The 72,089-nt window shown below is 47.8% G+C and overlaps 1 protein-coding gene across 1 annotated transcript; it reads left to right on the top strand.

Moving 5' to 3' along the window:
* The first annotated feature begins 30,657 nt into the window (after positions 1-30,657).
* Positions 30,658-50,600, top strand: PFDN4 (prefoldin subunit 4). The gene is made up of 4 exons (XM_075347840.1): positions 30,658-30,760; positions 34,016-34,123; positions 47,685-47,822; positions 50,088-50,600. Exons 1-4 carry the CDS (start codon positions 30,737-30,739, stop codon positions 50,217-50,219), a joined length of 402 nt encoding a protein of 133 aa, XP_075203955.1. The 5' UTR covers positions 30,658-30,736; the 3' UTR covers positions 50,220-50,600.
* Positions 50,601-72,089: the final 21,489 nt, after the last annotated feature.

The raw sequence follows: 72,089 nt of genomic DNA, 5'->3' as shown, positions 1-72,089 counted from the left end.
ACCCCTGGGGTCCCGGTCACTATCGGATTTGACCGTTGTCGGCGGCTCCTAGCCTGGTCGGGGTCTGATGGCCCTGCCTTTGTGCTTGGTACAGATCTGCTCCCCGGCTCGGTACTGGCCAGCCACCACCCGTCCCCGGTCCTACGGTTCCGCTGACTTGCACCACCTCCTGCAGACGGCCACCACCGTCTGCCGACCTTGCTGACAGTGCCTGGGCTCCGACCCAGACACTCACAGTTTCTATCCTGTCCCTTTCAACTCCAACTCTCAACTCTACTGAACTAACTAACTGACTTTTCCCCGCCTCCAGGCCTGTGAACTTCTCGGTGGGGGTGCAACCGCCTGGCTCCGCCCCACCTGGTGTGGACATCAAGCTTGGAGGACGGCAACAAGGATTTTGTTTGACTGTTGTTGCCTAACCAGGGGAGGGTGTGTGTGTGATGTTGTGTTTGTGACTACCTGGCTAGTCCAGGGCATCACACAAGCAGAGATTTCACAGGCTGCCCTCCAGCAGAAACAAATGTGAATATCTCTGTAATGGAGTGAGGTAATGCAAAGAAGAGAATCAGAATCAGAGGAGCTCAGGAATTTTCACAATGTACTAAACTCAAGTTTTTCAGCAAGTAGCAGGTCCTCATAATAAATGTTGCCCACCACCTTGTGGCCATTTGTGGTACTGCAGCCATGTTTTTCTTCTTTTACTCTACATTTTTATGTCTCATGATGAATTTATTTAACCTATTTTGTAGATTGCCACAAGCTTAGATAATTTTTACAGTGATTATTTTTGCAAAGTTTTGGAACAAATATAGAGGTAACATGCAGCTGTATGTATGATGTAATCTCCAACATTTTATACATCGCACCATCAATATGGATTAACATTCACAAGTTGACCTGATGGTTTCAATGGATAGAAATCTTAACCATTATGGTGTCATCCCATACTACAAAATGTCATAATCCCATATTTCTGGTCTCATTTGTTACTGTATTCATTATGATCCATTGTACCAGAAAAGCTGAGTATTAGCATTTGCCACAACTGTCATGTGAATGGTCACCCAGCTTTCCCAGGATCAGATAGAATTAAATAATGGCTGCATTGAATTTTTAATAATTTGACAGAAGATGAGTAAAGGGACACTGTGGTCTCCAATGTATTTCTGTCATTTAGTCGCACGTGTTCTTATTCCTACCAGTCGCACCATCAGCACAGACTCCCCATTCATCCGTCCTACTGGGCGGCCAGGCTACAGTCAGCGCTCGTCACCTGCACTTCGACTAATGGCGGCGATGAGTGACCACAAGTTTTAAATAACCGTGATGAGTTTCCAGCAATCAACAGATGTTTCCAAGAATGAAAATGGGATTAATCCACAAGTGTAAATAACCATGTCTATGGCCTCATGCTTTATTTATATAGTGGGCAGCAGGACATAATCTGTGCAACTCAGATGGAAATGTTAGGGAGGGTTTTTCTGGCCCTTAAAAAGGGTTGTCTGTTTTTACAATTTAATGCCCCAAATGCTTGTCCTTAAAAAAAACAACGTTATTATGAGTTATCCATTGCTGCTTCTGTGGCACCCCTAAGGCCCTGGTCGCCACAGGGTACAGCACCTCAATTAAGGTGTGGTATCTATCTCAGGTAAGGAGGGCTTAAACATGAACATGTTGTTGAACATGTTTGAAACATCTGAAACCATTGCTGCCTCCCAAAGCAGGGAAAGGATGTTTTCTTGTTAACCTGTTACATGCATATAAAAATTGCAGTGTTAACTGTGTTTTGTTGCAGCCCGAGGGTGTTGCCATTTGCCATGGGGCAATGTGGCGCCCCTGAGGCTCTGTTCCCTCATATAAAACCCTCTGTCTCCAGACACACATGACCACCTCATGGCCTCTCCTGCTCCCACCTACGAACACTCTCTCTGCTTCTCCTCATTGCTGGAGAAATGTCTCCAAATCCTGGCCCTCCACACCATATTCCCACAATCATTTCTAACCCTCATCCACATTCTAAGGCCCCCTTCACACGTCCGTGATACACGTGCGTGTTTGGTCCGTTTCCGTATATACCGGAGACACGGCCAGACGTGCACCAATGTTAATCTATGATTGTGGTCACACATGCGTTATTTCATTATGTCCGTGTGTGCGTGTCCGTGATCCGTATGTGTTTGCGTTTTGCACGGATGCATGTCCGTTATCTGCACGGAGCACGCACACGTGGACACAATGAAAGTCTATGGGTATGTGCACACACGTTAGTAAACACGTATGCATCTACCTATAGTCCGTGTCCGTTTGGTGTTTTTATTTCTAGTGATGTTGACTATTCTTTCTATTTCTGTGTATGTCGGTCAATCTCCCTGAGTCCGTCAGTCGGTCTCTCTGTCTGTCTGTCCCTCTCTCACAGTCTGTTGGTCAGTTTCCCCCCCTCTCTCATACTTACCGTTCCCCGATCTCCGGCGCAGCGCTGCACGGCATTCACACTGCTGCGGCGGCTTTACTATTTTGAAAAAGCCGGCCGCTCATTAAACAATCTCCTATTCCCTGCTTTCCCTGCCCACCGGCGCCTATGATTGGTTGCAGTGAGACACGCCCCCACACTGAGTGACAGGTGCCTCACTGCACCCAATCACAGCAGCCAGTGGGCGTGTCTATACTGTGCAGTAAAATAAATAAATAATTAAAAAAAAACGGCGTGCAGTCCCCCCCAATTTTAATGCCAGCCAGATAAAGCCATACGGCTGAAGGCTGGTATTCTCAGGATGGGGAGCTCCACGTTATGGGGAGCCCCCACCCTAACAATATCAGTCAGCAGCCACCCAGAATTGTCGCATACATTATATGCGACAGTTCTGGAACTGTACCCGGCTCTTCCCGATTTGCCCTGGTGCTTTGGCAAATCGGGGTAATAAGGAGTTAATGGCAGCCCATAGCTGCCACTAAATCCTAGATTAATCATGTCAGGCGTCTCCACGAGATACCCTCCATGATTAATCTGTAAATTACAGTAAATAAACACACACACCAGAAAAAATCCTTTATTAGAAATAAAAAACACACACATATACCCTGGTTCACCACTTTAATCAGCCCGAAAAAGCCCTCCATGTCCGGCGTCATCCAGGATGGTCCAGCGTCACATCCAGCGCTGCTGCATGGAGGTGACAGGAGCTGCAGAAGACACCGCCGCTCCCGACAGCTCCACGCGGCAAATGAAGACAGCCGCGAGATCAGCTGAGCTGTCACTGAGGTTACCCGCTGTTACTGGATCCAGTGACAGCGGGTAACCTCAGTGACAGCTCAGCTGATCGCGCTTCTCACCTCATTAGCTGCGTAGAGGTGACCGGAGCGGCGGTGTCTTCTGCAGCTCCTGTCACCTCCATGCAGCAGAGCTGGATGCGACGCTGGACCATCCTGGATGACGCCGGACATGGAGGGCTTTTTCGGGCTGATTAAAGTGGTGAACCAGGGTATATGTGTGTGTTTTTTATTTCTAATAAAGGATTTTTTCTGGTGTGTGTGTGTTTATTTACTGTAATTTACAGATTAATCATGAAAGGAATCTCGGGGAGACGCCTGACATGATTAATCTAGGATTTAGTGGCAGCTATGGGCTGCGATTAACTCCTTATTACCCCGATTTGCCAAAGCACCAGGGCAAATCGGGAAGAGCCGGGTACAGTTCCAGAACTGTCGCATATAATGTATGCGGCAATTCTGGGCGGCTGCTGGCTGATATTGTTAGGCTGGGGGGCTCCCCATAACGTGGAGCTCTCCATCCTGAGAATACCAGCCTTCAGCCGTATGGCTTTATCTGGCTGGCATTAAAATTGGGGGGGACCGCACGCCGTTTTTTTTTAATTATTTATTTATTTATTTTACTGCACCGTATAGACACGCCCACCGGCTGCTGTGATTGGGTGCAGTGAGGCACCTGTCACTCAGTGTGGGCGCGTGTCTCACTGCAACCAATCATAGGCGCCGGTGGGCGGGGAAAGCAGGGAATAGGAGATTGTTTAATGAGCGGCCGGCTTTTTCAAAATAGTAAAAGCCGCCACAGCAGTGAGAAAGCCGTGCAGCGCCGCGCCGGGGATCGAGGAATGGTGAGTATGAGAGAGGAGGGGAAACTTCAGTCACTCGGGGGATTAGCGGTCACCGGTGAATCCTTCACTGGTGACCGCTAATCAGTACTCGACACAGACAGAGCCGCGGTATGAGGATGAAGTCGGGTGAAGTTCACCCGAGTTCATTCTCATCGCGCAACTCTGTCTGCTGTCAGCCGACATTTATAAACGACATTGTGCATCACACACACGGACATTCCACATGGACATTCCACGTACACATACATGTTAATTCCACACGCACACACGGACGTTCTACACACAAACACGGCTAGCATACGCAATTCACACAGGTGCCACACGGACCATAAAAACGGACACAAAAACGGGACACGGACCCGAAAAACGGCCCGTAACACACGTGCGTGTTTTTCACGGACGTGTGAAGGGGGCCTAAGACAAACTTTTGCAACTTATCTAACCTTTTACCCATTCACTCAGCCCCTGCTCCCCCAGTCACTCTAAAAGGAGCTCCATGGAACGCTCGCTCTGACTGCAATAAGCTTTCCTACATCCATGACCTTTTTATTACTAACAAAATATCCTTACACAGCATCACTGAAACCTGCCTCACCCCCTCTGACAAAGCCTCTCCTGCTGCATTTTCTTATGGTGGTCTCCATCTGTCTCACACACCCTCCGCCCCAATAACAAGCATGGTGGAGGAGTTGTTTTCTCCTGTATGATAACTGCTCCTTCTCCCCAATTCCACTGCCACCCTCTGTGACTCTCCCCTCTTTTGAAGTGCATTCTGTCCACATCTACTTTCCCTCCAACCTCCAGCTGGCTGTCATTTACCTCCCCGCAGGTCCAGGCATCACTTTTCTTGACCACTTCATTTCCTTTCCACTGACATTGCCACTATCATCATGGTGACTTTAACATCCCCCGCACAATCAACAGGCAACCTTGGCACAAAAGCCTGATTAATGAACTGAGACAAGCCTCCAGGGGTGCTGAACAGAGATGGCTGAAATCCAATTCCACTGAGCACTTCATTGCATACAAACAGTCCCTCACCAATTTCAAGTTCGCACTCACTGCTGCAAAACAAACCTACTTCTCATCTCACATATCAACCCTGTCTCACAATCCTAAAAAGCTATTCAACACTTTAAATTCTCTCCTCTGTCCCCTGATACCTCCTCCCTCTCCTCTCATCTCAGCTGAAGACTTCGCCTCTGTCTTCCGGCAGAAGATCTAAAACATCAGAGAAAGCTTTGGCCCTCGACCACCCCCCCCACCCCTGCCTCTCCTCATAACTACTGAGCCATCTTCCTCCATAACAAGCTTCTCTACCATGACAGAAGACCATCGCTCCTCTCTTCTCTCTAGATCCCATCTCACCACCTGCTCACTTGACCAGCTCCTATCCCACCTCATCCCTTACCTCACTGCAATCTTCATCGCAACCCTAATCTATCTATTCAATCTATCACTAATGACTGGTGTCTTCCCCTCATGCTTCATACATGCCTCTATCACACCAATGCACAAAAAGCCCTCCCTTGACCCATCCTCTGTGTATAGCTATTGCCCCATATCACTTCTCCCCTATGCCTCAAAACTACTGGAGCGGCATGTCCATCTTGAACTGTCCTCCCACCTCTCCTCCTGCTCCCTCTTTGACCAGTTAGAATCTGGCTTCTGACTGCATCATTCTACTGAAACTGCTCTAACTAAAGTCACCAATGAATTACTAAGTGCCAAATCCAAGCAACACGACTTTGTTCTCCTTCTCTTGGACTTATCTTCTGCATTTGATACCTTTGGACCATTCCCTCTTGCTACAGATTCTCTCATCTCTTGGTATCACAGACTTGGCCCTATCCTAGATCACTTAATATCTAATGAATCTGACCTATCCATCAAAGTCAATGGCTGCTCACTCTCCCCAGTACTGCGTGCTTGCTGCCTGGGGGTAATGTGGCGCCCTGGACAAGCCAGGGGCCACAGAGAACAACACCCACACACCCCACACTCCCGGTCAGGCACACCGAAGTCAAACACAAAACCCTTGTTGCCTTCCTCCAGGGGCTGATGTCCACACCAGGGAGTGGGCCAGGCGGTTGGCCCCGCCCACCGAGGAGTTCACAGTCCTGGAGGCGGGAAAAGCAAACAGATTAGTTTTGGAGGTGAAAGTGGAAGGAAGTGAAGCGGTAGTGGAGCAACTAACTGACAGCGTGCGGGTGTGTGGCCCGAGCGGTACAGCAAGGTTGGCAGATGGTGGCGACCGTCTGCAGGAGTGACTGATTGGAGTCTACCGTAAGGACCGTGGACGGGCGGTGGCCCGGCGGTACCGGACCGGTACACAAAGAGAAGTCAGCACCATCTGGCAGGGGTTTACGGACCCTGACAAGGCTAGGAGTCGCTGTGAATTTGTCGAATCCGTCAGTGAAGGGAACCTCCTGGGTTCCCCAGCAGCCAAGTCCCGACAAAAGGCAACCGCCCAACCGTGAGAGGGAGACACTGCCACCGCCAAGGCAACCGTTTTCCAGGGCCAGAACCTGCGGGCAAAAAGGGGCTCCTCCAGCCCATATCCAAGCTGGGGAGCGGGTTACCGGTGGGAACCCATCGTAACCATCTACCGTACATAGGTGCAGGGAAAGGCAGTCACCATCAACCTGCCGGGAGCAGAAACCATCGCAGCCGTCTGTGGGACCCGTCCATCCAGCCGTGTGTTTTACCGAGAACTGTGTCCTCATCATTGGCTGAGTGAGTACCACCGTGCCGTGCGGCACAGCGCTGCCCCTGCACCTCACCAGGCCCCATAACCCGCCTGCCATCCATCCCTTTCCCCATCACCGGGCCCCGGGACAACCAACCCCCTACCCACGGAGGGGAGAACTAACAACAAAGCTGCTCCCTGTCACCGCTCCCGGGATCCCCGTCCAGAGCAGCGGTGGTGTCACCAATATCACCACAACCGTGGGTGGCGTCACGGACAATACTCAAACCCACCATCCCATCAATACCTACCCCTTTTCACTCACGGGCGAGGAGCGCTGCTCGAGTCCCCGGGATCCGGCCCACCGCTTGAACCACCGCCGAGCAGCGGCAGCAGCAGCCGGACTCGAGCAGTGGGAGAGCGCAGCGTCCCCTCCTCCCCCCGCGACAGTAACTCTTGACTCTGCGCTCTCCCTCAAGCCACATATCTAAGCACTTTTCACTGCTTGCCGACTCCAACTCAAAAATATTTCATGAATTCGTACATTCCTTGACCAAGAATCTGCAAAAACACTAGTGCGTGCCATCATTATCTCCTGCCTGGAATACTGCGGCCTCTCTTCTAACACTCTTACTCCCCTCCAATCTATCATAAACTCTGCTGCCTGGCTAATCCACCTGTCCCCTCGCTATTCCCCGGCCTCTCCTCTCTGCCAATCTCTTCACAGGCTTCCCATTACCTAAAAATTTTGTTTCAAAACACTAACCATAGCATACAAAGCCACCGGTAATCTGTCTCCTCTATACATCTGTGACCTAGTCTCCCGGTACTTACCTGCACGTAACCTCAGATCTTTACAAGATCTCCTTCTCTACTCTGCTCTTATCTCTTCTTTCCACAATCACATGCAAGATTTCTCCTGTGCCTCCCCCAAACTCTGGAACTCTGTACCCCAACACATCAGACTCTCACCCACCATGGAAACCTTCAAAAGGAACCTGAAGATCCACCTCTTCCGACAAGCCTACAACCTGCAGTAACCCTCAGTCCACCATAGCGTCGCTTGACCAGCTCTTCCCTCACCTACTGTATCCCTACCCTGTAGACTGTGAGCCCTCACGAAGGCGTCCTCTCTGCTCCTGTACCAGTCTGTGCCTTGAAATGTTCATGATTATTCTACTTGTCTATGTATGCCCCTTTTTCACATGTAAAGCGCCATGGAATAAATGGCACTGTAATAATAAATAATAATATAGCGGTAGATAACAGTCCACCATGTAAGAGATTTCTGATGGGGTCATTTATTTTTCTATTTTTTTTCCTAGATGGCCCAGGTCATTGTGATGCCCTGGCCTATCAGGTTGTCACAGGGTATTGTGCAATCTGCCCTTCTGCATGATATCCACCTCCTCCTTGGTTACAGGTCCCTGACCTTTGGTGTTGCTGAGAACAAGCTAATCAAAACCCTAGGAACACTCTGCACCACACCCTCCAAACACACCAGTGGACAGCCTGAAGGGAATAGGGCTGCCCACTTGGGTTGGTTAGGGGAGGTCAGGAGTGTCAGGAGACAGTCAGTGGTGGAGTGACTCTCAAAAGGAGAGGTCACGAGCTGGGCTCCGGGAACTACTAGGTGGCAGACGTTGGTCTGGACCTGGTAGGAACTGGTCCCCGGTCACAGGGGATCGTGACAAAGGGCACGGACTCTCGAGGAGGACAGCCGGCGGCCTTGTGCCATCACCGGGCAGGGGCCAGGGCATGACGAGGTACGTGGACCCTAGGCCAGGAAGGAGCTTCAGGTGTCCTGGTAATTTACCCGTTGAGGACTGAGCCTTCAAGATCTGTTATCCACCTGCTCCAAAATCGGGTACTAGCGCAATGAGGGGGATAGGACTTTCCCACTACATAGTCCAGAAAATCCCAAGCGTGAACCCTGAGAGCAAGTTCACCCAGTTAGCCATACTGGTGAGCGGGACCTATTTAGTTCTATGCTAAAAGGGACCAACTGCAGAAAAGAGGTGCCAAGGTCAAGGTCACAGGCTAACAAGCAACACCAACGGGATCTAGGCGTGCTCCCTCCCTGCTTCGGTAGCATCAAGAACTTTGGTTTACCATGGTTGTCAGCGTTATTGGACTGAGTAAGTACGCAATTAACCCTTACTGGCCCGACGACACCTCCCAGACACCATCACCGATTCCAGTGGCATTCCCCCTACCGTGGAGGGGTTAAACACCTGGCTGCCCACACCATCGCCATCGGGCACTCCCAATCGCAGCAGTGGTACTCCATCTTAGCACACACCACGGGTGGCGTCATGAACCTTCCACACCTTCCCCTGTAAATACCCCCCTTTATTCCGGATGGCTGCGCAACCCCGACCCCTCGGGTCTGGAGACCCCTCAAGCCACCGCGGATCCGGATCCGAGCGGCAGCGGCAGGTTGCTGAAGCGGGGGCGACACATCATCATAATGACAACTTCCAGCCACAACCCGTCTGCAGAATTTACAACAAAGATACATCTTCTCACATTTCCAGCACTGTCCTCATCTATTCCCAACCTGCAAAAGCTACTTATCCTGCTATCATTCCAATACTGAGTCACTGTTGCCATATGTGTGCCTATTATTGCACCTGCTGTGTGCCATAAAATTGTGCTCCTCTTAGGGCCCACATAATAATGCCATCACTGTGTTCCTTTTAGGAAAATGTGGCCTCTAGATCAGGCGTCTCAAACTCGGCTGGGTGTATGGGCCGCACAGAGGAAAAAAAATAATTTGGGGGTCCGCATTCTTTGCAGGACAAAGTGCCATTTTTATTGGTACCATATATTTTTTTTCCACACCTTGGGATCACTGATTTTGAACATTTTTCACTTGTTTATTATAACAAATGTGCACATTCTTTGTTTAAATATATATAAAAAATAAAAAATAAATTGATGTTAAAAAAAAAAAAAAAAATGTCATGCCTTATTTTGATTTTTTTTTTAAATTTTATCCCTTTCTTGTAACTAATAGTGTAACAATTAGCACTATATAGAAATTTTGGCCAACATCTTTTAGTAATGTTCCCCATCTTGTTGTAATGTGCCATCCTTGTCCCCTTGTAGTATTGTGCCCCATCCTAGTCTCCATCCTACAGTAATGTGCTCATCTTTGTCCCCATCCTATAGTAATGTTCCCCATCCTTGTCCCATCCTGTAGTGATGTCCCCATCTTGTAGTAATGTGTCTCATCCTTGTCCCCATCTTGTAGTAATGTGTCTCATCCTTGTCCCCATCCTATAGTAATGTCCCCAGCCTTGTCCCCATACTGTAGTAATGTTTCCCATCCTTGTCCCCTTGTAGTAATGTCCCTATTCTGTAGTACTGTGCCCATCCTAGTCCCCATCCTATAGTAATGTCCCCATCCTACAGTAATGTGCCCACCTTGTCCCCATCCTATAGTAATGTCCCCATCCTATAGTAATGTGCCCACCTTGTCCCCATCCTATAGTAATGTCTCCAGCCTTGTCCCCATCCTTGTAATGTCTCCATCCTCTAGTAATGTCCCTATCCAATAGTAATGTGCCAACCTTGTCCCCATCCTATAGTAATGTCCCCAGCCTTGTACCCATCCTATAGTAATGTGCCCAGCCTTGTCCCCATCCAATAGTAATGTGCCAACCTTGTCCCCATCCTATAGTAATGTCCCCAGCCTTGTTCCCATCCTATAGTAATGTCCCCAGCCTTTAGTAATGTCCACAGCCTTGTCCCCATCCTATAGTAATGTCCCCAGCCTTGTCCCCATCCTATAGTAATGTCCCCAGCCTTTAGTAATGTCCCCAGCCTTGTCCCCATCCTATAGTAATGTCCCCAGCCTTGTCCCCATCCTATAGTAATGTCCCCTGCCTTGTCCCCATCCTATAGTAATGTCCCCAGCCTTGTCCCCATCCTATAGTAATGTCCCCAGCCTTGTCCCCATCCTATAGTAATGTCCCCTGCCTTGTCCCCATCCTATAGTAATGTCCCCAGCCTTGTCCCCATCCTATAGTAATGTCCCCAGCCTTGTCCCCATCCTATAGTAATGTCCCCAGCCTTGTCCCCATCCTATAGTAATGTGCCCAGACTTGTCCCCATTCTATAGTAATGTGGCGGTGGCTCTGATGCAGTGACTGCCACTACGGCTGAAGAGGGTGGGGGAAGTTGGGCGGGGGCAGTGGCGCTATAACTTACCGATCACTCTCCTCAGCTTCCACAGATACCGGAGTGAAGATGAGGGGAGCGGTCTCCGGCCCCAGATCCCCAGTGATTGGAGAGATCGGTCACAAGGCCGGTCTCTCCAATCAGAGCTAAAAGCCGGTGAAACAGAGGTCACCCAGTTCCAGCCAATGATCAGGGCTATAGTTGCACTGATTATGGCTGGATTTCAATGTTTCAGCCATTTTCAATGGCTAAAACATTACAGTGGCTATGACTGGCTGAGCGGCGTTCGTCAGCCAATCACAGCCTGCGTAGGTCCGGGGAGGAGACACCACCCCTCCTGAGGTCCCCCTCCTCCCCGAATCTAAGGTATTTGCAAAGCGATCGCAGCCACCACCGCGATTTCGCCATGACGTCCTGGGTACGTCATGGGTCCTTGGGAGCCATGACGTACCCAGTACGTCATAGGTCACTAAGGGGTTAATGTGCCATCTTTCACATACACACACAAAAAAAAACAACAAAAAAACACCATTCTTCTCACCTGTCCCGCGTTACTCGGCTGCCTCATCTCTGCTTCTTGCTGTCTGCAGGCCCGTGCCCCCGGTGACTATCGCGGCCCCTGTCAGCGATTTATGTCAGATGAATGTTTTGCCGGCGCTGCGCGCAGAGTCAGGCTCTCTATGCATGTTTCCAATGCAGCTTTGTAGGAATAGTTGTGCACAGAGTGCTGGGCTCAGAGCGCAGCGCCGGCAAAACATTCATCTGACATAAATCGCTGACAGGGGCTGCGGCCCCTGCACCGGCCGCGATAGTCACCGGGGGCAAGGGTCTGCGGGCCGCACGAAGCAGCCTGAGGGGCTGCATGCGGCCCACGGGCCGCTAGTTGGAGACCTCTGCTCTAGATGGTAAAATGACTACTCAGAAAATAAGTACTAGAAAACAGTACCCACATTCCCTCCTAGAAAGTAATAATGTCCCCTGTGCACCTTTAAAATTCACAATACTCTGACTGTCCATATAACAATAATGCTTAAGTGCCCACTTAACATTTATTAATGTCCCCTGAGACCCCCCAAAATACAGTAATATCCACTGTGCCTCCCAATGTAAAACTCCCTCATACATAGTTGAATTGGCCCACTACTCCCCTATGTATAGTATGGGGGTGTGCCGCCCCCTTGCCAGCAGCCTGCCGCTGCTCGGATACGGACCTTCCGGTGGGTGGCTTGAGGGTCTCCGGACCCGGGGGGTCCTGCGGACACTCCGAATGAAAAGGGTGGGGGATGGTGGATGTAGGACATATATGTACGGTCGGCCATATTGCTCTTTCGGGGTCCAGTAACAAGAAGGGTGGCAGGGTCCTGGAGTCCCTGCCCTTTATCTGTTCGGTCACATGAGCCTTCACCCGCTCGCCCTTGGTCTTTTGCAGGCACTCTTCTTTCAGGCCTGTTAGTTTCGTTTTTCGACTTCCGGCCTTGCTTTCCAGCCGTGTTCCAAGGGGGCGGGGCTTCGGCTTTCGCTCCCTTTTCTCGGGGAAGGAGTCCCTGGCCGGGAATCTTCGCGCCCAAAAATGGCAGCAAGATGGCGGTTTCTGGAAATTTTGCAACAGATCACCGCTGACTTCAATACAAGGCGCACGGGTGGACGGGTATCTATCCTGTTCGTGACGCCAAATTTCGGGGTGTGCTGCCCCCGTGCCAGCAGCCTGCCGCTGCTCGGATCCGGACCGGATCCGGACCTTCCGGTGGGTGGCTCGAGGGTCTCTGGACCCGGGGGGTCCTGCGGACACTCCGAATGAAAAGAGTAGGGGATGGTGGATGTAGGACGTATATGTACGGGCTGAGCCGTATTAAGTTTGTGACGCCACCCATGGTGTGTAGTGAGGTTGGACACCACCGCTGCAGTTACGGGGCACCCGGGGGAGATGTTGTGCAGCAAGTTGTTAACCCCTCCGTGGGCAGAGATGGTGGCCCCGGGACCCGTTGGGGTTTGGTGCAGGGAGATGGGCGACCGCAGGGTGCTGGTGTACTCACTATGAAGGAAACACACGAGTCTCTGGTAAACCAAGGTGATGGTGGTCGGTGCCTGCAGCCTGCTGCGTTCTGGTTCCCCCACCCGGCTGGTGGTCTCTGTCTTTCTCCTGCACCTTTTTAGAACGGTGGACTGCCTGTGCCTGAAACTTCAGGAGTCTGCTCCTGGCTAGATGTGGCCTAAAGAGCCCTTGCCCGCAGACGCTGGTGTGGCGCCCTGGACTAGCCAGGTCGTCACAGATAACACTCACACACCCCCACCCCCATTAGACAATAACAGCAGCCAAACACAAAACCCTTGTTGCCTCCCTCCAGGGTCTGATGTCCACACCAGGTGGGGCGGAGCCAAGCGGTTGGCCCCACCCACCGAGGAGTTCACAGGCCTGGAGGCGGGAAAAGGTTAGTTTAGTCCAGGAGGTGGAAATGAGAGGAGCAAGCACTTGAGTGTCTGGGTTGTGGCCCAGGCACTGACAGCAAGGTTGGCAGACAGTGGTGGTCGTCTGCAGGAGTGGTGAAGCAACGCAGAACCGTAGGACCGGGGTCGGGCGTTGGCCCGCCGGTACCGACCGGGGAGCGAAGTGAAGCCAGCACACATAGGCAGGGCCATCGGACCCCGACCAGGCTTGGAGCCGCCGACAATAGTCAAATCCGAGTGTGACCGGAACCCCAGGGGTTTCCTAACAGCCAAAGACCCGATAAAAGGCAACCGCCCACACCGTGAGGGTATACAGCGACCGCCTAAGGCTAGAGACCCAAGTGCCAGCGCCTGCGGGCAAACGGTCTCCTCCGGCATCCATACATCGGGGAGCAGACTACCGTTGGGGATCCATAGTAGTCAACCAAGTACATCAAGGTGCAGGGAAAGACAGCCGCCATCACCTGTCCGGGGAGAGACACTGCAGCCGTCTGCGGGACCCGTCCATCCAGCCATTTGGTTTACCGAGGACTTTGTGCATCTCTTACTGAGTGAGTACACCCGTGCCATCCGGCACCGCGCCGCGCTGTCCCTGCAACCCTGCACCTCACCAACCCAGCCTCCCCGTCACATCACCGGGCCCCGGGACCACCGACCCCTACCGACGGAGGGGGAAAACAACATCCCAGCTGCTCCCTACCATCTCTCCCAGGATCCCAGTCACCAGCAGCGGTGGTGCCCATCTTCACCATGACCCGTGGGTGGCGTCACGGACTAAATCCCCCAAACCAACCACCCTTTTCACTCACGGGCGAGGAGCGCCGCTCGAGTCCCCGGATCCGGCCCACCGCTCGAGCCACCGAGCAGCCGCAGCAGCGCCGGACCCGAGTGTTAGCGAGCGCGCAGCGGCGGTGTCTTCCCCGCCCGCGACACTGGCCTATGGGATCTCTGAGCCTTGGCATTGGCCTTTTATCCCCCTCGGTGGGCTGTTGTCTTCTAATAGGGACTTTGGGTGGGACAGGACCTCTAGTCCTGGCCTCAATCGATTAATTAACCAGTTCCAGTAGCTTCTGGACTTGGCTTCAGGGTCCGAGCACCCCCCTGTGTGCTCCAGTTTCCGAGTTGGTTCCCCGGGTCGGTACCGGCGGGCTACAAGCCTGTCCCGGTCCACCTCGGTTCCACCGAGCGGTCTTCCCGGCTCCTGCAGACGGAGACCACCGTCTGCCTCCTAGCCAATGGCACCAGGGCTCCTACCCTGGCACTATTCAATTTGGGGTATTCGACTCTGCTGGAGCACACAGCTCCAGCCCACACTCCTCTCCAACGTGAACTCTCCAACTCAACAACAACTCTCCAACTACTTGTTTTCCCGCCCCGGGCTGTCTAGACTCCTTGGTGGGCGTCTTTCAACCGCCTGGTTACGCCTCCTGGTGTGTCTCTCTAGCCCTGAGGGGGGTGACTAGGCTTTAAAGGTCGGCTGCTGTTAACTGTGAGGGAAGGTGTTGTGCAGGGGCCTATTTGAGACTACCTGGCCCGGCCAGGGCGTCACAATACCCCCACAGCTTCCATATAGACAGTATGATGTGCCCACAGCTCCCCTATACACAGCATGATGCCCCCACAGCTCCCCCTACACACAGTTTGATGGGACCAAAGCTCCGCTTTACACAATATGATGTTCCCACATCTCTCCTATCCACAGTATGATGGGCCCACAGCTCTCCTATACACAGTATGATGCCTTCACAGCTCCCTTATACACAGTATGATGCCTTCACAGCTCCCCCATACACAGTATGATGCCTCCACAGCTCCCATATACACAGTATGATTGGCCCACAGCTCCCAAATACACAGCATGATTGGCCCATGGCTCCCTTATACACAGTATCATGGGCCAATAGCATCCCTATACAGAGTAATATAGACGCACAGCTCCCCTATACACAGCATGATGGGCCAACAGCTCCCCTACATACAGTATGATGTCCCCTTAGCTCCCATATACAAAGTATAATGCCCCCACAACTACCTATACACATTATAATGCCCCCTACTGTATTATGCCATCGTAGTCCCAACACTGTATGATGGGCCCCACAGTAGTCCCTATTTTGTATAATGGACCACGCAGTAGTCCCCTTTCTGTATAATGGTGTTAAAAAATATACTCTTAAATATATTTTTCTTCAAATACGTAAAAGCGCATGAAAGAAAAGAACTTCAAAAATGTAAAAAATAAATGTATTTTATCTATTTAAAAATGGTTGCCAGGGTTCAGTTACAGAAAGGAATAACAATATACTTTGTCAGCTTACGGAAAAAAGAGTTCATTTAGTCCATACTGATCAATGGGAAATCTTTACCCATCTCTCTTTGGGTCCTGAATGGCAAGGCAGGGGATGTCATCTCTTAGGCCGGACAGCGTGTCTCATCTTGCAGCACTCGAGTCTTCTAACAGCAGGCAATGTGGAGGAGCGAGCCAATAGCCCCCTCCATCGTGTATTATATACCAGCTGTTCAGTCCATATAGGGTGTTTAGTTGAATATAGTTCCGTATTACGTAACCTTCTGGAAGCTTCGGGAAGGATTTATATATATCCTTCCATGTCAGTACTCAAGTATACTCAATATAGATATTTTAATACTTATAAAAACTTAATTAATAAACTATGCCCTCCAACATAAACAGAACTGTGAACGTATATGTCTTACTATGAAATATTTGATAACTAGATGTATTAATTTTAATGTTTTTACAAACCCCCCTTGAAGCGGGTGGAGTAACCCCGAAAATTAATTAATACATCATTAAAATAACAAATCTTCTTTCCTTATTTGGCGATAATGGATTAATATCAATAATAATGATGAATAATAATTAATTTGCATTATTCATGTTGTAAGTTCAATAATATAATAATGTGGATTCATGTTATGATAGGCCATGACTGATCAATCATATAAAAATATATAACTATACTTCGCTAGACCTAAAAAGAAATGCAAAAACAAATCCGGTCACCATATGATGTCCTCTGAGTTGATGTCGTCTTATCTCCGATGTAATCCGGCATAAACACAGTCTCTTAGAAATAAATCCTTTGATAAAAATGAATGGTTACCAATTTATACAGTCCCGTATTGCGTTTATCATCGTTAGATCAAAGTCCATAAACTTTATTCTTTATTAAAAAGTCCATAGCCAATGTTGATAAACCACAGTTCATGAGTGTAGAAGAATAGCAAAAGTCTTTGATGTCTGTGCAGTGTAATTTACATTAGTCACCTTTTTATCCTTCATGCTACCTGTTGTCAAATCCTGGAACAGATGTTAAGACGTTCTTGGTCAGCACGACAGGGGTTAACTTTAACACGTCATTGCTCTTCTTAGTAACTTTAGGGAGGTCTTAATGCACAGACCATGTGTCATTGTCCATCCTTGAACCATTAGACTACTGTGTTTGAGGTGCAAACGCGGTAAGTGTATTTTGTATGTTTCATAGTCTTATTTGAGACGTTACCTTTTGGACCTTTTTGCAGAATCCCTTTTAACTTTAGGATAATTATAAAGTCTTTTTATCTTCTGTAATCTTGATTGAAGACTTCATTCCCTAATCTAGATACCAAATATGGCAATAACTATCACTAATAAATGTCACAGCGTATCATAACTCTAATACTATAATACCATGTCATTATTATTATCGTAGAAGTATTAATATAATTGATACTCAGAATGATAAAAAACTGCATAATGGTATAGACAATAGTATTTTCTTGTAACGACCTTTTTGTCGTTGGTGCATTACCCTTCCAAACCCATAGGTGGCAATGTGTTGAATGTAACCGAAATATAATATAAAATATGAAATAATGTAATGTGTACCTATACCATGTATCATATTATAAATATGAAAGGCAACAATGTGGCTTATTTAGTTAGATCACTTATAAAATTATAAACCAAAGCAAATAACCTTTTAGAAAAGACTGGAGGATTCCATCAAAACACAATAATACCCATTATAAATTATTATTGATTAAAAAATATAATATATATTATTTGTAAATATAGAAAGGTAAACCTAGATGTACCTCGATCTTCCATCTTTATTACTCTAATTTAATCATTTGATTTGTCTATTATTTATTAAAGAACCTATTATAAGAAAATGTGTAACTATAAGTAATATTTCATCCTTATTGTGTTAACATACTAATATAAAAATAATGTATTACCAGAAAGTAAACAATTGTATATATTGATGAAGGAAGTATCTTTTCTTCCAAAAAAAATGGAACTTTTCCCTTTTAATATGATTCATATTTAATAAAGTAATATTCTTATATTAGATATTACTGAACTAAATATTAACCCCTTCACGACCGGCCGATTTTTCGCTTTCCGTTTTTTTTTTTCGCCATTCTTTTTCTGAGAGACGTAACTTTTTTATTTTTCAGTCAATATGGTCATGTGAGGGCTCATTTTTTGCGGAACGAGCTGTACTTTTAAATGAAACCATCAGTTTTCCCATATTGTGTACTAGAAAATGGCAAAAAAATTCCAAATGCTGAAAAATTGCAAAAAAAAGTGCGATACCACTATGGTTTTTGAGATATTTTATTCACTGTGTTCACTATATGGTAAAACTGATGTGTGGGTGTGATGCCTCAGGTCAGTGCGAGTTCGTAGACACCAAACATGTATAGGTTTACTTTTATATAAGGGGTTAAAAAAAAATCGGAAGTTTGTCCGAAAAAAGTGGCGCACGTTTTACGCCATATTCCGTGACCCGTAGCGTTCTCATTTTTCGGGATCTTAGGCTCAATGACGGCTTATTTTTTGCGTCTCGAGCTGACGTTTTTAACGGTACCATTTTTGCGCAGATGCTACGTTTTGATCACCTCTTATTGCATTTTGCGCAAAAGTTGTGGCGACAAAAAAATGTCGTTTTGGCGTTTGGAATTTTTTTGCCGCTACGCCGTTTACTGATCAGATTAATTGATTTTATATTTTGATAGATCGGGCGTTTCTGAACGCGGCGATACCAAATGTGTGTATATTTTTTATTTTTTTAACCCTTTAATTTTCAATGGGGCGAATGGGGGGTGATTTGAACTTTTAGGTTTTTTTGTTTTTTTTTAAATTTTTTAAAACTTATTTTTTAACTTTTTTTTTTATTTTACTAGTCCCCCTAGGGGGCTATTGCGATCAGCATTCCGATCGCTCTGCAGTATCTGCTGATCACAGCTGGAAGGCTGTAAACAGCAGATACGCTGTCTTTCTCTTTTGCTGTGCCCCGGGCACAGCGAAAGTGAAACCAAGTCATGTGTAGTACAGGAGTCATCACATGACCCTGTGCTACCATGACAACTATCGGGAGTCACGTGATCGCGTCACGTGACTTCCGGTTTCGGGCGGTAAGTAAATGCTTACCGCAATCGCGCTTATAATGGTGCTGTCATGTATTGACAGCGCCATATAAGGGGTTAATCGGCATGAGCAGATAACGATTCTGCTCGTGCCTAGCAGGCACACATCTCAGCTGTGAAAATCAGCTGAGATGTGTGCCGATCGTGGCATGCTGCCGCCGGAGGACCGCGGGCAGTAAGATTATGTCATTTAGGACGTAATTTTACGGCCCGCGGTCGTTAAGGGGTTAAAGTGTTTTCTCAATTGAGATATTTAAAATCTGAAGAAAAAAATAAAAATTGTAGAATTTAAGATTCTAATTAAAAATGTGAATAATAAATAATAATTAATATCAAAAATAAGAATAAAAGGAAAAATGAAAATTGGAATAAAAATAAAAATTGAAATAAAAATAAGGCCTTCTATGTATATAACACCTATGTCTTTAATAATACATAACCTTAATGTTACCAGTATCTTATAGGATTTCCATACCTATCAGTAACCAATAAAAATAATTAAGTCATGTAACCTTGCAAATAATACACTTCTCTTAGTATATAAATGCATTATGATATACTTCAAATATATTTTTTTATTCCCAATTCTTCCTTTGTTCTTGAAATATTAATTATTAAAGTATCCTGTAAACACATATATTATCAAATATAAATGTGTGTGATTGAGACCAAACCTCTCCCTTTCAATATCATGAAATATGATATTATAAAAATTAATATGTTTAGATTAAATTAAATTAAAATTTGTGTGGTATATCTTCAAGACCATATTATAAATATCACTTCCATATTTGAAAAGAAAAATGATTACCAATTTATGTATCAGTAAAAGAAGTGACTAACACAAAAGATCCTAACATCTCTATATTAAAGAAATATGTCTAAGAATAATATATATATATCCGGTATAAATTCCTTCATTTATACTTATGTACTATAACTTATTATCTAATAGTAACATACATATATTATAACCTCGAAGTTAAAACAAAAATTCCCTTTTTTTTTTTTTTCTCTGGATCCAAGTACTTTGACTTTAGCATTTGCAGCTGCTCAAACAATCAATCATTCATAGACACATCGATGCACACAAGACTGTCATGGTTCTTTAACATATACTTCTACATAGAAACTGACAGACACATATCCCTTTTTTTCCAAGTATTCTATGCGCATTTCAAAAATATGTTACTAATTTGAAGTACTTCTCGAAAAAATACAAATTCCAATGTATTACATGCTGTACATTTGACCATAGAACAAACATTTATTATTAGCTTTAGTAATTCAAGCCACACATGGTCTGGTTACGTGCAAAGAACACCATTCCAAAACAGCAAGCAGTTTTACTACACTCCAAAGCTCAGATTACATTTCTAATAACTCTAAAGAAGATGTATGTATATTCATAAAAGAAACGTTAAAGTAATAGTTCTCTGGCAATTGGTACCTGAGAAAATAAAATTATTAATCGTGCTTTCGCGATTAACCTTACCCAATAAAATATATGTTACCTGATTGAGGACAAGAACAAATGCATAGATAAAAATTAATACTTCATCAATCTGTTTTACTGATAAATTCTGAGGGAAATAAAAGAATAAAATTATTATCATATTTATGATAAAAATGAAACACTTAGAATCTGTTACTTTCTCCTATTGTTTTATTTTAAATATTATTATTCATATACAGAGATCAAATTATTAATTTATAACATTAAACTATCATTTTACTAAATGAAAATATGACCTTGATTTACTATCACTACCTTTAATATATATATATATATATATATATATATATATATATATATATATATATATATATATATATGCATAGATTCACTGTATATGAATAAACATATTTATCAAACAATAAAATTAATTTACCCAGAAATCCACTTTATCTTGCTGAAGACCAAACCTAATTTTTTCTTCAAAGATTCGCTTTATTAAATTCACTTTGAACTTATAGGAATCTCGGAACTTATGTAATTCAAGGTTTTCTGTTAAATGAGAGAGAATGTCTCCCTCTGAAAGACCACCCAGCTGTCGCGGACTATCAAATCCTAACCCAGGGAGAGGATCTCCACAAGACACCTGTTTCTGTCTTTCAAAGCTTTTACTCAGAATTTGTCTGGAATCCTCAATCCCAGTGACCGATCCCGTCACTGGTGACAAGGGTTTTTCCTGTAGAAAAAAACTTTTAGATGATAAAAATCGGGGTGGATTTTATGGTTTGTAACATGTATGCATCTTCCTTCGAATTTCATACACCCTGTCACAGAAATATCTGGATCTGGGAGACACTGTTGGTTTTTCACGGAAACTCTCCCTTTTTCGTGTTGGTTTTTCAGAATTAATTAATTTCTGTTTTGATTGACTTTGGCGACTTCTAACAAAATTGATAAATGTCGTACATTCGTATAGGGACTTTTTATTTAATGCCACCGCACAGGCTGCATTATCAAGGAAATTAAATTTCTTGATGAATAAACGTATCATTCCATCCAATCTGACATTTGGAATGACCGCCCTATACAAACGTTCAAAAACAGACATAAATGAGAACGTACTCTCATTCTGTTCAATTTGTAATTCCTTTAACATCTCATAATTTGGATCAGATTCATTCCTTGCACAGAAGATGAGATTTTTCAGCCTTATGATTTCGTTATCATTTGAACAATCAAATGTCTCATTGTCAGAAGACTTTTTTAATGCCAATTGTCTAAAGAAATGCTGAGGTAACCACATACGGAATAACTGATTCGTCTCACTATTGGTTAAATTTAACTTCTCAATGGAACTTTCAAATATCTCTGAATTTCTGCAAACATGTATTTTAGGATTATATGCGGGAATTAATTTGCATATGTCCAATAAATTTTTTCTAAGTTTAATCCCTAACTTAGCCTGTTCTATTTTTAGAAACTGATCATCGCCATTTTCTCTCTGCACGTCTCCCACTCTGGCTCCTCCCCCTTCTGGCTTCTCTACGTCATTTCCTGCTTCTTTCCCAGTATGCTGAAAATGACCTTGAATATGCAGCACATGTCTGCCGCCATTATCAAAATTCTGATTTGAAAAATCACAGTCTAAACCTGATTTATCACTTCCAACATTACAGTCAGAATTCACAATATTACTGACTGACATTCCAGGTTCTAAGCAGTCTTTGGATTTCTCTGTCACTGACTCTCCTGACAATTCAGGTTGTCTATTTCCACCATTTTTACATTTCTCTACGATTAACTTGTGAAAATCATAGACTAAATGACAGACATTTCTGATTTTCTGTTTCTCTCTATTAAAAGACCTTGCACATTCTATACGTGAATTCTCAAGGTCACACTCCTCATAAAAGCGTAACCAAAGCTCTTCCACATTAGAAATATCTGAATAAGTGAACTGAAGTTTACTTTGCTTAACATATGAAGAGATAAAATCCATTTTCTTACCTGAAATGATCAGATGATCTGATGGATGATCCTGTAAGACTTGATTCACCTTGCTCAGCACGTCCAATACTTCTTATGGACTGACTTTATCTTTCTTGCTCAAAAATACGTCAAAAGTTAACTTCTGTAGCTTTGTAAAGACTTTAAAGTTCATTAAAAAAAAAATTCATGCAACTTGACTTATACGTATTTCCTAGGTTCTGCGTGATTTTTTATAAATTGTCGATTCCTGATCCTTTGCAGGAGATACTTGAGATACCCCCCTTATGCAAAGTGAAGGAACAACAAAAATGTAAAAAAATTACGAATGGGTGGCTCACCAAATGTTAAAAAATATACTCTTAAATATATTTTTCTTCAAATACGTAAAAGCGCATGAAAGAAAAGAACTTCAAAAATGTAAAAAATAAATGTATTTTATCTATTTAAAAATGGTTGCCAGGGTTCAGTTACAGAAAAGAATAACAATATACTTTGTCAGCTTACGGAAAAAAGAGTTAATTTAGTCCATACTGATCAATGGGAAATCTTTACCCATCTCTCTTTGGGTCCTGAAGGGCAAGGCAGGGGATGTCATCTCTTAGGCCGGACAGCGTGTCTCATCTTGCAGCACTCGAGTCTTCTAACAGCAGGCAATGTGGAGGAGCGAGCCAATAGCCCCCTCCATCGTGTATTATATACCAGCTGTTCAGTCCATATAGGGTGTTTAGTTGAATATAGTTCCGTATTACGTAACCTTCTGGAAGCTTCGGGAAGGATTTATATATATCCTTCTATGTCAGTACTCAAGTATACTCAATATAGATATTTTAATACTTATAAAAACTTAATAAACTATGCCCTCCAACATAAACAGAACTGTGAACGTATATGTCTTACTATGAAATATTTGATAACTAGATGTATTAATTTTAATTTTTTACAAATGGCCTCCATAGTATTCCACACTTTGTGTAATGGCCCCCACAGTAGTCCTTACATTGTATGATGGCTCCCCACACTACATGATGGCCCTCACAGTTCTCCCATAAAAACATCACATACTCACCTGAGTCCACAAGGAGAAGGCAGTAAGACAAGGGTGGATCAATACAATGATGTAATTAGCAGACATACATGGAATGTCAGATTCTCAGCGCTTTTAGGCCTTTCCCTGCACATGTGCACTACACTAGCTTGCTCTGCCCTGGAGAGAAATGCACTTGCGCAGGATCAAAATGGTGGACACTTTGTGTATACCTCCCAACCGTCCCGGATACAGCGGGACTATCACGATTGAGGGTTTGTCCCATTGCCCCGCACGGGAGCTATGTATCCTGTGGCTCCGTCCACCCTCTCCCTGCCTCGCTGCTTTTCCCTCCTACCATGTGATGTGAGCATTAGAGAGCGGAGCGTGCTTCCCGAAACTAGTCTCTGTCTGTGCTGCTGCTGAGGTAATGAATCTCCCCAGCGCTGATTCCCCTCCTCCCAGCCCCGGAGCCTGTGCTCTTCTAGCTGTTTCTCTGACTCCCGTGTGTTTGCTTCTCAATGTTGCAGGCACACACCACGGTAGATCAGGACACATTGGGGAGAGGACACAGTGTACTCACCACTTGTTTCCTCTCCTGCAGGTGCACAGCACTGGCTGGTAATATGTGTCGCGGGCGGAGGGGACGCGCTCGCCACGCTCGGGTCCGGGGCTTCTGCTGCTGCTGCTCGGTGGCTCAAGCAGTTGACCGGACCCGGGGACTCGAGCAGCGCTCCTCACCCGTGAGTGAAAAGGGGGGTGATATGTTTAGGGAGATTGTTCGTGACGCCACCCACGGGACGTGGTAATGATTGCACCACCGCTGCTGGTAACGGGGATCCCGGAAGAGATGGTAGGGTGCAGCTAGGATGTTGTCCCCTCCGTGGGTAGGGGGGTTGGTGATCCCGGGGCCCGGTGGTGTAACGGGGAGGCTGTATGGCTGGGGTGCAGGGTTGCAGGGACAGCGCGGCGCGGTGCCGGACGGCACTGGTGTACTCACTCAGACAATCACTGACAGAGTCGTTGGTAAACCAAAAGCGGCCGGATGGACGGGTCCCGCAGCCGGCTGCAGTGTTGTTGTGCTCTCCCCGGACGGCTGATGGTGGCTGTCTTTCCCTGCACCTGTTAGAATGTTCTTGACTCCTGTGGTTGCCCACCAGTAGTCCGCTCCCCGGCGTATAGGTGCTGTAGGAGCCCGTTTTGCCCGCAGGCGCTGGCCCTTGGATCTCTAGCCTGTGGCGGTGGCTGTATATCCTCTCTGGGTGGACTGTTGCCTTCAATCGGGACTTGGTTGTTAGGAAACCCCTGGGGTTCCTGTCACATTCGGATTTGACTATTGACGGCAGCTCCAAGCCTGGTCGGGGTCCGATGGCCCTGCCTGTGTGCTTAGCTTCACTCCATTCCCCGGTCCGGTACCGGCGGGCCGACGCCCGACCCCAGTCCTTACGGCTCTGCCGAGTTCCACCAACTCCTGCATACGGCCACCACCATTTGCCAACCTTGCGGTCAGTGCCTCGGCTCCTACCCAGACACCTGAAGTGTTTACTCCTCTCACTTTCACCTCCAAGACTGATCTGACACTTTTCCCGCCTCCAGGCCTGTGAACTCCTCGGTGGGTGGTGCCAACCGCCTGGCTCCGCCCCACCTGGTGTGGACATCAGACCCTGGAGGGAGGCAACAAGGATTTTTGATTGACTGCTGTAACTGCCTAGGGTGGAGGTATGTATGTTGTTATGTATGTGACTACCTGGCTAGTCCAGGGCATCACATATGCAAAGATAGAAGTGTGGCGCCCTGGACAAGCCAGGGGCCACAGGTAACAACACACACACACACACACCCCCACCCTCAGCAGTGCACAGTAGTCATCCCCAGTGAGACCTGATTTCTTCCTCGGGTTCAGACAGACACACCAGGTGGGCAGAGTCAGGCAGATGGGCACGCCCACCGAGGAGTTTAGCTGGCCTGAGGCAGGAAACAAGTCCAGACAAGTCCAGGCAGAGGAAGAGAGAGGAGGTCTGCAGAGAGGCAGATGCAGACTGGGGCCTAGGTTGGAGCCTAGGGCCCTCGTGTAGCAGTCAGGCAGACGGTAGTGGCCGTCTGCGAGAGCCGGGAAGACAGTCTGGTGGAACCGTAGGTAGCCGGGGCTGGGTGGTGGCCCACCGGTACTGAACCGGGGAGCCAGCTGGAAACCGGAGTGCAGGAGGAGCGTACAGAAGGTGCAGGAAAGGACTTACACTACCAACCTGGGGTCAGGGGAAAAACACCGCAGCCGTCTGTGGGACCCGTCCATCCAGCCGTTTGTTTCATCAGAGACTCTGTGTGTGTTACTGGCTGAGTGAGTACCACCGTGCCATGCGGCACAGCGCTGCCCCCCGCGACCCTGCACCTCGCCAGGCCCCGTAACCCGCCTGCCATCCATCCCTGCCCCATCACTGGGCCCTGGGACAACCAACCCCCTACCCACGGAGGGGAGAACTAACATCCAGGCTGCTCCCTGTCATCGCTCCCGGGATCCCCGTCCAGAGCAGTGGTGGTGTCACCAATCTCACCACAACCGTGGGTGGCGTCACGGACAATATCAAATCCCCACAATCAAACCTCCTTTTCACTCACGGGCGAGGAACGCCGCTCGAGTCCCCGGGATCCGGCCCACCGCTCGAGCCACCACCGAGCAGCAGCAGCAGCAGCCGGACCCGAGCAGTGGGAGAGCGCAGCGTCCCCTCCTCCGCCCGCGCCAGAAGCATTGCCAATGCTTCTATCAGCTTACCGACCACATGATCTCCTGCTAGGCAGAGCTGCTGCATCATTCTAAGGCTATATTCACACATCAGTGTTTTGGCATCAGGCACAATCCGGCATGTGCCTGATGCAACGGATCCGGTGCAGACTGTGTAAAAACGGATGCGACGGATCCAGCAAAAAACTGATCCGTTTTTTTGGGGTTTTTTTGTTTGTTTTTTTTTCATTTTCATACCGAGAGAGAGAGAGAGAGAGACCATCATCACTGCACACACCCCCATCATCATCATCATCGCAGACACCCCGACACTACCGCACTCCTCAACACCGCACACACCCTGGCACTACCTCACCCATCATCATCCTCACACACACGCAGGCACTACCGCACCCATCATCATCACCGCACACACCCCCACACTACCGCACTCATCAACACCGCACACACCCCGGTACCACCACACCCATCATCACCGCACACACCCCGACACTACCGCACTCATCAACACCGCACACACCCTGGCACTACCGCACCCATCATCCCCAGACACACCCCGACACTACCACACTAATCAACACCGTACACACCCCGGCACTAGCGCAACCATTATCCCCGGACACACCCTGGCACTACCGCCCCCATCATCATCCCCGCACACACCCCGGCACTACCGCGCCCATCATCATCCTCGCACACATGCAGGCACTACCGCTCCCATCATCATCACCGCACACACAAGCACTACCGCACCCATCATCATCACCGCACACACAAGGACTAACGCACTCATCATCCCCGCACACACACAAGCACTACCTGAGTGAAGTCTCCGGTAACAGTGCAGCTCACTTCAGTTGCTGCATGGAGCTGACACAGAGCGGTCGTGTTCTACGGCGCTCCCTTTCAGCTTCATGTAGCAGAGCTGAAAGCATCGTGGGACCTCGTGTGGATTACGTCGGACCTGGAGAGGTATTTGGGGATTTTAATAAAGTGGTGAAAGAGGGTATTTTTTTTTGTCTGTTATTTCAAATAAAGTATTTTTTCGGGTGTATGTGTTTATTTATTTTCACTTACAGGTTAATCATGGATGGTATCTCGGGGAGACGCCTGCCATGATTAACCTAGGACTTAGTGGCAGCTATAAGCTGCCATTTAACTCCTTATTGCCTTGATTGTCACCGCACCAGGGCAATTCGGAATGAGTCGGGTAGAGTCCCGGGACTGTCGCATCTAATGGATGTATCAATTCTGGGCGGCTGCTGGCTGATATTTTTAGGTTGGGGTGCTCCCCATAACGTGGAGCTCCCCATCCTGAGAATACCAGCCTTCAGCTGTGTGGCTTTACCTTGGCTATATCAAAATTGGGGGGGACCGCACGCCGTTTTTTTAAAATTATTTATTTATTTTACTGCACTATATAGACCCGCCCACCGGTGGCTGTGATTGGTTGCAGTGAGACAGCTTTAACTCAGCGTGGGGGTGTGTCTGACTGCAACCAATCATAGGCGCCGGTGGGCAGGGGAAGCAGTGAATACTAGATGGAATAATGAGCGGTCGGCATTTTCAAAAGACGAGAACTCGCCAGAGAAATGTGACAGCCGTGCAGTGCCGCGACGGTCATCGGTGAGTATAAAGGAGGGAGAGACTGACCGACAGAGAGACCAATGGACCGACCGACAGAGAAAGAGAGAGACTATTTACACACCGTCTGGGCATGCCCAGAAACAAAAAACGAAAACCAGCGCCGGCTTCCAGCATATGACGGATGACCCCGGATCCGCCGACCTTAGGCTCCCATTATAAAACACGCCGTACGGTGCCGGATCCAGCGTGATCCGTTTTTTTGCTGGACAAAAAAAAACGTTCACCTCAGCGTTCCACCCGGCCACCGGACAAGCAAATTTTACCGGATCCAGCGAAAACCCGATGGAACGCAAGGCCATCCAACGCAATCCGCCGCTAATAAAAGTCTATGGGGAAAAAACCGCATCCGGCGGCAACAGACGCCGGATGCGTTTTTTCATGTTTCTGCCGGATTGCGCCTGATGGCAAAAAACTGATGTGTGAACATTAGCTGCACACCCTGTTCAGCTCTCCTCCTGGGTCCTAGCTTCCTGCACACCCTGTTCAGCTCTCCTCCTGGGTCCTAGCTGCCTGCACACCCTGTTCAGCTCTGCTCCTGGGTCCTAGCTGCCTGCACACCCTGTTCAGCTCTCCTCCTGGATCTTAGCAGCCTGCACACCCTGTTCAGCTCTCCTCCTGGGTCCTAGCTGCCTGCACACCCTGTTCAGCTCTCCTCCTGGGTCCTAGCTGCCTGCACACCCTGATCAGCTCTCCTCCTGGGTCCTAGCTGCCTGCACACCCTGTTCAGCGCCTGAACCATATATATCAGATACCAGTTGTGTTATTACAAAATGTAGGTCTAAATGGTAATGGGGAAGTAACCACTTTGCACAAAGCTTGAGAGAACTAATACACTACAAAAAATCTGCATTGTGATAAACCCAGAATAATTCACGTTTAGATTTTGAAAATACTGAAAAATACCATTTTCATTAATATATATTAAAATCAATATAAAATGTCAGCATTAGCGATTACATGACTGGGGACACGTGCACACATAATACAAGAAGTGTTGAAATAGGTATATACATATACAGCAGCAATTGATAGCAATAGGTATCACAAGACATAAATACTGTATATCTAAAATATGGAAAAAAAGATTTGGAAAAAATAAAGTACTGGCAAAATATCATACCAAAATTCTTTAAACGAGGGGGGGCAACAATTTTGACCACGTGTGTCTGTCCCCATCCTGGCTGCATCCTGTTATATAGCCCCATCCTGGCTGCATCCTGTTATATAGCCCCATCCTGGCTGCATCCTGTTATATAGCCCCATCCTGGCTGCATCCTGTTATATAGCCCCATCCTGGCTGCATCCTGTTATATAGCCCCATCCTGGCTGCATCCTGCTATATAGCCCCATCCTGGCTGCATCCTGCTATATAGCCTCATCCTGACTGTATCCTGTTATATAGCCCCATCCTGGCTGCATCCTGCTATATAGCCTCATCCTGGCTGCATCCTGTTATATAGCCCCATCCTGGCTGCATCCTGTTATATAGCCCCATCCTGGCTGCATCCTGTTATATAGCCCCATCCTGGTAATTATGATTTCCCAGTAAAAATAATGAAATGATTACAATCACCTTCCTGCTGCTCCCCCGGTGTCATCCTCCAGGGCTGGCATGCTGACAACTGACCAGCATGTAAGCGGCGCGGCACATGACGTCACTGTCATGCGCGCCCAATTACAGTGCTGTCAGCTGCCGGGTGCTGGCATATTCTCTGCTCCACAAGCCATGGATTATTGGCGTGGGGTGCAGGGAAACTTTATAGCCTTAATCGGCTGCCGGTGCAGTGACCCGAGAGGTCTCTGTGCTGCGATGTATTTCAGCTGGGTGCTGGATGATGAAACAGGTGCTGGGGTCGGCGGTTCCCTGCATCCACGGGCCCGGTCGCAATCCCCGTGACCGTGATCGTCACGCCCGCGCAGGGAATACAAGAGAAAGGTGACAGTGTACGCATCATATATTGTCATGATTCAGCAGATTTTATTTCTGAAACTGGCCCATCCCTTTCAAAATCATTTTAACTAATAAACGGGCATTTTGAGTAACCTGTTTAGTTTGGCCAATAGGAAGCAAGCAGTCCTAGGAACACTCATTCCTGATTATGGGCCAATGATAATGGGCATTAAAGGGAATCTGTCACCAGGTTTTTGCTCCCCCATCTGAGAGCAGCATAATGTAGAGACAGAGACCCTGATTCCAGCAATGTGTGACTTACTGAGCTGTTTACTATTTTGATAAAATCAGTGTTTTTTCTGCTGCAGATCTAGCAGTTATACAGAGCTCATGAATATACTGGACTACCTGCAGCACGCCAAGTAGTCCTCTAATGATTATACAGTCATTTTATCAAAACCACACTTAGCAGCACTGTAAGTGACACATCACTGGAATCAGGATCTCTGCTACAATGAATGGCGTCATTCTACACTTCAACTGTTCCCACACAAAAACCAAGATGTCACATTGACGGAAAAATAAAAAAAAAGTTCTTGGAAGAAGGAGAGAAAGAGACCAAACTGTAAAAATGAAAAGTAGCTGCTGTTGGAAAGGGTTAATATTGTCAGAAACCTTATCCTCATTTAATTTCTCACTTATGGTAAATGATATGGATAGCTATGGATGATAAATCGGCTCTGCACTGAACACTCTGCCCGCAGTCTGCATTATATAGCATTTATAGTCGGCTACGTCATGTCTGCAGCGTAATAACCTTATAATACACGGCAGTGATCACGTGGTGCGTCCTCCCGCATGGTCCACAGTGCCATCTCGTGGACAATGAACGCATAGCGCCCGCTTCCTGCCCGTACAGGTCGTTATTTGGACTGTACCATTTCCTCTCCCATGTATACCACTTATAATAATGTAAAAGTGTATACAGTGATAAATACCCATATTTCATTACTTCTACAGTATTACCATTGAAGTATTAGAAATTCTTTACCCGAAATGCCATGTGTTCATATAGTGAGGAGGTAATGGGCGTCCCTCTGCCGAGAATGGTACAGTCCCAAGATGGCGGCCACCATGAAAAAGACGGTGAGGCCGCTCGGGTGGCGGTATTTGGGGTGTTGTTGCTATTGGGGGGCCGGTTTACAATTAATGTCGTGGAGGGGACGATTCTGTGCTCAATTTATCCACGTTGTCTGAAAAAATGGAGGATGAATGATCAATCCCCTCCCAGTATGACCAGTACATGATGCTCACAGATAGTAACTCGGGGAGCTACAAGTCTCAGCACGTCCTGTTAGACTCATGAAGAGGTGTGCCTTGTGTTTGTAGTTCTCCAACACATGGGCCCGTGGTTTATATATTTTTCTGGTTTTATAGCTGTTGTGGAACTACAACATCCAGCATGCCTGAGCTGGCGGATTATAGGGAATCCCAAACTATCAGATGCAGAGAGATGGAGAGACCCATTTTATATATATGTATGTATGTGTGTGTTAGGTCTTGTGAACGCTGCAGAAAGCAGAGTCCGCTGACTGCCTGCAGGGCTTATGTGGAATATCAGTGGTCAATCCCTTTAAGAGCAGTGCCAAGGATTCACCACATTTAAGGTAACCAAACACTTTGGAAAGCCTTCTAGTGACCTCTGCAGACCCCGACACCTCTGATAGAGGAGCATTGGGAGACCCCAGTACACATCAGATGCTCTTCTGGTCTCGGCAGGTTCAGACATTTGTTTCATCCTCTAAAATGGGTAACATTGATTAGCGCTTGTATAGACAAGTGAAGGATTTTTAATTCTGTAGTTTTCTGCTCGTTGCCTAGGTTACCAGCCACTGCTTCTGTCTTATCAGGTCTTCAGTTACCTTTGCAAGCAGCGCTTACAAGTTCTTTAGTATACATGTTAAAAGCCCTGATCCAGGCAGATTCAGTCCCTTGCAGTCATCAGATGCAAACGTCTCGGCATTGGTGTGCACAGCTAGCCAGGCTTGTGACTCAGCCATGCTGCTGGCCCGAACTGTCAATCATTCGAAGCGCACCACCTCCTCTGACAAGCAGAAAGATGGGAAACCGCCTGAGACAAACCCTTTCATTCAATATGTATGTAAAAAATATACAGAATTTCTGCTGGCCCATTGGGGCTTATGAAACTCACATAGGGAGCTCCCCAAATTACGAACCTCTCCCTCCATGAGCCTCTCTACCATCTATTAGGCTAAGTTCACACTTCCGTTGTTTTGCATCAGTCACAGTCAGTTGTGTGACTGATGCAACAGATGCGTTTCAGATAGTGGCACAACTGTGATGTGACTGATGCTGCAAAAAACGGATCCATTGTTTTGTTTTTTTTACTGTTTAACTGGCGTCCGGCTTTTGTGAACGATCAGCTGATCGCCTGGTGGCCAGCTTCGTTCACAAAAGCCGGCCACCGGGCGATCAGCTGAGCGTTCACAAAAGCCGGCCACCGGGCGATCAACTGAGCGTTCACAAAAGCCGGCCACCGGGCGATCAGCTGAGCGTTCACAAAAGCCGGCCACCGGGCGATCAGCTGATCGTTCCGGCCGCTGGAACTGATTTTACAGTCTATCATGATTTTTTACTGTGTGCATGCGCACAGAAAAAAACGATTCGGCGCACACAAAAAATGTTACATTGTGCGTTCCTACCGCCTGACGGTCAGTCAGTAAACAACTGATCCGTCACTCGGCGGATGCAACGCAAGGCCATCAGTCACAATCCGTCGCTAATAGAAGTCTATGGGCAAAAAATGGAAATCTGCAAATTATTTTGCAGGATACCGTAATTCCTCAAGGCAACGGATTGTGACTGATGCAAAACAACGAAAATGTGAACATAGCCTTATAAAGACAGACTCACATGCGAGTACCTGGCATGTAATAATTAATTTCCCCTGCAGCGGGTGTCAATGAAATGCTTTTTGGCTGATGTCTCAGAAGACGCCTGCTGAAATTGTGATTTAGGTTTTTATCAGTCCCTCTACGTCCCATGATCACAGTTTCAGAATCCAGTCAGACCAAGAAAGGGAGCAGAAAAGAAGACCAGTGGCTCAGTATGGCTTTCCACAATGAGAGGTTCACATGACCGTATTTTTGATCCAAGTGTGATCAGACAAAGCTTTGGATCGCACTCAGACCAATGTTAAGCGGGCTTTACACGGTACGATATTTCTAGCAATTGCTAGCGATATCGTACGCAAAAGCACCCGCCCCCATCGTGCATGCGATTTCGTGTGACCGCTGCCGCAGCAAACATTATCGCAACGGCAGCGTCACACCTGGTCGGCGGCGTCGCTCTGACTGCCGAACAATCCCTCCTTCAAGGGGGAAGGACGTTCGGCATCACAGTGACGTCACCGCGACGTCACTAAGCGGCCGGCCAATCAAAGCGGAGGGGCGGAGATGAGCGGGACGTAACATCCCGCCCACCTCTTCCTTCCGCATTGTGGCCGGCGGCAGGTAAGGAGACGATCCTCGCTCCTGCGGTGTCACACACGGCGATGTATGCTGCCGCAGGAACGAGGAACAACATCGATAATCAACCATTACCGATTTTTGGTTTTGGGACGACCTCTCCATGGTGAACGATTTTCACCAATTTTGAGGTCTCTTAAGGTCGCTGGTCAGTGTCACACGCTGCGATATCGTTAATGACGCCGGATGTGCGTCACTAACAACGTGACCCCGACGATAAAACATTAACGATATCGTAGCGTGTAAAGCCCCCTTTAGTCTATGCTGCTGTGCACAAGTCCAATACTTTTTCCTCAGAGGAAAAAATCTCTGCATTTTGGAGTTAGATCGGATTATCAGATCGCACTCAGACATACAAGTCTACGGGTGTGTGGAAATCATCAGACCGCACTCGGAGGACATCAGGGTGCAGTCCGATTTCCACAGTCTGACACAATGGAGAAGATGGAGAAAGTTTATTTTCCATCTTCTCATCTGAGAGACTCGGATCACACTATGTTGACACTTGGATCAGAGTTTGATCAGTGTCACTTGCGTAATCGACCCAATTCTCTTGGATGAGAGAATTTATGGTCGTCTGCACAGCCTTTATAGTTTATACAAAAAGCCCATTCTGCACATAGACTGACCAGACATTTAGTATCTGATAAGTAGTCAGAATACATTTCCTCCTGGACAGGGGTCCCTCTCATGGGGGCAAGAACTTGTTAGAGCAGTTTTCCTACATGAAAGTCTGTCATTCTTGTAGACTATCCCTTTAAGCTATAAACTGTGTCTCCATTCTTTAGGGCAGGTTCAGTACTATGTATCACAGCCATTCTCCTGTTTAGCATCAGTCTCCTTTTTCTCACAGGTTGCTGAGGATGTGAATGTCACCTTTGAGGACCAGCAAAAAATTAACATCTTTGCAAGAAATACAAGTAGAATGACAGAGCTGAAGGATGAGATTGAAGTAAAGAAGGTAACGCCCCCTCCTGGCCTATGGAGATTGCCATATATATCATTATTTTCCCATAGTCTTTCCACCCAAGGACACCATTGAGATCAGAGGAAGGGGAAGTTCAATAAAGACGTCTAACGCTGCACAATACGGACAGATAAAGTACAACTTTACCACAGCTACAATCTCTAGAGAAGAACCTCCATCATCCAGAAGTCTCCCTCTTCCATAGTCTACAAATATAGATGTATTTATCCAATGACGTTGCTATCACTCTCTGAGCCCAGTAGTTCCACAAGTGGTCACTACCATCAATCCTGTCTCTACTTATCTTCAAAGAACAACCCAACATAGAGCAGCACTGCTGGATAATATTTTACCAACTAGCTGTAGTACCCAGCATTGCCTGGGATAGTAACAGTCTCTCTGTTTCTCTCCCAGTCTGTGTCTCCTTCCCTGTGTCTGTGTCTCCTTCCCTGTGTCTGTGTCTCCTTCCCTGTGTCTGTGTCTCCTTCCCTGTGTCTGTGTCTCCTTCCCTGTGTCTGTGTCTCCTTCCCTGTGTCTGTGTCTCCTTCCCTGTGTCTGTGTCTCCTTCCCTGTGTCTGTGTCTCCTTCCCTGTGTCTGTGTCTCCTTCCCTGTGTCTGGGTCTCCTTCCCTGTGTCTGGGTCTCCTTCCCTGTGTCTGTGTCTCCTTCCCTGTGTCTGTGTCTCCTTCCCTGTGTCTGTGTCTCCTTCCCTGTGTCTGTGTCTCCTTCCCTGTGTCTGTGTCTCCTTCCCTGTGTCTGTGTCTCCTTCCCTGTGTCTGTGTCTCCTTCCCTGTGTCTGTGTCTCCTTCCCTGTGTCTGTGTCTCCTTCCCTGTGTCTGTGTCTCCTTCCCTGTGTCTGTGTCTCCTTCCCTGTGTCTGTGTCTCCTTCCCTGTGCCTGCCGCCTTCCCTGTGCCTGCCTCCTTCCCTGTGTCTGCCTGTCTTTTTGTCTCCTTCCCGGTGCCTGCCTCCTTCCCGGTGCCTGCCTCCTTCCCGGTGCCTGCCTCCTTCCCGGTGCCTGCCTCCTTCCCTGTGTCTGCCTCCTTCCCTGTGTCTGCCTCCTTCCCTGTGTCTGCCTCCTTCCCTGTGTCTGCCTCCTTCCCTGTGTCTGCCTCCTTCCCTGTGTCTGCCTCCTTCCCTGTGTCTGCCTCCTTCCCGGTGCCTGCCTCCTTCCCGGTGCCTGCCTCCTTCCCGGTGCCTGCCTCCTTCCCGGTGCCTGCCTCCTTCCCTGTGTCTGCCTGTCTTTTTGTCTCCTTCCCAGTGTCTGTGTCTTTCCCTGGCTTCATTGTGACATGCTAACATTCCATTCAAGGGCTTGGCTGCACATTTTAACAATTGGGGGTTTATTATACTCAGAAGAATAAATAAATTAAAAACACATAAATAATATATGAAACACGCGGCACGTTAGCTTCTATGTGACGCTGGGTTTCGCCTGTTGGCCTTATTGTTACCCCAGGAAGAAGCATGTGCGCACGTAAGTGCGTTCTGCACCGCAGCGAAAAATCACTGCTTGTGCGATTCAGAACGCAGCTGAAAAGCTCCGTTCTGAAAGTTTGGTGACTGCAGAACCCATGCAGAATTCTTGTGTTTTGGATGCTGCCTCTCCCATAGACAGAGTGGAGAAAGCATCCAGAACGCACAAAACAATTGACATGTTACTTCTTTGAACGCAGCGTTTTGATAGCATGCAAATCACTGCGTTCTAAAAACCAACTTGTGGATGGAATTTGCAGAATCTACATAGATTGTGCAGGGGACGCAGGACGCATGCTTTTACAATGCGGTGCAGAACGCAGCGTAAAAGCATGAATTATGCTACGTGCGCACATGGCCTAAAACTCCAATTGGAAGCGAATTGTCCAGCAGTGCTTGTCTCTGTGCAGTTATTCTTCATGAGAAACTCTTGAAAGCATTATAATCGGTGACCGTTTGTGGAACTACATGTTTCAGCAGGATGATAATGCCATCATTGGATGAACTGCACCTCAGTGTAATGAGGAGGGAGGATTCTGGATGATGTGAATTCTACTCTAAAGATCACAGATGCGGTAAAGTTGTACTTGAGATACAATATGACCCCCATAGACTGCAATATACTGACAGTAGAATATCTCCTCCCTCCTGTACTGTGATTAGTAAAGATATTAGCTGTCACCAAGTGTGAACAGGTCAGAAAACCTCTCCCGCTCCTATGTTCTTCCATGGCTGCTGCATATCCTTATTTTCTTTATCGTTCCTTATGGGAGACCCAAACCATGGGTGTATAGCTTCTGCCTCCGGAGGACACACAAAGTACTACACTCAAACGTGTAGCTCCTCCCTCCGGGCTATATACACCCCCTGGATGACAATCTACCCAGTTCAATGCTTTGTGTTTCAGGAGTACACACACACTTGCATTCTCTGATATTTTTTTATTTTAATTTTAAAGATTTGGAAGAAAAGCGGGTCCAGTCTGGACTCCCGGCATGTCCCTTCACACCCCACTCTGTCGGGTGCTGTTAAGGTTGACTTTATAAGGCTGGAGCCTTCACATGCCGCGCTCCTTCACACCCTCTGTCGAGGCTCTGTTTGAAGTGGGAGCCTCCACGGTCCTCTCTGCTTGCAGAAGGCCGGTCTCCATCCGCAGCCCTGTCTGGTCCCTGCTGGAAGGAGCGTTACCCCCATTCAGGGACATGGCCCTGCGTCTCAAGAGCTAAGTATTGAGACGTTTTTTCAGGGGTCCCGGGTACTTTTATGTGGGGGACAGTATGTGCTTTAGCGTTACTGTTAATTCCGGCCGGTTCTGGGGTTTTCCCCTGAGAACCGCGCCGAAGGTGCCTGCTCGTCGGCCGCGTTTTAAAATCTAGGCCCCGGCTTCTGTTTGGGCCTAGTTTCGTTTTCGGTTCTCTGCATGTTTTGCATACAGCGCCGCCCACCGCCCGACCAGCAGAGGGGAGGGCACTCCTCTCTGGGGAGATGTTCCCTCCCCTGTATTTCTTCCTGTATCTCTCTGCCCTCCGTGTTTTCCCGCTCTTGGGGCTTATACACGCCCCCCCTCTTCTCCAGCGCCATTTTTTCAGCGTTCTTGCACTGTAAGACGCTGGATGCTGCAGCTGCATACTGTTAGAAGGCTGACGCTTCACAGAGGAGCGGTGGAATCCGGAGGGCACACAGAGAGCAAGGGCTGGTAAGCCACAACCTCTGGTTGTGGACTTTTATTACACTCTCAGACTTTCTACAGGAGTGTATTCTGGCTGCAGAGCTTCCACCATCAGCAGCATGTCTGTCACTAGGAGCAAGGCTGCAAACATGTACGCTATATGCACTGCTGTAAGCTCATTCTGCCAGAGCCAAGCACATACCCACACTGTGATGCCTGTGCTAACATGTTTGTGTCTCAGCCTGGAGCCGCCTCAGGGGTTCCTCCGGCTGCTCCGGCCCCGGTGGCTGAACCCCCGGCTTGGGTAGCTTCTTTTTCACAAGCTATTTCCCAGTCTTTTGCCGACTCCATGAGGCAGCTGTCCCGGACACTGCTGTCCATGCATCAGCCCCCCTCTCAGGGTGTCTCTGCGGCTCAGAGCTCTGCAGAGCCCTCAGAGCATGTCCTAGGACCCCGTCCCCCTAAACGGAGACGCAGGGATCCTTCTCCTTCCTCGTCCCACGGCTCTGATTCTCAAGCCGAGGTGCAGGGCGAGGAGGATTCGTTTACTGTGGGCTCAGACGCTGCCTCTATGTACCCCATTGACTTGTCTGAGGGTGATGCGGATGTTAGTGACTTGATTGCGTCCATTAACTCCGTACTGAACCTCAACCCACCAGAGTCAGAGGAACAACCCTCTCTGATAGAGGTACACCAGTTTACCTCTCCTAAGAAACCTAGGAGTATGTTTTTTAACCACTCCAGCTTTCACACCACTGTTAGCAAGCCCAGGGCCTGTCCTGACAAACGTTTTCCGAAGCGTAGTTCAGATGACCGTTTTCCCTTTCCACCGGAGGTGGTTAAGGACTGGGCCCAGTCCCCAAAGGTGGACCCTCCGGTGTCCAGAATCTCAGCCCGCACAGTCGTAGCTGTGGCTGATGGCACTTCTCTTAAGGATCCCACTGACCGCCAGGTTGACCTTCTGGCCAAGTCTGTATATGAGGCGACAGGAGCCTCGTTCTCCCCGTCTTTTGCGGCAGTGTGGGCTCTTAAGGCAGTCTCTGCCTCTCTGGCGGAGATTCATTCCCTCTCTAGAGACTCTATTCCTGAGACGGATGCCTTAACTTCTCAAGCTTCGGCTTTTACATCCTACGCCATGTCTGCCATCCTGGAGGCTTCTCACCGCACGGCGGTGGCCTCCGCTAACTCCCTCGCGATCCGCAGGATCTTGTGGCTTCGAGAGTGGAAAGCAGACGCTTCCTCTAAGAAGTACCTTGCGAGTCTCCCTTTTGCTGGGTCCCGGCTGTTTGGGGAACAGCTGGATGACATAATTAAGGAAGCTACTGGCGGGAAGAGTACTTCCTTGCCACAAGCTAAAGCCAAGAAACCTGTCCAGGGCAGGAACCAATCGAGGTTTCGTTCCTTTCGTTCCTCTAACTGGTCATCCTCTAAGCCCTCGGCCTCGTCCACTACTGCAGCCAAGGATCGTAAATCCAACTGGCGCGCAAAGCCGCGTCCTCAAAAGACCGGAGGAGCCGCTGCCACTAAGTCAGCCTCCTCGTGACTATCTGGCCGCGCCAGCAACGTCCTTGGTCGGTGGCAGGCTCTCCCACTTTGGCGACGTGTGGTTGCAACACGTCTCCGATCAGTGGGTGCAGGATATCATCTCCCACGGCTACAGGATAGAATTTTCTTCCAGCCCGCCAAACAGATTTTTTCTGTCCACCCCCCCCTGCTCCAAAGCCGCCGCCTTCTCTCAGGCCGTGGCATCCCTGCAGGCCAACGGTGTAATTGTTCCGGTTCCCGCCCGGGAACGGTTCAGCGGTTTCTACTCAAACCTCTTTCTAGTCCCCAAAAAGGACGGTTCCTTCCGACCCATCCTGGATCTCAAGCTTCTCAACAAGCATGTTCAGGTGCGGCACTTTCGCATGGAATCTCTGAGATCGGTCATTGCTTCAATGACCCAAGGAGATTTTCTGGCATCCATCGACATCAGAGATGCCTATCTGCATGTGCCTATTGCGGTTTCACACCAGCGTTGGCTACGCTTTGCGATCGGAGAGGAACATTTCCAATTCGTGGCTCTCCCCTTCGGCTTAGCCACGGCCCCTCGAGTATTCACCAAGGTCATGGCAGCAGTTGTTGCGGTCCTGCACCTCCAGGGGTTGGCAGTGATTCCTTACCTGGACGACCTTCTAGTCAAGGCCTCATCCAGTGCAGACTGCCAGCGGAGTGTCTCTCTCACTCTCGCCACGCTAGTTCAGTTCGGGTGGCTTGTCAACCTGCCCAAGTCCACTCTGACCCCGACCCAGGTGCTTTTGTACCTAGGGATGCAATTCGAGACTCTGCCGGCACTTGTCAAGTTGCCCTTAGTCAAACAGCAGTCCCTTCGTCTGGCGGTGCGCTCTCTGCTGAGGCACCGCCGTCATTCCATCAGACACCTCATGCAGGTGCTGGGTCAGATGGTGGCGTCCATGGAAGCGGTCCCCTTTGCTCAGTTCCATCTGCGTCCCCTGCAGCTGGACATTCTCCGCTGTTGGGACAAGCGGATCTCTTCCTTACACAAGCAGGTGGCTCTGTCGTCACAGACCAGGAGCTCCCTTCAGTGGTGGCTTCGGCCTCTCTCTCTGTCTCAGGGACGCTCCTTCCTGACTCCGTCCTGGGTGATCCTCACCACGGATGCCAGCCTCTCCGGTTGGGGAGCAGTATTTCTCCATCACCGAGCTCAGGGCACTTGGACTCCGTCCGAATCAGCCCTCTCGATCAATGTGCTGGAGATCAGAGCTGTGTTTCTAGCTCTCCTAGCCTTTCACCACCTGTTGGCGGGCAAGCACATTCGAGTTCAGTCGGACAACGCGACAGCTGTTGCCTACATCAATCACCAGGGCGGGACTCACAGCCGTCTGGCGATGTTGGAGGTTCAACGAATCCTCCAGTGGACAGAGGACTCCAAGTCCACCATGTCTGCAGTCCACATCCCAGGCGTGGAAAACTGGGAGGCCGATTACCTCAGCCGTCAAACCGTGGACAGCGGCGAGTGGGCCCTGCACTCGTCAGTGTTCAGATCAATCTGCCGCAAGTGGGGCACTCCGGAAGTGGACCTAATGGCATCCCGGCACAACAACAAGGTTCCGGTTTACGTGGCTCGCTCCCACGATCCTCAAGCTTTCGCAGCAGATGCACTGGTTCAAGATTGGTCTCAGTTCCGTCTGGCCTACGTGTTTCCCCCTCTAGCGCTCTTGCCCAGGGTTCTGCGCAAGATCGGAATGGAGGGCCGTCGAGTCATACTCATTGCTCCGGACTGGCCCAGGCGAGCTTGGTACCCAGACCTGCTCCGTCTGTCCGTAGAGGTGCCGTGGCATCTCCCTGACCGCCCAGACCTTCTCTCTCAAGGTCCGTTCTTCCGCCAGAATTCTGCGGCTCTCCTATTGACGGCGTGGCTCTTGAGTCCTGGATCCTGACGGTTTCAGGCATTCCCTCTGAGGTCATCTCCACCATGACTCAGGCTCGGAAGTCTTCCTCGGCCAAGATTTACCACAGGACTTGGAGGATTTTCCTGTCCTGGTGTCGCTCTTCCGACCATGCTCCTTGGCCGTTCTCCTTGCCGACCATCCTGTCTTTTCTACAGTCCGGTCTACAGCTAGGACTATCCCTCAATTCCCTCAAGGGACAGGTGTCGGCTCTGTCGGTATTGTTCCAGAGGCGTATCGCCCGACTGGCTCAGGTGCGCACTTTCATGCAGGGCGCATCTCACATCATTCCTCCTTACCGGCGGCCCTTGGATCCCTGGGACCTTAATCTGGTCCTCACGGCCTTACAGAAACCCCCCTTTGAGCCTCTCAGGGAGGTTCCCTTGTCTCGACTTTCACAGAAAGTTGTTTTTCTAGTAGCCATAACTTCTCTCAGGAGAGTTTCTGATTTGGCTGCGCTCTCTTCGGAATCCCCCTTTTTGGTGTTTCACCAAGACAAGGTGGTTCTTCGTCCGTCTCCGGACTTTCTCCCTAAGGTGGTGTCTCCTTTCCACCTTAACCAGGACATTTCATTACCTTCTCTTTGTCCGGCCCCTGTGCATCGCTTTGAAAAGGCGTTGCATACCTTGGATTTGGTGCGGGCGCTCCGAATCTATGTGTCACGCACCGCCGTTTTTAGGCGGTGCACCTCACTTTTTGTGCTAACCACAGGTCAGCGCAAGGGTCTCGCTGCTTCTAAACCGACCCTAGCTCGTTGGATCAGGTCGGCTATCACCGATGCCTACCAGTGTTCTCAGGTGCCTCCCCCGCCGGGGATTAGGGCGCACTCGACCAGAGCTGTCGGTGCCTCCTGGGCTTTCAGGCACAAGGCTACGGCTCAGCAGGTTTGTCAGGCTGCCACGTGGTCCAGTCTGCACACCTTTTCGAAGCACTACCAAGTGCATGCTCATGCTTCGGCAGATGCGAGCTTGGGCAGACGCATTCTTCAGGCGGCTGTCGCCCATTTGTGAAGTTAGGTTTTGCCTACTTCTCAGTTTGGTTTATTTCCCACCCATGGACTGCTTTGGAACGTCCCATGGTTTGGGTCTCCCATAAGGAACGATAAAGAAAAAGAGAATTTTGTTTACTTACCGTAAATTCTATTTCTTATAGTTCCGACATGGGAGACCCAGCACCCTCCCTGTTGCCTGTTGGCAGTTTTTTTGTTCCGTGTGTTTCACCGGCTGTTGTTAGTAGTCAGAGTTACGGTTATTCCGAGTTTTACTCTATCTCTACTTATGGGTGGATGTCCTCCTTCAGCTTTTGCACTGAACTGGGTAGATTGTCATCCAGGGGGTGTATATAGCCCGGAGGGAGGAGCTACACGTTTGAGTGTAGTACTTTGTGTGTCCTCCGGAGGCAGAAGCTATACACCCATGGTTTGGGTCTCCCATGTCGGAACTATAAGAAAAAGAATTTACGGTAAGTAACAAAATTCTCTTTTTACAGAGGAAGGAGGGAGATTCATGTTAGAGACTGATTAACATCAGCTTCTTCTTGGTGTTGGCACTAGTTGAGGGCTTTAAAGCAGTAACTCCCAGGGGTGGGCATATTATTGGTGCAACTGCCCAGGGGCCCAAGAGGAAAGGGGGTCACATCTACCTCCAAAGTAGGTGCAATTGTGCATTATGTTGAGCTACAGTTAGGTCCAGAAATATTTGGACAGTGACACAAGTTTTGTTATTTTAGCTGTTTACAAAAACATGTTCAGAAATACAATTATGTATATAATATGGGCTGAAAGTGCATACTCCCAGCTGCAATATGAGAGTTTTCACATCCAAATCGGAGAAAGGGTTTAGGAATCATAGCTCTGTAATGCATAGCCTCCTCTTTTTCAAGGGACCAAAAGTAATTGGACAAGGGACTCTAAGGGCTACAATTAACTCTGAAGGCGTCTCCCTCTTTAACCTGTAATCAATGAAGTAGTTAAAAGGTCTGGGGTTGATTACAGGTGTGTGGTTTTGCATTTGGAAGCTGTTGCTGTGACCAGACAACATGCGGTCTAAGGAACTCTCAATTGAGGTGAAGCAGAACATCCTGAGGCTGAAAAAAAAGAAAAAATCCATCAGAGAGATAGCAGACATGCTTGGAGTAGCAAAATCAACAGTCGGGTACATTCTGAGAAAAAAGGAATTGACTGGTGAGCTTGGGAACTCAAAAAGGCCTGGGCGTCCACGGATGACAACAGTGGTGGATGATCGCCGCATACTTTCTTTGGTGAAGAAGAACCCATTCACAACATCAACTGAAGTCCAGAACACTCTCAGTGAAGTAGGTGTATCTGTCTCTAAGTCAACAGTAAAGAGAAGACTCCATGAAAGTAAATACAAAGGGTTCACATCTAGATGCAAACCATTCATCAATTCCAAAAATAGACAGGCCAGAGTTAAATTTGCTGAAAAACACCTCATGAAGCCAGCTCAGTTCTGGAAAAGTATTCTATGGACAGATGAGACCAAGATCAACCTGTACCAGAATGATGGGAAGAAAAAAGTTTGGCGAAGAAAGGGAACGGCACATGATCCAAGGCACACCACATCCTCTGTAAAACATGGTGGAGGCAACGTGATGGCATGGGCATGCATGGCTTTCAATGGCACTGGGTCACTTGTGTTTATTGATGACATAACAGCAGACAAGAGTAGCCGGATGAATTCTGAAGTGTACAGGGATATACTTTCAGCCCAGATTCAGCCAAATGCCGCAAAGTTGATCGGACGGCGCTTCATAGTACAGATGGACAATGACCCCAAGCATACAGCCAAAGCTACCCAGGAGTTCATGAGTGCAAAAAAGTGGAACATTCTGCAATGGTCAAGTCAATCACCAGATCTTAACCCAATTGAGCATGCATTTCACTTGCTCAAATCCAGACTTAAGACGGAAAGACCCACAAACAAGCAAGACCTGAAGGCTGCGGCTGTAAAGGCCTGGCAAAGCATTAAGAAGGAGGAAACCCAGCGTTTGGTGATGTCCATGGGTTCCAGACTTAAGGCAGTGATTGCCTCCAAAGGATTCGCAACAAAATATTGAAAATAAAAATATTTTGTTTGGGTTTGGATAATTTGTCCAATTACTTTTGACCTCCTAAAATGTGGAGTGTTTGTAAAGAAATGTGTACAATTCCTACAATTTCTATCAGATATTTTTGTTCAAACCTTCAAATTAAACGTTACAATCTGCACTTGAATTCTGTTGTAGAGGTTTCATTTCAAATCCAATGTGGTGGCATGCAGAGCCCAACTCGCGAAAATTGTGTCACTGTCCAAATATTTCTGGACCTAACTGTATTTTATTGCAAATGTCCCATATATTGTTCATGCCTCGTGTGGGTGTCCGCCAGTGGTAACTCCTATAGGATACCTCTAATTGTTGCCCCATATAATTCCAAATGTATGCCTGTGCCTCCCCAAATCGCCATCTGCAATGTGCCCTCCTGCACAGATCCTTTACCTTTATCTTTTATATTTACCTTCTGTGATGAATTCTCCTGTTTTTCCCTATGAGCTAAATAAAACTGCGACAGAAGGAATAGAGATAAGAAGCGCCCATGTGTAGTCGGGGCTTTGTGAAAACACTGATAATACAGAGCCTTGAAAAATTATTCATACCCCATGAACTTTTCCACAGTTTTTCACATCACACACAAGCATACATGTATTTTAGAGGGATTTTTTATCATATGACAAGTATGTGAAGTGTAAAGGAAATGATACACGGTTTTCTAAATATTAAAAATAACTAAATCTGAATATCGTGACATGCATTTATATTCAGCCCCCTGAGTCGATACTTTGTAGGACCACCTTTCTCTGTAGTTACTGCTGCAAGTCTTTTGTTGTCTGCCTCTACCAGCTTTATATACCTAGAGGCTCAAATTTGTTTTCCCTTTTCTTTGCAAAATAGCTGTAGCGCAGTGATATTAGATGGAGATGTCTGTGAACGGCAATTTTCAGGTCTAAGGCCTTGTGCGCATTTTTGGCTGCAGTTTGTTGTCCTAAACTTCATGCAGTCCTTCCCCAGCAAAGTCTATGAGAATTCAGAAAGGCGGTGCGCACGTTGCTTCTTTTTTGCTTGCTGTTTTGGGTGTAGAAAAAAGAAGCAGCATGTCACTTACTCCTGCGTTTTTCCCTGTGTTTTTGAACCATTGACTTCAATAAAGTCATGAAAAAACGTGTGGAAAAACGCAGGTGGCTAATTCTTTGCGTTTCATTGCGTTTTAACCCTGCGTTTTGGAGGACTAGCAGGGGGATTGAGCCAGGGTATCTGGCCAGATGCTGGTCCCCATATAAAGTCTATGGAGATCAGAATCCGATGCAAAGGGGTAGGAGAGCAAGCACTTCATACTCACCGATCACCGGGGCGGCTGTCACAATGCTCCCGTGGCAGATCTTTGTTCTTCCCGAGCCAGCCGCTCATTAGGCTCATACATATTCACTGCTTCTCCAGACCACTAGCGATTGTAATTGATTGCAGTAAGACCCACCCCCACGCTGAATGACAGCTTTCTGACTGCAACCAATCACAGACGCTGGTGGGCGGGTCTATATCATACAGTAAAATAAATAATAAAAAAAAAACGGTGTGCAGTTCCCTCAATTTTGATACCCAGCCAAGATAAAGCCCCCTTAAAAATATCAGCCTGCAGCCACCCGGAATTTCCACATCCATTAGATGCGGCAATCCCGGCACTTTACCAGCTCTTCCCGATTGCCCTGGTGCAGTGGCAATCGAGGTAATAAGGAGTTAATAGCAGCTCGGAGCTGCCACTAAGTTCTAGATTACTAATGCCAGGCGTCTGAGACACCCCATCACTAATCTGTAACTGAAAGTAAACACAAACACCTAAATATCCTTTATTTGAAATAAGACAAAAAAGCCCCCTTTTTCACCACTTTATTAACCTGCAAAACACCCCTCCAGGTCCCACATAATCCACACGAGGTCCCACGATGCTTCCACCACTGCTACATTTGACAATCACAGCGAGTGCCTGCTGTGAGGTGACTCACTCAGGTGATTACTCCACCTGTGGCTCACTTCAGTCGCGGCCTGATTTGTGGTCACAGGTAGAGGACTCCAGCTGTGACTGCAAATCACCAGAGTGGCTGAAGTGAGCCGCAGCCACAGGGTGTCAGAATGAACTCGGGTGAACCCGTGACGTCACTGCCGCAACACCCGTGGCTACGACTAAGGTCAGAGTCACACTTGCTAGGGACTCTTGCGAGTCTCGCATCGCATCACCCAGCACGGCCTGATGCTCTCCGGGGACGAGCGTGCAGTTGCTGCTGTTCTTGTGCTGGATATGAAAAATGGGGGGCATCCCACATCATTTTTTTTTTTACCAAAAAATTATTAAAAAACAACAGGCCAAGCTAGCTATCCCTCTATCTATCGAGCTGTTCTGTTATTTCTTTCTATTCTATATGTTCTTTATATCTTTCTATTTTTTCTATCTATTGTAGCTGTCTATCAATTATCCTATCATATTTTGTTTCTCCTTTAAAAAAGCACATTAACAAAAACACATGCGTTTTTTTATGCATTTTTCCGGCCAGAGGGTGCATTTTTCGCTGGAGAAACAAAACTGCAGTGTACGAACATACCCTTATGATAGATTGTCAACAGACTTGGGTCTGGACTGTGACTGGCCCATTCACACACACATGAATATGGTTTGATCTTAATCATCCATTGTAGCTCTGGCAGGATGTTTAGGGTCATTATCCTGCTGGATGGTGATTCTACACCCAGTCTCAAGTCTTTCGCAGCCTCTACCAGGTTTTCCTCCAGGATTGCCCTGTATTTATCTCTATCAATCTTCCCATCAACTCCAACCAACTTTCCTGTCCCTGCTGAAGAAAAGCCTCCCCACAGCATGATGCTGCCACCACCATGTGTGACAGTAGGGATGATTCTTTCAGGGTGATCTGCAGTGTTAGTTTTTTCGCGACACATATCGTTTTGTATTTAGTCCAAAAAGTTCAAAAGTAGCACCTTCTTCCACATGGTAGCTGTGTCTCCTACATGGCTTTTTGCAAACTGGAAACAGGACTTCTCATGGCTTGCTTTCAAAAATGGCTGTCTTCTTACCATTCTTCCATAAAGGCCAGACTTCTGGAATAAACAACAAATAGCTGCCCTGTGAACAGATTCTCTCACCTGAGCTGTGAATTACTGCACCTCCTCCAGAGTGACCATGGGCCTCTTGGCTGCTTCTCTAATTAGTGCTCTCCTTGCTTGGGAGGACAGTTTAGATGGACCGCCATGAGTTGATAGGTTTGCAGTTGTGCCATACTCTTTCCATTTTTGGATGATGGATTGAACAGTGGTCAATGAGATGTTCAGAGCTTGGGCTTTTTTTTGTTTTTTTTTTATAATAACCTAAACCTGCTTTACTCCTCTCCACAACTTTATCCCTGAGCTGTCTGGTGTGCTCCTTGGTTTCATGTTGCTGTTTGATCCCTAATGTTTGGAAACAAACCTCTAAGGCCTTCACAGAAAAGCTCTAGTTCTACTGAGAATAAATTACATAAAGATGGGCTCAATTTACTAAGTAGGTGACTTGTGGAGGCAATTATTCACTCAGGATTTTACTTAGGGGTATCAGACTACAAGGGGCTGAATACAAATGCGCATTACCATTTTCACTTGATATTTTTAAAATATTTAGAAAACCACGTATCATTTTCTTTACACCTCACAAATACTTTCTACTTTGTGTTGGAACATCACATAAAATCCTAATAAAATGCTTTTAAGTTTGTGGGTGTAACGTGGAAAAGTTCATGGGGTTTGAATACTTTTCAAGGCTTCGTATATATCAAGTTTCTGTGGTGACCGGAGCATTTCTTACACAATTTTGGAAGATGCATTGGTTCATTAGATGTTAAATTAATGCTAACTGTATCTCAATTGATAGAAGGAACTTCAGAACCTGGAAGACGCCTGTGATGATATCATGATGCTAGACGATTCTCTGCTTATCCCTTATCAAATTGGAGATGTTTTTATTAGTCATTCCCAAGAGGAAACTCAAGATATGCTTGAAGCTGCGAAGGTTAGTCCCAAAATATAACTTTTATAATACCCCCTGTGTACATGAATATAACTATAATACCGCCCCCTATATACAAGAATATAATGAACTACAGTGGAACCTTGGTTTATGAGAACAATCCGTTCCGGGAGTGTGCTTGTAAACCAAGTTACTCGTCTAGCAAAGCAAGATTTCCCATAGGAAATAATGCAAGCTCAGACAATTCGTTCCACAACTTGTTAAATGTCCCATCCTGGTCCCCTATTGTGCCATTCCACACACACACACACTATGCTCACCTTACCCTCTGTTCCCTCTGCGTCCTAGTTCTTGTAGTCCGCAGGTATGTGTATCCAGTAACCATCGCGACCGATGCAGGAGCTTCCACTGTCAGCGCTTCATCAGTAGACGTCATACGCAGGAGCCGCTTCCTCTGATTGGCCAGCGCGCTGCCATTGAGAAGCACTGACAGAGGAAGCTCCTGCATCATCGTAATTGTTACCGGATACACATACCTGTGGACTACAAGAACCAGGAGGCCACCGAGGGAACGGAGGGTAAGGTGAGCATAGTGTGTGTGTGTTTTTGTGCGAACTGCAAGAGCGGTTCAGAGCACGGTGAAAGTACGGAACCGGAAGTGTGTGCGGTGAGTATTTGCTCGTACAGCAAAGATTGCTCGTAAACTGAGTTACAAATTTACAGCAAACTTTGCTCCTATGGCAAAATACTCGCACACCAAGTTACTCGTAAACCGTGGTTCCACTGTACAATAATACTGCCCCTGTGTCCAAGATTGTAACTACTATAATACTGCCCCTATGTACAAGAATATAATTACTATAATACTGCCCCTATGTACAAGAATATAATTACTATAATACTGTCCCTATGTACAAGAATATAACTACTATAATACTGCCCCTATGTACAAGAATATAATTGCTATAATACTGTCCCTATGTACAAGAATATAACTATGATAATACTGCTCATATATACAAGAATATAACTACTATAATACTGCCCCTAAGTACAAGAATGTAACTACTATAATACTGCCATCTATGTGCAAGAATATAACTACTATAATACTGCCCCCTGTGTACAAGAATATAACTACTATAATACTGCCCCCTGTGTACAAGAATATAACTACTATAATACTACTCCTGTGTACAAGAATGTAACTACTATAATACTGCCACCTATGTACAAGAATATAACTACTAATAATACTGGGCCCTGTGTCCAAGAATATAACTACTATAATACTGTCCCCTATATACAAGAATATAACTATTATAATACTGCCCCTATGTACAAGAATATAACCACTATAATATTGCCCCCTATGTACAAGAATATAACTACTATAATACTGCTCCCTATGTACAAGAATATACCTACTATAATACTGCCCCTATGTACAAGAATATAACTACTATAATACTGCTCCCTATGTACAAGAATATAACTACTATAATACTGCTCCCTATGTACAAGAATATAACTACTATAATACTGCTCCCTATGTACAAGAATATAACTACTATAATACTGCTCCCTATGTACAAGAATATACCTACTATAATACTGCCCCTATGTACAAGAATATAACTACTATAATGCAGCATGTGTATCAGTATGTTAGGAGGGGCACATAATTACATGCCAAATAATACAATGGTAATTTAGTTTTCCGTGGTTTGTGTTATTACAGAATATAAACCGTGGACACAGTATAAGCGAGCCGCCCTCCCTTCTATCAGTATTATATAAGTATAATGTATTGAGATCCGTTTGGCAGTTCTGCATTACACTAAGCTTTATATGGTTCATTTACAATCCTCCCTCCTCTCCTTGTTGACCAGCGCTCGGTTTCTTTTGCATTTATCAATATTGTCCGATGATGCAGGGGTACAGTTTATTGCAGGTGTATCAACATATTAATGGGAGTCTGTTACCTGCCCCCACCTCTGATTAATACTTTTCTGGCTATGCACAGCGTACACAAAGCTTCTAATAAGCAGTTTGGCTGCGGTTATACAGAACTCAGCATTCAGAGAACTGGCAGATTTGCAGCAGAGAAAACAAGGGATTTTATCAAAAGTGCAGCACCTAGCGCAGTAACTGACACATAACTGGAATCAGTGTCTCTGACCCTACATTTTGTTGCTCTCAGATGGGAGAGCAAAATCTAGTGACAGATTCTCTTTACACTAAATATTTTGTCCATTTGCCGCTAGTTAATGGTACTTTACTTTCCTTTTCCTTGTTCCGGTGCAGAAAGGATTACAGGATGAAATGAATTCTTTACAGTCGCGGGTAGAGTCCATCCAGCAACTCCTCGGTGATCTCAAAATCCAGCTTTACGCCAAATTTGGAAACAATATCAATCTGGAAGCCGATGACGGCTAAATCTTGTAAATTATTGTACTTTTCTTTTGTTTTTTTTTTTCTTTTTTTTTATCCTTAAATATTATTCATTAGGCAAAAATCAGGCGGCTGCAGGAACGCGGATCTTCACAGCTCTCACCAGACAAGAACAGCCTATACGGCGTGATGGGATTTCACCCTAAAGATCCCCCACTAACCCACGATTAGGTGCACTGCATACATGCCCCTCACACCAGCTCTGCTGGGGATTGTAGTGCATCAGTTCCTAGATTAGTGGCCTTCAGCTGTAGGAGACCTTATTCCTTCCAGCAGTTTGGGGGTTATCTTGAATTTATTTATAAGGAAATTGTAAAAATCATTGAAACTTTTTCTGGAAACCAATAAAATAAAGCAGCGCCTCAATGCAAGTCTGATGTCTGTGTCATGCACTTTTGTCTTTTTTTTTTTTTTTTCTTTGTCGCTCCATTGGGAGACCCAGACAATTGGGTGTATAGCTACTGCCTCCGGAGGCCACACAAAGTATTACACTTAAAAGTGTAACCCCTCCCCTCTGCTATACACCCTCCCGTGCATCACGGGCTCCTCAGTTTTTATGCTTTGTGCGAAGGAGGCACACATGCACGCATAGCTCCACATCTTAGTCAGCAGCAGCTGCTGACTATGTCGGATGGAAGAAAAGAGGGCCCATATTAGGGCCCCCAGCATGCTCCCTTCTCACCCCACTCTGGTCGGCGGTGTTGTTAAGGTTGAGGTACCCATTGCGGGTACAGAGGCTGGAGCCCACATGCTGTTTTCCTTCCCCATCCCTTTAGGGCTCTGGGTGAAGTGGGATCCTAATCGGTCTCCAGGCACAGGGGACCGTGCTCCCTCCGCAGCCCCTGGGGAATCTGCTGGACAGGAGCCGGGTATCGTCAGGGACAAGGCCCTGCTACTGTGAGGTACTCTGTGTCCCCGTGGGGACCGCGCATGGAGCGCTGGTGCCATATACACTGCAGCACTGCTGGGTGTGTTAGTGCGCCGGGGGACCACCGCGCTGGCCGCGCTGTGAGGTACTCTGTGTCCCCGTGGGGACCGCGCATGGAGCGCTTGTGCCATACACACTGCAGCACTGCTGGGTGTGTTAGTGCGCCGGGGACTACCGCGCCGGCCGCGCTTATTTGCGGGCCGCGCTTATAAATTTAGTCCCCGGCTTTTGCGGCCTAGTATCGCATATTCCCGCCCACAGGCCTGCCAGTCAGGGGAAGGGCGGGACGCTGCACAGGACGTCAGCGCTGAGGGCTGGAGCATACTCTGTATCCTCCTCCCCCCTCACTCAGCACAGTGGGGCACTAGATTCCCGCACTTTCTAGGGCACGCCCACGGCCCCCTCCTCCCCACAGAGCGCCGGCAGCCATTACTGTCAGCACTTCTGACGCTGGAGAGGAGAGACACCAGGGAGGCCTAGGCAGGGATTCTGGTGATCACACATATCTATATATATATGCTTCTAGGCTATACATGTATGGTCGCACTGTTGAATTTTGGCTACTCCAGGAGAAGCCTTACAGTCCTCCCGGGCACTGTTCAATCATTACCGCCCCCGGACCTGCCAGTCAGGGGGAAGGGCGGGACAGTCGGGCTGACGCCGACAGTGAGGGCCGGAGCACACTTCGCTGTCCTCCGCCCCCCTCACTATTCACGCTACGGCACTGATCCCCGCAAGGTATTCAGTGTCCCCTTGGGGACGGTGCAGAGAGCACCTTCGCCTCAGACTTGGCGACTACCGCGCCGACCGCGCCTGCTGGCCGGCCGCGGTCTGTAACTTTAGCTCCCGGCTTTTGCGGCCTAGCGCCTTAAACTCCCGCCCCTGGCCCTGCCAGTCAGGGGGAAGGGCGGGACGGTCAGTCGGAGGCTAGCAGTGACGGCTGGAGCACACTTGGCTGTTCTCCGCCTCCCTCACGTTTTACTCAGGGCACCAGATTCCCGCACTTTTGGGGTTACGCCCACGGCTCCCCCATCCACTGTACGCCGACAGCCATGTTTTCAGCAGCACATACTGCTTCAGGGTCGGTACACCAGGGGGCTTCTTCTCGATGCTGGGCCCCCTAGAGTGATGAACTGTATATGTGATGCACTGTATATATGGATATATAATGTTTGTATGCAGTTTCACAGTTCGGCGGTACATATGTATCCTCAGTGATCACTGTGAACATTGCTCGGGCCATGTGGCTCTCGCTCAGCCGGTGTCGGGGGCACTGTTGAGCTTCGCCGGCGTTCCCTGTCCAGGCGGCAGGGACAGAGTTACAGCTTGCTGAGAAACTCTCTGGGTCATTTTCACTATCCATGTCTCAGGCTATGGACAAATGGTCGGCTAAGAGACTAGGAGTTTGCAGTCCAGCCCGGCCCCTTACACAGGCCCCGGGCACTGCGGGATCGCCCCAGGCCTCTATCGGTCTGCGACGAAGCGTGTTCCTGGGGTGGCCTCTAGTTATTACGTGGTGAACTCCAGCACGAACCGCAGTCCCAGTCCGGCTAAGCAGCCTTGCTTGGAATCTTCCCCGACTTCTTCAAGGGTCTCAGCTTGAGGACCCTCTAGAGGATGGGGCGGAGGTCGCAACCCAGGACTCTGTCCGGACGTGGCTCTCAAGGCTTCACAGATACTGTCCAGAAGCACAGAACGCCTTATAACACACGTTGTCCCTTCCCCTCTGACGTTGTTCAGGTTTGGGCTCAGTGTCATAAAGTGCCCTCCAGTCTCTTGACCGGCGGCTAGATCTGTAGTAGCAATGGCTGGCGGGCCCACGCTCAAGAATGCCACGGACAGACAGAACTCCTAATGAGATCCATCTATGAAGCCATAGGCGCGTCCGTTGCCCCAGCCTTTGCAGGGGCGGGCACTCCAGGCTATTTCAGCTGCTCTGCTCAGATCAATGCGGTCATCCTGTGCTTCGCAATTAGCGTCTTTGACGTCTCAGGCGGTGGTATTTTCATCCTCCGCCGTGCACAGAGAACCTTTTCTGCATGGCGGTCCAGGTCAGGGGAGTGGTCCCCACATGTCCAAGAACGATGTAGGAGACATGCTGTCTTACGGTCACAGGATAGAGCTCAGTTCTCGTCCTCCGACTCGTTGCTTCAGAGCATCTCCGTCCCCCGAACGAGCCGATGCACGTTTCCAGGCGGTGAACACTCCGAAGGCAGGAGGAGTTGCGATCCTCGTTCCCATTCAAGAACGTAGTCGCGGCTTTTTACTCCGGCTTGTTCGTGGTACCAGATAGGACGGATCACTCCGCCCTGTTCTGGACGTCACACTGCTCAACGGACAGAGAACCTGACGGTTCCGGATGGAATCTCTCCGCTTGCCATCGCCTTTGATGGCCCAAGGAGGCTTCCTAGCATCAATCGACATCAGGGATGTTTATCTCCACGTGCCGATTGTACCAGAATATCAGCGCTTCCTGCGCTTCGCCATAGGGAACGAACACTTTCTGTTCGTGGCACTAACTGCCGGCCTGGTGACAGCCCTACGGGCCTTCACCAAGGTCATGACAACGGTGGTAGCGGTCCTACTCTCTCAGGCAATCTGCTGGTCAAGGCCTCCTCTCGGGTTGCATGCCAACACAGCCTGAACATTGCCCTAGAGACTCTCCAGAGATTCGGGTGGTTCATCAATTTTTCCTAAAAAGTCAAAATTGACACCGGCCCAATCACTGACATATCTCGGCATGGAGTTTCATACTCTCTTAGCGATAGTGAAGCTTCCGCTGGACAAACAGCGTTCACTACTGACAGGGGTGCAATCGTTCCTTCGAGCCCAGTCACACCCTTTGAGGCGCCTCATGCACTTCCTAGAGAAGTTGGTGGCAGCAATGGAGGCAGCTCTGTTTGCGCAGATTCATCTGCGCACACTTTATTGGGACTTTCTCCGCAAATGGGACAGCAAATCGTCGTCCCTCGACAAGAACGTTGCTCCTTCTCGGGCAGCCATGGCCTCCCTTCAGTGGTGGCGTCTTCCCACTCTTGTCGAAGGAAAAATCCTTCCTGCCCACATCCTGGGCTGTGGTCACGGCGGACGCGAGTCTGTCAGGGAGTCTTCCTCCGCCACAGGGCTCAGGGTACATGGACTCAGCAGAGTCCTCCCTCCAGATCAATGTTCTGGAGGTAAGGGCAGTGTTCTAGCCCTAAAAGCGTTCCAGCCAAGGCTGGAAGACAGGCAGATCCGAATTCAGTCGGGCAACGCCACGGCGGTGGCATACATCAACCACCAAGGCGGCACAAGCAGTCGGCAAGCCTTCCAGCAAGTCCGGCGGATTCTGCTGTGGGTGGAAGCCACAGCCTCCACCATCTCCGCAGTTCACATCCCGGGCGTAGAAAACTGGGAAGCAGACTTTCTCAGTCGCCAGGGCATGGACGCAGGGGAATGGTCTCTTCGACCGGACGTGTTTCAAGAAATTTTGTTGCCGCTGGGGGAAGCCGGACGTCGACCTATTGGCGTCCCGGCACAACAACAAGGTCCCGGCATTCATGGCACGTTCTCAAGATCACAGAGCTCTGGCGGCAGACGCATTAGTTCAGGATTGGTCGCAGTTTCCACTGCCTCACGTATTTCTCCTCTGGCACTGCTGCCCAGAGCGTTACGCAGGATCAGATCCGACTGCCGCCGCGCCATCCTCGTCGCTCCACACTGGCCGAGGAGGTCATGGTACACGGATCTGTGGCATCTCACGGTAGGCCAACCGTGGACACTACCAGACCGGCCAGCCTTGCTGTCTCAAGGGCTGTTTTTCCATCTGAATGCTGCGGCCCTCAACCTGACTGCGTAGCCATTGAGTCCTGGATCCTAGCATCTTCAGGGTTATCTCAAGAGGTCATTGCCACTATGAGACAAGCCAGGAAACCAACGTCCGCCAAGATCTACCACAGGACGTGGAAGATCTTCTTATCCTGGTGCTCTGATCAGAGTTTTACTCTCTGGCCATTCGCCTTGCCCATTTTCTGTCCTTCCTCCAATCCGGAATGGAAAAGGGGTTGTCTCTCGGTTCCCTCAAGGGACAAGTTTCGGCGCTTTCTGTGTTGTTTTCAAAAGCGTCTAGCCAAACTCCCTCAGGTACACACGTTCCTGCAGGGGGTTTGCCACATAGTCCATCCTTACAAGCGTCGGCTAGAACCCTGGGATCGGAACAGGGTGATACCGGCTCTTCAGAAACCACCCTTCGAGCCAATGATATTCTTTTCCACGACTTTCGCAGAAGGTGGTCTTCCTAGTGGCAGTCACGTCACTCCGCAGAGTGTCTGACATAGCAGCGCTGTCAGGCAAAGCCCCCCTTCCTGGTGTTTCACCAGGACAAGGTGGTTCTGCGTCCGGTTCCGGAATTTCTCCCGAAGGTGGTATCCTCTGTTCATCTCAATCAGGATATCTTCTTACCTTCTTTTTGTTCTCATCCGGTTCACCAATGTGAAAAGGATTTGCACTTGTTAGGTCTGGTGAGAGCACTCAGACTCTACTTTCTCGTACGGCGCCCCTGCGCCGCTCGGATGCGCTCTTTGTCCTTGTCGCTGGCCAGCGTAAAGGGTCGCAAGCTCCCAAGTCAACTTGGCTCGGTGGATCAAGGAACCAATTCTTGAAGCCTACCGTTCTGCTGGGCTTCCGGTTCCTTCAAGGCTGAAGGCCCATTCTGCCAGAGCCGTGGGTGCGTCCTGGGCGTTACTGCACCAGGCTACGGCTCAGCAGGTGTGTCAGGCGACTACCTGGCTGAGTCTGCACGCCTTCACGGAGCACTATCTAGTGCATACCTACGCTCGGCAGATGCCAGCTTAGGTAGGCGAGTCCTTCAGGCGGCGGTTGTCCACCTGTAGGAAGGAGCCGTTTTACGGCTCTTTTACCGAGGTATTCTTTTACCCACCCAGGGACTGCTTTTGGACGTCCCAATTGTCTGGGTCTCCCAATGGAGCGACAAAGAAGAAGGGAATTTTGTTTACTTACCGTAAATTCCTTTTCTTCTAGCTCCAATTGGGAGACCCAGCACCCGCCCCTGTTCCCTTCGGGCTATTATTCTTGTGTACACATGTTGTGCAGATTGAATTGTTATTGGTCATGGTTTCAGTTCTCCGAACATCCTTCGGATTGAATTTACCTTAGACCAATTTATAAGTTTCCTCCTTCCTGCTTTTGCACCAAAACTGAGGAGCCCGTGATGCACGGGAGGGTGTATAGCAGAGGGGAGGGGTTACACTTTTAAGTGTAATACTTTGTGTGGCCTCCGGAGGCAGTAGCTATACACCCAATTGTCTGGGTCTCCCAATTGGAGCTAGAAGAAAAGGAATTTACGGTAAGTAAACAAAATTCCCTTCTTTTTTTAATTTTATTTTATTTTTATGACTTGGTTTTTTAAAGGGAACCTGTCAGGTGCAATATGTACCCAGGACCACGAGCAGTTCTGGGTGCATATTGCTAATCCCTGCCTAACTGTTCCTATATACACTAGCATAGATGAAGAGATCTTTAGAAAAAGTATTTCTAAATATCTTTTATCGTATGCTAATGAGTGAGGGGACTAGTCCCCTGGGTGTTAGTTCCCCGGCCAGTCGCCCCCATTAGTATGTTAGTTCGCCCCTGTGGGTGTGTTAACATGCTAATGAATACGTAGCCTCAGAGGATGATCTCACTCACCTCTCCGCCACCATTACGTCCGACGGGGGATTTTGGCTCAGTGCGCATGACCCCGGAATTTGGGACATGCGCATTACTTCAGTTTGAAGCCAGGACGTGTACACCAGGCTTCATAGTGCGCATGACCCAAACTCTGAAATCCAGCGTCTGGTTGCGATGGCAGAGGAGAGGTAAGTGAGATCATCCTGTGACACTGCACATTGATTAGCATGATAGCATGCCCACGGGAGCTAATGGAGCGGACTAGACAGGGAACTAACACCGTTGGGACTAGTCCCCTCGCTCATTAGCATATGATAAAAGATCTTTAGAAATACTTTTTCTAAAGATCTCTTTATCTATGCTAGTTTATACAGGCAGGGATTAGCAATATGCACCCAGAACTGCTCGTGGTTCTGGGTGCATATTGGACCTAACAGGTTCCCTTTAACCTTTCTCTAGTAGCTTAAGGGATGAATAATAACGTTAAATTTAAGGTTGCACATACACGTTTTGTGGGGTGATCACCGCATTTCAATGCCAACTCCAGTAGGGAGTGAGACTGTCTGTCCACCAGTAAGTGATTGCCTGCCTGAGATATCACCTTTATGGAGCGGGCCATCAGTTACCGGTGATGGAGGCAAGGTTTTAGGCTCACAAATGAGGTAGCTTTGAAATACATCCATCACCATACAGGACACATGGATTTACAGACTTGTCTCCTGCCCATGTGGCCTATTATATATTGTGTGCCTGGAGATGGAGCAGCATCTTGTATATTTTGCATTTTGATCATCTTGAATTTCATCTCTGTTTCTTAGTTTATTTTTGGGGGGAAAAATCCAAGAGCTCCGTCTGCGCATGCGCTGTCTCTCGGCACCATCGTTTGAAACTAGGATCGTGGATGCACTGGGAAACCTGACGCCCACCCGCACAGAGAGGCAGCCGGCACCAACAGGCACCCGGCTGCCACCCATACGCAAGTACAGGCACCCAAGCTACCGCCCGCACGCAGGAACAGGCATCTGGCTGCCACCCGCACACAGGTACCCGGTTGCCGCCCGCACACAGGCCCCCGGCTGCCTCCTGCACACAGGCCCCCGGCTGCCTCCTGCACACAGGCCCCCGGCTGCCTCCTGCACACAGGCCCCCGGCTGCCTCCTGCACACAGGCCCCCGGCTGCCTCCTGCACACAGGCCCCCGGCTGCCTCCTGCACACAGGCCCCCGGCTGCCTCCTGCACACAGGCCCCCGGCTGCCTCCTGCACACAGGCCCCCGGCTGCCTCCTGCACACAGGCCCCCGGCTGCCTCCTGCACACAGGCCCCCGGCTGCCTCCTGCACACAGGCCCCCGGCTGCCTCCCGTACACAGGCCCCCGGCTGTCACCCGCAAGCACCCACAGGCACTCGGCCGCCTGAACGCACCAGATCGCCGCACAGACAGGCTCCCCAGATAAAGCTATATTGTGATTTTAAGACGTACCCCTCATTTTCCTCCCAAAGTTTTGGGAGGAAAAGTGCGTCTTATAATCCGAAAAATACGGTACATACTTTACCCCCTCCCCCAATGTTTTAGCTTCAACCCCCTACACTTTTCAGAGCAAGGTTAACCCTACTGTGGCGCAAACCACAAATACGTTGTTATACCTTACCCATTTGTAGAAGACTAGTGTTCCAGCCCCTTCACAAGCAGATACAACTTTTCAGAGCAAGACTACTCATACACGTAAAATTTCTTGAAAAATAATCCATGTTGAAAAAGAATAGTAATAATGCTCAGTGTTTGGATGGTTCCTGAGTGCACAAAACGTAATTACCTAATAATCTAGCAAATCAACAACACAAAGACGATGACTTCTGGCTCCTTACCAGGTCAGACGTGGATCTTATTACTGTAGCTCCTGCAGGTGGCGCCATCGTCCCTACCAGCAGTGGTGCCGTAATAAGATGTCCTGGGCTATTGTCTCTTTCCTCAGACCACAGAGGGTTCAGTATAGTCTGGTGATGTCCTTCATATAGTCGCGTCTCGTGCTGACCCTCCAACCCCATAAATGTATTCCATGAAAGAAAACGTTTCCGAGCAGTTTAGAGGAATTTTCCAGGATTTTATACAGAATAAAACAACCGATCCAACATTGACTTATGTCACTGTGTAGGGTTGGGTGCTCAAGGATAGGACAGGTTCAGGAACGTTGCCTACGTCCTACACATTGGATGCCAGCTGTATCATACGGCTGACACCTGCCTGTCACTACTACGGTGGGAGCTTTCTGCAAATACCAACTGCGGCATATAAGTGGTTAAACAAGTAAGCCCTCTGTCACCCCTTTACATACCCTGTGATGGGTTGTCAAAACATGTTTCAGCAGTATAGTTAATAGCCATGGCACTCGCTAATTAAATGATGCAAATGTATTTATTTTACCCATTTATCTACCCCCCTTAATTTCCATAGCACAGAAATGACAAATGCTGTATTCCACGTGGTGTAAGAGGTGGATTCTGCGTTTTGGGCTCTGCCGAGCACTGATATGAATTTTGAAAGTAATGTCAAGGTGAATATTGTGAAGAGCAAGTGTGGGACTTAAAGTCCTAAAAATAAAAAAATAAGCAAAAACATTTTTTTTAAATACACTATGGGGGTGACTCATTAAAGCAACGGTTTGAAAAGTCGCTAAATTTTTGCACACTACATTTTGAAGCAGCTCTGCCACAATGGGTGAAACTGGTAGGGGGCGGTAGAAGGCATGATCATGCCAGTCAAATTCATTAACAGTGCCAGTGTTTCTTGCTACTCTGGTCACTGACTGGAATAGCATTTCTGGTGAGGTGCATGGAGGTGGATGATGCGCCGAATTCTTTAAGTGACATGTACCTCCTATTTAATTCAGCACAACGTTCTCCAGCGAGTTCTTAATGTTCTTCATGAAGATTGATAAATACAATCTGAGTCTGAATTAATCGTCCGCAAAGTATTAAGAGTTGGAGCTTCTTCAAATTACACTACAGGTGCTTTAATGACCTCCTGTTCTACATCCATAGACATTATCATGCAGTTATTCCCGTCTTTGCAGATATAACAACTTCCACTCTTGAGGGAAGGATTTTTGCAAAATTTGGGCGTTTTCTGGGAATTTTTGCCTATTTATCCAGAAGAGCATTTATGAGGTCAGAGGCGTATTGGAGGAGAGACCGGGCTCACAAGCTCTGTCAGAGTTCATCCAAAAGGTGTTGGTCAGGGCTCTGTGCTGCCGGTAATGTTCTTCCACACCATGGCTTTATGGACCTGGGCACAGTCATGGGGAACAAAAAATGTCCTTCCCCAAAACTGTTCCCAAACATTAGAAGCTACAATTGTCCAAAATGTCTTGTGTGGTACAGCATAAAGATTTCCCTTCACTGGAAGTAACGGACTAAAGGGGGCTTTACACGCTACAACATCGCTAGCGATATCGAGCGTGTAAGCACCCGCCCCCATCGTATGTGCGACATTTGGTGATCGCTGCCGTAGCGAACATTATCGCTACGGCAGCGTCAGACGCACATACCTTGTCAGCGACGTCACTGTGACCGCCGAACAATCCCTCCTTCAAGGGAGAGATGCGTTTGGCGTGACAGTGACGTCACCGCAACGTCACTAAGCGGCCGTCCAATAGAAGCGGAGGGGCGGAGATGAGCGGGACGTAACATCCCGCCCACCTCCTTCCTTCCGCATGGCTGGTGGACGCAGGTAAGGAGATGTTCGTTGTTCCTGTGGTGTCACACATAGCGATGTGTGATGCCGCAGAAACGACAAACAACATCGTACCTGCAGCAGCAACGATATTTTTAAACCATAACTTTTTATTAGTAATTAATGTCAGATGTTACATCATCGATATTAAGGAAAGGAGCAACGTGTCAACGATCACCGTTTTTGGACGATTTTGCAATTGTTGATCGTCGCTCCTTGGTGTCACACGCTGCGATGTCGCTACCGGTGCCGGATGTGCGTCACTAACGAAGTAACCCCGACGATATATCGGTAGCGATGTTGCAGCGTGTAAATGGCCCTTAAGAATGATCCCTGAAGAACATCCCATACCATCACCTCTCCTCCACCAAACATTACAGCTGGCACAATACAGTCAGGCAAGTAACGTTCTCCTGCCATTCACCAAATCCAGACTTCATGGAAAAGAGTAGAGTGATCCATGACTGCACAGGACACAGCTGCTGCTCCAAAGTCCACTGACATTGTGCTTGGTGATGTAAGGCTCTGTCATGAAGCTCCCGGTGGCATGGTGAGGGGACAGATGTTATACATTGGGGGCAATGGAACTAAATAAGAAACCTGAAAATAATTGTTGAAACGTGTATCCCAACACTTCCCTTCTTTTAGTGTATTTTAAAAAGACTGAAAATATAAAAATAATATAGTAATAGTAATATAGTAATAACCCTACCATTGCCATTGTTTATCTAAATGTGAATGTGAACCGTAAAAGTCTGAACTATTGGAATATATTGGAATATCCTTTTATTTATCCCAGACAGTGAACACTATAAAAATAAAAACATCAGAATTGGCATCTTCAGACCTCACACTGCGCTGTTGGCTGAAAAATAAAAAAAGTTACAGATCTCAGTATATTTACATCAATAGCTACACTCCATATGTAGGGATAAATGCATTAATGACTGAACTAATAATCTCAAATAGAAAAATGCAAGTCCATAATATAAAGATTAGTACATTTTATTTATAGAATTTAAAATACAAACAATAGGAAAGAAACCCCAAGCAGGTACAAAATAGCAAGAAAGAAACAAAGGGGACACCTGGCATGTAATAAATAGGTGAAAAGTATATATAGAAATTGATATACATTATACAGTGTGTCCACCCATATCCTGCCCACCACCATTAACTTGAGAACGGCGGCAGCTATAGGCATAGAAGTGGTGTCTAGGTATAGTAAAGTAGCCATGCGCTACACAATGAAACCACCTATAGCGCCACCTGGTGGAAAACAACGGAGTTAGCATTTTTATCTTGAAAACGGAACGAGATAGAGAAAAAAAGTGAATTACAAAGTTGTAGGGCGTCATCAATTCAATGCGAATCGACACCTTGCATACAAAAATGCTATGATAACGTGTAAAACTCACAAGGCTGCGGACGTGAAGCGATACCTCATGGAGACCTTCCTACAAGTCATTGGGTATGGTGGCTGCATGGAGTGGCCTCCACACTCACCTGATTTGACCCCATTGGACTTCTTTCTGTGGGGTCACATCAAACAACAGGTGTATGCGACCTCTCCACCAACATTGCAACAACTGACGGTGGCCACTTTGAAATTGTAGGGCATCATCAATTCAATACGAATCGACACCTTGCATACAGAAATGCTATGATATGAAACCCATGACCCGCCCAAAACATTGAATGCTGGTCACGCATATGGCGCTCATTTAACTTTGATGTTCAAAGTGGCCACCGTCAGCTGCAATGCACATCTGGACTCTGGACAGCATACTGTATCTTGCTGCACATTGTGCAATATTGTAGGTAACACGTTTGCACAAGCATCTGTGATATGTCGTCATAGGTCCTGCAATGTTGGTGGAGAGGTCGCATACACCTGTTGTTTGATGTGACCCCACAGAAAGAAGTCCAATGGGGTCAAATCAGGTGAGTGTGGAGGCCACTCCATGCAGCCACCATACCCAATGACTTGTAGGAAGGTCTCCATGAGGTATCGCTTCACGTCCGCAGCCTTGTGAGTTTTACACGTTATCATAGCATTTTTGTATGCAAGGTGTCGATTCGCATTGAATTGATGATGCCCTACAACTTTGTAATTCACTTTTTTTCTCTATCTCGTTCCGTTTTTGAGATAAAAATGCTAACTCCGTTGTTTTCCACCAGGTGGCGCTATAGGTGGTTTCATTGCATAGCACATGGCTACTTTACTATACCTAGACACCACTTCTATGCCTATAGCTGCCGACGTTCTCAAGTTAATGGCGGTGGACAGGATATGGGTGGACACATTGTATAAACATCTAATATACAGTATATTGATGAGTGTAAGTGTGTATGTCCGCTAGAGAAATCTGCACCATGGCATTTACAATCCCGAAATTCTGCACAGCCACCTCATTTGACTCAGGGAACGTCATAGACTATGTTTTGAGGGGAAAATTTAACCCCACACTTTACACTTATTCACCTAGAAACCTACTTATAGTGAAGTCAATGGAGCTGAAAATGGAACTGTTATTCTAGACTCCTATTATAGACAGAGAAAGAGACACACAGAAAGAAACACACACAGAAAGTGTCACATACACAGAAAGACACATACTCAGAACGAGACACAGAGAGAAAGAGATACATACACAAAAAGAGACACTGAAAGACACACAGAAAGAGACACACAAGTGATTGGATGTTTAAGGTAATATATTGGCCGCTTTGACAGTTAGGATTCGGTTCCACTTGCATTTTGCACGGATGAGTGCAATCCTATAAAACATCGGACTGCACTCGCACCAGTGCAAAACTATGGGGCAGTGTCAATCTGCAATTTATATCTTATGCCATATCGGCCTGAGAAATGAATCACACAATGCTGCTTTTGGCAGCAATCATGAGCTCGCACACCCCCATACAAGTCTATGGGTGTGTGTGAAACATTGTACTGCACTCGCATGTCATCCTAGTGCATTGAGATATACATAGAGACAGGCCGCAAGGAGGAGATGGGGAGAAAGTGCTCACACTTGCCCGTATCTCGCGCGAGTCTCGCACGGCTGCACACTCTCCTGACAGGAGCAGGTCAACTGCATGTATTTCTATGCAGCTGAAATGCTCCTGTGCGGAGAGTGTGCGACAGTGTCGGGTGATGCGATGCGAGATATGGGAAAGTGTGAGTTAACCCTTGATCTATCTGTCATGGATCGTGCGAGGTTAATCCCCGCCCCCTGCCGTGGGCAGGTCGCGGCAATCCGCGCACATATCAGCTGTTTTCAACAGCTGACATGTGTGCCTACATGTTACGAGTGGAATCGCTTCCACTCGCAACATTTAACCCCTTCCATCTCGCTGCCAAAGTCTGGCAGAGAGATGTATATGCGCGCGGCCATTATTTTCACTTACCGCCGTCCCACCGGAAGTCACGTGCGTGATCACGTGACTTCCGGTGATTGCCATGGTAGCACAGGGTAGCACAGGGTCATGTGATGACACCTGCAGCTATCATGAGTCACTTTCGGTTTTACTTAGCCTGGAGCTGAATGAATCAGCAACTGATCATATCTGCTATGTACAGCTGTGTAGCTGTGATCAGCAGACGGCAGAGCGATCGGATTGCTGATCGCTATAGCCCCTTAGAGGGACTAGTAAAATAAAAAAAAATAAAAAAAAAGTTTTAAAAAATTTAAAAAAAAAACAAAAAAACCCTAAAAGTTCACATCACCCCCCTTTAACCCCATTGAAAATTAAAGGGTTAAAAAAATAAAAAATATACACATATTTGGTATCGCCGCGTTCAGAAATGCCCGATTTATCAAAATATAAAATCAATTAATCTGATTGGTAAATGTCGTAGTGGCAAAAAAATTCCAAACGCCAAAATTACGTTTTTTGGTCGCCGCAAGTTTTATGCAAAATGCAATAATAGGCGATCAAAACGTAGTATCTGAGCAAAAATGGTACCATTAAAAATGTCAGCTCGAGACGCGAAAAATAAGCCATCACTGAGCCATAGATCCCAAAAAATGAGAACGCTACGGGTTTCGGAAAATGGCGCAAAACGTACGCCACTTTTATTGGACAAGCTTGTGAATTCTTTTTAACCCCTTAGATACAAGTAAACCTATACATGTTTGGTGTCTACAAACTTGCTCCGACCTCAGGCATCACAATGACACATCAGTTTTACCATATAGTGAACACGGTGAATACAACATCCCAAAAACTATTGTACCATCACACTTTTTTAAAAATCTCGTTTATATTACAGTACAGTTGGAATAAATCTATGAATTTGCACTTTTTATATGATGCATGCCATTTTCAGATCGTGCTGGCTCCCCTCTCTCTCTGTTTGGTCGTAGTTATGCTACAAATGTCTGGTGACTGGTCACCACCATACCATGCACGCCTGATTTTGGTTTGCAATGTATTCCTCCTGTTGGTAGCTGTACACATTCAGTTGCCTCACCCTTTCCACAGGCATTGCTAATTAAGCACCATTCTTGGATCTGGTCCGCCTTTATCAATGGTTGCTGTCTGGCACTGGGAGGGTCAGTTCTGATATAGTCCTGGTATGTGTAGAGCTTGCTCCACATGCTGGGACCTGGGCTGGCCTCTATCCACAATTGCCTCTTTTGCAACATAGAAGCGGTTATACATACAGGTTACAGGTATGTGTGCTCCATTATGGTTCTGCTTTTAACTTTATCTAGGAGGCCGCATGGCACATGAAATACAGAATATAGAGTAGGACCCCCCTATTGAGATTTGCCGTGACGTTGGCAGGGGTGGCTCAAAGAATTGATCAATTATTTGCTAAAAATCTCATTGATATTACAGTACAGTTGGAATAAATCTGTGAATTTGCACTTTTTATATGATGCATGCCATTTTCAGATCGTGCTGGCTCCCCTCCATCACACTTTTTTTGCAGTTTTTCCACGCTTGGAATTTTTTTGCTGTTTTCCAGTACACCATATGGCAAAACCTATGGTTTTATTTAAAAGTAGAACTCGTCCCGCAAAAAACAAGCCCTTATATGGCAAGATTGACAGAAAAATAAAAAAGTTACGGCTCTCGGAAGAAGGGGAGCAAAAAACAAAAACGCAAAAATGGAAAATGCTCTGGGGCTGAAGGGGTTATGATTTCAGTGGTGAGAGGGGGCGTGGGAGAGAGACAGAGAGAAAGACTCAGTTACTATCCTGGGCAATGCCGGGTTCTACAGCTAGTATAGCATACATAACTCTTCATATAATCCAGGGATAGTAAAATTAAATACTTTCAAAAACTCCTCTGGGTTATTTATTTAAATAAATAAATGAAAAAATATATATGTAAAGAAAAGTATATATATGTAAAAAAGATTATATGTATATATACTGTATAGTATTTAAATAAAGTACGGCTAAACACACAAAGAAAGAGTGTGCAAGTATATCAATATTGTCTGAACAAAGTTAGCATAACTATAAGTAGCCAAGCAATAGAATATGAAAAATACCTGTAGAAGAAAATAAGGTAAGTCACGTATAGATAAAAAGAGAACAGGCTCTTGCCTCACCCTGACGCATGTTTCACACTGAAATGTTTCGTCCTGGAGCTGTGGTCAGTCTCTGTACAGGATCTATTTATGTAAAGGGAGAGTGATCCAGTCAGCTGCACCCAAGTCTATGTTTCACTTGCAGATAGTGTAACGTAAAGAGGAAGTATTAGCATGGTAACAAACATTATATATCAATAGACATTAACAATAAGTAAATAACTACAGAACAATAACATTTAAATATGTAGATATTAACCCCTTCACGACCGGCCGATTTTTCGCTTTCCGTTTTTTTTCTGCCGTTCTTATTCTGAGAGACGTGACTTTTTTATTTTCAGTCAATATGGTCATGTGAGGGCTCATTTTTTGCAGAACGAGCTGTACATTTAAATGAAATCATAAGTATTAACATATAGTGTACTGGAAAACGTCAAAAAAAATCCAAATGCAGAAAAATTTAGATATTTTATTCACTGTATTCACCATATGGTAAAACTGATGTGTCTGTGTGATGCCTCAGGTCAGTGCGAGTTCGTAGACACCAAACATGTATACTTTTATCTAAGGGGGTTAAAAAAAAAAAAAACTAAATTTTTTTTTACGAAAAAAGCGGCACACGTTTTACGCCATATTCCGTGACCAGTAGCGTTCACATTTTTCGGGATCTATGGCTCAGTGACAGCTTATTTTTTGCGTCTTGAGCTGACGTTTTTAACGGTACCATTTTTGCGCAGATGCTACGTTTTGATTGCCTGTTATTGCACTTTGCGCAAAGGTTGTGGCAACAAAAAAACGAAATTTTTGCATTTGGAATTTTTTGGCTGCTACGCCATTTACTGATCAAATTAACTGATTTTATATTTTGATAGATCTGGCATTTCTGAACGCAGTGATACCAAATGTGTGTATATTTTTTATTTTTTTAACCCTTTAGGCCATGTGCCCACGGGAGCTTTTTGCTGCGGAGTTTGCCGCGGAAAACCTGCAGATTTTTCTGGATTTTCCAGATAAATCCGCAGGTTCTAGCATGTACAGGCACTCTCCATGTTACCCTATGGGACATGGGGAGTGCCTGTGTCCACGCTGCGGAATCTCCTGCGGAGATCCCTCAGCCGCACCTAACTGCATGTCAATTATTCATGCGGATTTACTTGCGGAGATCCCGGCCCTCCGCAATGGAGATAGAGGCCGGGACGTCCGCAGGTAAATCGCGTGAAACTCCGCATGTTTCCCACAGCTATTCCGCTGGAAACTCGCAGCTAAAAATAGCTGCGGATGCTGGCGGGCAGCTGCGGGAAACATGCGGCCGTACCTGCGAATATATCCGCAGGTACGAGCGTCCCGTGGGCACATGGCCTTAATTCTCAATGGGGTGAAAGGGGGGTGATTTGAACTTTTAGGGGTTTTTTTTATTTTTATTTTTTAAAACTTTTTTTTTTTTACTTTTTCTTTTTTATTTTACTAGTCCCCCTAGGGGGCTATAGCGATCAGCTCTGCCCTATCTGCTGATCACCGCTACACAGCTGTAATAAACAGCAGATACGCTCACTTTCTACTTCACTCGGCTTCGGGCCGAGTGAAACTGATAGTAATTCATGTGTAGTACACGAGTCATCACAAGACTCTGTGCTACCATGACAACCACCGGAAGTCACATGATCACATCACGTGACTTCCGGTATCGGCCGGTAAGTAAAAGTTTACCGCCGATGCCGTTATAATGGCGCTGTCACATATTGACAGCGCCATTTAAGGGGTTAAACGGCATGAGCAGATAACGATTCTGCTCGTGCCTATCGTCAGCTGTGAAAATCGGCTGAGATGTGCGCCGATCGCGGCAAGCTGCCGCCGGCAGACCGCGGGCAGTAACATTATGACCGCTAGGACGTAATATTACTGCCCGCGGTCATTAAGGGGTTAAAGTGAAAGAGTGCAGAAAAGCCAAGAGAAGAATTTTATCATGCACATCTGAGCAACAATGCCCCTAAGGCCTGTTTCACACGTCAGTGAAAACCAGACATTTTTCACTGACGTGTTAAAAAAGCATATGTCCCTCCGTGTGTTCTCCATGTGCAATCCGTGATACGGGATCTTTGATAGCACATGAAGATAAACTCACCAGTCCCTGCTCCTGCTGTCTGTGGTGTTGAAGTCTCCTGGATGCTGTGTACGGCTGCTGTGTCTCTCACCGCTGCAGCTACTTCCGGGTCGGCTATGCTGTGTATAAATGTATATGTATGAGAATAGTTCACCGGTCTGGAAGCAGAGGCAGCAGCGATGCTCGAAACAGGTGAGTTTAAAAAGATTTTTATTTTCAATGTCCGTTTTTTTCTGGTACGTGTTTCACGAATCACACCATAGTGTGGTCCGTGGGATATCAGTGATGCCAGAAAAAAACGGACATGTCTCCGTGCGGAAGTCATGGCCAAGCGTGTATGCTGCACGGAGACACGGTCAGTAAAAAATCCCTGTTATGTGCACAGACCCATTACGTTTAAAGGGTCTGCGTATGTCAGTGACCACATAGCTATGCCATTTTTCTGTGCAATGTTGGTACGGTTTTGCTGCATAGGATCACATAATAGGCAACTTTCCAATAGATCATTCTCAGTGACAAACCTGTCAAAAATATAGTCTTGTCTAAAACACATAATAAACATGGCACAAAGCATGAAAGACAGATTTTTGGTAAAAATTGAGCCAGATTTGTGAGGCAGGTAGCATAGTAGGTAACATAGTATATTTGCCCCAATGTGCCCAATCCATAGCTCCACATCGCTCCCTGCGGCAAGATGTTACCATTTGGTCACCTCTCTGCTTTCTCTTGGAGTTATCCTGGCACTGCACCAATCCTTGTAATCAGTTCTGCAATGGTCTGGACTTAAGGGTGCTTTACACACTGCGACATCGCTAACGATACATTGTTGGGGTCACGTCGTTAGTGACGCACATCCGGCGCTGTTAGCGACATTGCAGCGTGTGACACCAAGGAGCGACGATCAACGATCGCAAAAACATCATCAAAAGTCGTTGATCGTTGACACATCACTCCTTTTTATAATATCGTTGGTGGTGCATGCCGCTGGTTGTTCGTCGTTCCTGCGGCGTCACTCATCGCTATGTGTGACACCGCAGGAACGACGAACATCTCCTTACCTTGGTCCACCGGCAATGAGGAAGGAAGGAGGTGGGCGGCATGTTCCGGCCGCAAATCTCTGCCCCTCCTCTGCTATTGGGCGGCCGCTTAGTGACACTGCAGTGACGTCGCTATGACGCCGAACGCACCTCCCCCTTGAAGGAGGGATTGTTCAGCGGTCACAGTGATGTCACTGAAAAGGTACGTGCGTGTGATGCTGCTGTAGCGATAATGTTCGCTATGACAGCGATCACCAAATGTCGCACGAACGACGGGGGCGGGTGCTGTCGCGCACGACATCGCTAGCTATCACTTAGCGATGTCGCAGCGTGTAAAACACCCTTTCCTGTATCTAAGATCTGTTCTCTTCAAAACGTTCCCATAATCATGGTGGACATACCATTGGTGCATCCTGTGCAGCCGTACGGGAGCCCAAAAGGAGAGGGGGCCGATATCTCCAAGGCAGATGAAATTGTGCACTGTGATGAGTTTTTGTCCATACATTGTTCTTGTGTGGCGCCCCTGACCTGGTCAGGCGTCACTGAGTATTGCACCCATGCTGGGTCAGTACTACACAGGTAATCCCAGAGGCTGACTAGGGTGTGGACACACGGAACACTAGTAACCAGAGCACACACACAGAGACCCCTGAACAGATTCAGGGAGGGGGCGTGGCCCTTGCCTCCCAGTTAGTGGTGGGTGGTGTCACTTGGAACAAGGGAGTGTGCAGAGGCAGGCACAGAGGGGAGGGAGTAGTGAGCCGAGACGGCTAGTGGAGCTGAGAGAGCAAGGAGGTGAAGTACAGAGAAGCTAAACCGACACTGAACCGTTCGTGGCTGCTGGCGGGGGAGAAAGGGCTACTTGGTAGTGCCGCCCGAAAACCACCTGGTGCAGAGAGGTGGCTGAGTACGGGGACTGCCAGTAGAGACCCTGCCTGCACGGGGTACAGGTCCCCAGAGCAGGGGCCCATTCAGTTGGCTTGCTCAACCTGCTGGTAAGGGCACTTTATCCGACTCACCAAACTTACACAGAGTCCACAGCTATAGCAGCAACAAGGGGCCCATAAGTGACTGACGGCAAGCAACCAGAATCACTTGGTCCACGCTGCCCGCAAACGGGCCAGAAAGGGGAGAACGGTGTAGGCGACTTCCCTGGGTGACCCCAGCAGGACTTCAGGTCGGGGTCACCTCAAAACAAGAAGGGCTAGGAAGGCGAGTCAGCAGTCACCCTGACGTCAGCCGAAGGGATACCTGGCAGTCGCGGGCGGAGGAGGGGATGCTGCGCTCTCCCACTGCTCGGGTCCGGCTGCTGCTGCTGCTGCTGCTCGGTGGTGGCTCGAGCGGTGGGCCGGATCCCGGGGACTCGAGCGGCGTTCCTCGCCCGCGAGTGAAAAGGGGGAATTGATTGTGGGGATTTGATATTGTCCGTGACGCCACCCACGGTTGTGGTGATATTGGTGACACCACCGCTGCTCTAGACGGGGATCCCGGGAATGGAGACAGGGAGCAGCCTTGTTGTTAGTTCTCCCCTCCGTGGGTAGGGGGTTGGTTGTCCCGGGGCCCGGTGATGGGGGTAGGGATGGACGACAGGCGGGTCACGGGGCCTGGGGAGGTGCAGGGTCGCGGGGGCAGCGCTGTGCCGCACGGCACGGTGGTACTCACTCAGCCAATGATGAGGACATAGTTCTCGGTAAAACACACGGCCGGATGGACGGGTCCCACAGACGGCTGCGGTGTTGTTTCTCCCGGGAGGTTGATGGTAACTGCCTTTCCCTGCACCTATGTAGTGTAACGGTTCCAATGGGTTTCCACCGGTAACCCGCTCCCCAGCTTGAAGTTTGCTGAAGGAGCCCCTTTTGCCCGCAGGCTCTGGCCCTGGGAACTTTTAGCCTTGGCGGTGACTGTGTTTCCCTCTCTCGGTTGGACGGTTGCCTTCTGTCGGGACTTGGTTGCTGGGAAACCCAGGAGGTTCCCTTCGCTAACGGATTTGCAAATTCACGAAGACTCCTAGCCTTGCCGGGGTCCGCAAGCCCCTGCCAGATGGTGCTGGCTTCTCTTTGTGTACCGGTCCGGTACCGCCGGGCCACCGCCCGTCCACGGTCTTTACGGTAGACTCCGATAGGCCACTCCTGTCACCACCGTCTGCCAACCTTGCTGTACCACCCGGGCCACACACCCGGACGCTGTCAGTTAGTTGCTCCACTACTACTTTCCTTCCTTCCACTTTCACCTCCCTAGCTGATCTCAACTGTCTGCTTTTCCCGCCTCCAGGACTGTGAACTCCTCGGTGGGCGGGACCAACCGCCTGGCCCACCCCCTGGTGTGGACATCAGCCCCTGGAAGAAGGCAACAAGGGTTTTGTGTCTGACTTCGGTGTGCCTGACCGGGAGTGTGGGGTGTGTGGGTGTTGTGCCCTGTGGCCCCTGGCTTGTCCAGGGCGCCATATGGTTCTTCCTGGTCCACCACAGCATTGCCCGGGTTAACTCACCCCTGCCATCTGAAGTGAGTAAAAACCCTGAAAGACTTTGCTGATGGTGTGTGAGTTCTTCTGCGACCAGTGGTACTACACACTTACACTGGGCCCTGGGGCCAGCCTCACTCTCGGGAGGTTACCCTATCTAACTGCACCTGACATCAGCCCCAGGCGTCCCCTAATCTGCAGTGGCGAATTCCCCATTGAAGTTAACCTACCTGTGACCAGAAGATTACCCAGCCCGTGGAGACCCTGCGACGACCTGCACCTGAAGGTAATGCGTGGGGCTACACATTTGCACAGGGCCCTCTTCAGTCTGTGTCCATTCCTGCCCATAATGTGTATTAAACAAGTACATCTGATAGTTGT

This window comes from Anomaloglossus baeobatrachus, chromosome 5 (assembly GCF_048569485.1).
Source record: "Anomaloglossus baeobatrachus isolate aAnoBae1 chromosome 5, aAnoBae1.hap1, whole genome shotgun sequence".
In the NCBI taxonomy this organism is placed as follows: Eukaryota; Metazoa; Chordata; class Amphibia; order Anura; family Aromobatidae; genus Anomaloglossus; species Anomaloglossus baeobatrachus.
Note: the sequence above shows the minus strand (reverse complement) of the source record. Positions and strands in the feature narration are given on the sequence as shown.

What these genes read in the sequence shown, in the direction of transcription:
- PFDN4 (XM_075347840.1), top strand. Translation starts at nt 30,737, where the DNA reads ATGGCGGCCACCATGAAAAAGACG. An exon ending in CGGCCACCATGAAAAAGACG is followed by an intron (nt 30,761 to 34,015) that starts GTGAGGCCGCTC and finishes TTTTTCTCACAG; the next exon opens with GTTGCTGAGGATGTGAATGT. An exon ending in ATATGCTTGAAGCTGCGAAG is followed by an intron (nt 47,823 to 50,087) that starts GTTAGTCCCAAA and finishes GTTCCGGTGCAG; the next exon opens with AAAGGATTACAGGATGAAAT.